We start from the raw sequence: 72,089 nt of genomic DNA on the forward strand, positions 1-72,089 counted from the left end.
TTATCAAAAAGGTATGATATAAGTTATTTATAGTAAAAAAAAAAAGTCTATATAAGTCCACACAAAACTCTTGACCAGGTAGAGATAGATCAAAATACACCTAAAATTGGATGTAACATGCATGTTGTACCACAGAAAACTGGTCTCAATTTTTCCCTACGGCCTGTAATAAATAAGTTACAATATATGCTATCTATAGTAAAAACAAAGGGACATAATTCTAAAAAAAGAGTGCCTTATGGTGGTGAACATTTATGCCAAGTTACACCAAAATCCCTCTATGCATAAGGAAGAAATGCTCCAGACAAAGTCATTCTTGAATTTGGCATTTAACCTCTAAGTGTGACCTTGACCTTAGACCTAGGGACCTGGTTCTTGCGCACAACAATCCGTCTCATGGTAGTGAACATTTATGCCAAGTTACATCAAAATCCCTCCATGCATGAAGAAGAAGTGTTCCAGACAAAGTCATTCTTGTATCTGACATTTGGCCTCTATGTGTGACCTTGACCTTCAACCTAGGGACCAGGTTCTTGCGCTCGACACTCCGTCTTATAGTGATGAACATTTGTGCTAAGTAATATTCAAATCCTGTTTTGCATGACAAAGTTATACACCGGACAGGGAAAATGTCCCATTGACCTTTAATCGCCAAGTGTGACCTTGACCTTTAAGCTAGGGTTTCGGGTTTTGCGCATGACACGTAGTCTCATCATGGGGAACATTTTTGCCAAGTAATATTAAAATCCCTTGATGGATGACAGAGTTCTGGACCAGACAGGAAAAAAACCTATTGACATTTGACCTCCAATTGTGACCTTGACCTTTGAGCTAGGCGTCCGGTTTAGCGCTTGACACGTCATCTCACCATGGGGAACATTTGTGCCAAGTAATATTAAAATACCTTTATGGACTGTTGAGTTATGGACCGGACACGAAACAGACCCTGTTCATGCCATGTTAACATTTGACTGCCAAGTGTGACCTTGACCTTTGAGCTAGGGGTCTGAAAGTTGTGCATGACACATCGTCTTATTATGAGGTACATTTGTGCCAAGTAATAAAATCCCTTCATGGATGGCAGAGTTATGGACCGGAGAGGAAAAAGGCCCTGTTGACCTTTGACCTCCAATTGTGACCTTGACCTTTGAGCTAGGGGTCCGGGTTTTGCGCATGATACGTCGTCTCATCATGGGGAACATTTGTGCCAAGTAATATTAAAATCCCTTGATGGATGACAGAGTTCTGGACCGGACAGAAAAAAAACATATTGACATTTGACCTCCAATTGTGACATTGACCTTTGAGCTAGGCGTCCGGGTTTAGCGCTTGACACGTCATCTCACCATGGGAACATTTGTGCCAAGTAATATTAAAATACCTTTATGGATTGTAGAGTTATGGACCGGACACGAAACAGACCCTGTTCATGCCATGTTAACATTTGACTGCCAAGTGTGACCTTGACCTTTGAGCTAGGGGTCTGAAAGTTGTGCATGACACATCGTCTTATTATGAGGTACATTTGTGCCAAGTAATAAAATCCCTTCATGGATGGCAGAGTTATGGACCGGAGAGGAAAAAGGCCCTGTTGACCTTTGACCTCCAATTGTGACCTTGACCTTTGAGCTAGGGGTCCGGGTTTTGCGCATGACACGTCGTCTCATCATGGGGAACATTTGTGCCAAGTAATATTAACATCCCTTGATGGATGACAGAGTTCTGGACCAGACAGGAAAAAACCCATATTGACCTTTGACCTCCGATTGTGACCTTGACCTTTGAGCTAGGCGTCCGGGTTTAGCGCTTGACACGTCATCTCACCATGGGAACATTTGTGCCAAGTAATATTAAAATACCTTTATGGGTTCTAGAGTTATGGACCGGACACGAAACAGACCCTGTTCATGCCATGTTAACATTTGACTGCCAAGTGTGACCTTGACCTTTGAGCTAGGGGTCTGAAAGTTGTGCATGACACATCGGCTTATTATGAGGTACATTTGTGCCAAGTAATAAAATCCCTTCATGGATGGCAGAGTTATGGACCGGACAGGAAAAAGGCCCTGTTGACCTTTGACCTCCGATTGTGACCTTGACCTTTGAGCTAGGGGTCCGGGTTTTGCGCATGACACGTCGTCTCATCATGGGGAACATTTGTGCCAAGTAATATTAAAATCTCTTCATGAATGACAGAGTTATGGGCCGGACACGAAATTGCGAAGGGACGGAAGGACGCACGGACACACAGACGGACGGACGGATTCCGGGGGTAAAACATAATACGTCCCTTCGGGCGTATAAAAATAAATATGAGAGACTATTTAGTAAAACGGCTGACAAACTGTTAACTTAGACGTTATATACAAGGGAAGGTAAACAAACACATTTAATGCCAAGATATGTATCACAGTAGCCTCTCTTGTAATTAAGTTGGATGTAGTCATTATAGAAGAAATAATTGAGGCTAAAAGTTAAATCTACGCCGCCTCATGACCGCATTATTGCAAAAATGACGATTGTGTGGGAACCTAACAAATGTGAAAACTTGCCAGTTTTATCTAATCATAAACTTTTGATCCTCGTTGCATGTTGTAATAAACAACTTCTCTCAGATTATGTAAAGGGCATTTTAATAGTGCATGAGATTTTTTTGTTTCTTTACTCCAGGTCTGATTGCTCGGATCTGCTCGTTTCATTTCTTAAGGAGCGGTATCACATCTAAACTTAGCATAATCACAACGATGGCCTCTTGGTATAAGTATTAAAACGTATGGCACAGTGATGTATTCTCATTTGAACGTAATATTTGTCCGTTATTCGTTCCCTCTTTGACTATTTGTAGGAGTGATAGTTGTGGGAATACAATGTTGCCATTTACAGAATTCAGACTTCTGTAATATGCTTGCGGTTTAACCTTTACAAGGTCATTATCAACATTGTTTTAGTCTTGATACATACCCTGAAATCCCGAAAATAAGCCGCGGCTTATTTTAAAGTTTCGTAAGGATTTGATGGCTTATTGTCGAGACCGGCTTATTTTTGAATCCGGCGAACTTTTGAGTACACCTATTCAGTAACGGTTTAAAAACCGGCATGTTTTCGAGTACCGAAGTACTTAAGATACGGTTGTCATATTTTTGCTTTTTAGAAAAAACATCGAAGTCGGTAAACACTTATTCTTCTGACATATCTGTTATGTTACAATTTGGTACAATTTTTCATTGAAACTAATCCGATGCAAACAGACAATTACCCATTTAAAAGTTTTGTCTGGCCTAACAAAAAAATACCGCCCAACAGGTATGAATAACTTACACAATATGTGATAAACACTGCATTGTGTTATAAGTATCCGTCATTTTAATTAATAGAAATTACGTGACAAGAATTTTTGAGACAGGAATGTTATTGCTTTTAAAGTTTTAATTTGTCCAGGGTTTTAAAAATCAGCACAACTTGCATTGTTTTAAGTGTTTTTATTCCAATATATGTTTTTATTGCTATTACATTTGGAAATAAATCTGCTATGTACACGTTGGTAACTTTTGCTATCTTATATGGTGACCTAACAAAGTCATTGATACTATTACTGTTACAAAAAATTGAACGGCTTATTTTTGAGTGCGGCTTATTTTTGAGTGCGGCTTATTTATAAGCCCTTTTTGCCTGTAGTGAAATGGTGACTTATTTTCGAGACCGGCTTAATTTCAAAACCGGCTTATTTTCGGGATTTCGGGGTATTTCCAGTACCAGCTACAGTAATCCTTCAAAGCCAAAAGCTCAATCTTTTGCATATTGCATTTAACACAAAAACAGACCATTCAAATATTTTTGTTTGTTCTTGCAATTTTAATTGTATTCAGTCTGTACTATTGGACTTGTATCTGAAATCCATAAGAGCTCTAAAATCGACAACCCCAACTCTAGTAAGTGACAAATATATCAGTTAGAGATCTAACAGTTGCTACTTTAATTGTATTTGTTAGACTTGTCAAAAACGGTCCATTCCCATAGTAACTGAGCTTTGACCACACCCGTTAGAGGTTGTGGTGCCCTTTTTGTTCCAGTGAGCCTTCTTGGCCTAGCTGCCCCTGTGTCAATTTTAAAGGCCATAACTGCTGCCTCTAAAGTGTTCAAACTTTCATAGGTGACAAGTGTGATTTAATCAGGGGTCATAACTGTTATGTTATTATAATATGGACAATTAACACTACTAATCCTGAGTATTTTCGAATTTGCCGAGATCTTATGTGAAAATACATTCTTTGCAGGTTTCATTATTATTGCTCACGAAATGATACTGAACATGGCTGCTTCTACTTGATCTCTGCCCTTGTTCTTATGGGTTAAATATATAAAAAAAAAAAAAACGTTTCGGACAAAGGGTGCTGTTTCGTGCTCAGGTAAGCTGAAAATTATGAAACTGAAGTGAGCTTTCTTACAGATTTTATTAAGATATGACCAATAGTGAGAAGAAGGATTACAATGTCATGTGGATAAATTAACTTCAGTTATTGTGATATCATCATATACATTTACTTGCTATGTAAATGCAATATGACAATAGTACAGCAAAGTAATATTATAGCAAATATCACTAATTAACATTTTCAATATAAAGGTCAGTCATAAACCAACATAGTACAGCAATGCAATATAGCATGAATCACTAATTATCATAATACTCTAATGCAATATGAAGGACAGTCCCAAACCAAAATTGTGCAGCAATGCAATATAGCAAAGATCACTAAATAACATATTACTGAAATGCAATATAAAGGACAGTCCCAAACCAGCATAGTACAGCAATGCAATATAGTATAAATCACTAATTATCATATTACTGAAATGCAATATAAAGGACAGTCCCAAACCAACATAGTACAGCAATGCAATATAGTATAAATCACTAATTATCATATTACTGTAATGCAATATGAAGGACAGTCCCAAACCAAAATTGTACAGCAATGCAATATAGCAAAGATCACTAAATAACATATTACTGAAAGGCAATATAAAGGACAGTCACAAACCAGCATAGTACAGTAATGTCATATGGCAAACAGTCAGAGATGATCAAGATACTTTAAAATGTGTATGTATGTTTGTTTGTTTGCTTTTGTGTGTGTGTGTTTTTTACCTTCACATCGACACAGTTATATAACTGGTTATATAACTTTCAAGCTTTTGGTAGGGGAAGAGGTCAGGTGCCCCTTCGGGTGGGCCCTGTTTCAGGCTCGGACAGGCGCCCACCTTATCTTAAAACGGTAAAAGCCACACATGCAGTATATGTTAACTATTGATGTAAAATTTTTATAAGACGAAATTATTTTGTGATAATCTTATTCGTGTTTACAAATAGTATAAGATAAAAAAAAAAGCATCAGTATAAAAATGAGCTCCAGCGAAGTTTGAAATTTGATTTCTACAATTGAAATGACATGATATAAACGAAATACTTGTAACTCAGGTAAATCAAATATATATTTCACTCTTATGAAACAAGGCTGAAACAATAATGCATTCAAGAAAAGATATGTTGAGCTCATGCTTAAATAAAAAAATATCCTCTACTATAAATAGCTCTTCTTTATGTACTCTTATACATCTGAATAGCTAGTACACTTCATTTATATGAAGTTATAATACATGTATACATCTGAATATTCAGAGACGACACAGCATCTGCTGATTGTTGAACGTTTTTATTTCCTCGTCCATCTGTTTAAATGTTGCTAACCAGTCTTTGGCTTTGGAATGGCTTGAAGTTTTGAAAATAACCACGTCTTCAAGGGTTTTCACCAGGATATAAATCATTCCTGAAATAGTAACAATAGTATAAACAGAACCTTCCGTTGAAACTGTGAATATATAATAAATGTCGTTTTAGACTAAGTAATTGCTAGCAATTCGATAAGTAAAGAAGTATTACTTTTTGCTAATATTTTCTGCTTTGATATGCTACAAATATTTCTTTATATACAAATGTATCTTTAATTCTGTGTTGGCTTACAATACTCGGTGTTGTTATAATTGCTGGTCGTTCTAGATCATAAAGTACAGTGAATCTACTTTATAATACAATTCAGCTTAAGCTGGTGCTAGGGGGCGTGAGGAATGTTGCACATTTTTATACCTCTTAAAAGCATTTCAGCCGAGTCTGATATTATCTTACTGGGTTGTGTTCTAGGCTTCCAAAAGATTTTTTATTAGATTTGATTACCTTTAGTAGCAATTTGAATAATTTTCAGTTCTGTTTAAAGTCCAGACACGCTTATATTACTGCTCATTTTGTTCCAACTTATTACATTTTCTTAATATCAGACGTTTATACATATCTTACAGCGCACCTCTGTAGAGCAACATCACAAGTAAGTCTAGAATTCGTTTACAGTACAGGGGTTGTTGCTATGTAGAGACTAACATTTTAGGAAATACTACTTGGAAAGAAAATATGTGCCGCAGAGGTGAGGTGTCATTTACAGAGGTTAGATAATTTTACAGAGGGTACAACTCCGGAATTAAGTCAAATATTTCCAAGCCTAGATAATAGTTTCTTTTCTTAGTATTTGTAAATAAAATGGAACCCAAGCTATTTCAGTGAACTCTACGCAGTATGTGTGTATTATATATATTATAGACAAAAATGCTTTCGTCATGGAGTAAAGACTTTATGTATCATAGCAAACTCCATCTATCATACTCGAAAATATCAACCGATATAAAATCGATTCATGTATCTTATTACTCATACGTTTTGAAAAGTTTGAGAATTTGACATTTATCTGGAGGTCAGTCAATTTCAAATATTTTTGTGTTGAGTCACACGTACACAACTTAGGCCATTTTGCAAATTTTCCAGCTTTTTGATGGTAAAGGGAGTCCGGTGGTGCTCCTCTATGCACTGCTTCAAGCATGGGCGGGCAGCTTAGTAGAACCACCGGCCTTCTGTGAATCAGCTGGATGACTTCTTTTACTACCCAAGCGAGGTTTCGAAACCGTATCAGTAATACCACAGTCACACATAGGGCGCGGATAGGTACGTTTAGCTACGGATAGAAACATAGTAATCCGTATCGATCCGTACCTGAGTCGTACGGATTGGTACGGATTGATACGGGTTACTACTTTAAGGTACGGCTCAGGTACGGATAGATACGGATCGATACGGATTACTACGTTTCTATCCGTGGCTAGACGTAGCCATCCACGCCGTATGTGTGACGGGGGTATAAGGGGCACGTGATTCGAAGTCAGTGACCTTAACCACTCGGCCACAGAGGCCTCCTTTTAAAAAATTAGATATTGTATGTAAGCTTCATGTTACGTGTAACCTTTATTATGAATTAGAACTATTCATGGAATTTTCCTATTACAATTATACTTATAGCAACATCCCTGGCCCCTGACAAACGAAAATGCTGAGGTAAATCGTACCATTTAATCTCTTGATTTCAACTTCAGAAATATTGTGGCCATACAAAGTCTTTTTCTTCTTCCCTCGTCCCCAAATCAGCTGCAAAACAGCATTGTTTTCGCTGAATACATGTTTCACTAGCTTTAACTTCACCGAATGCTCCCATCCTTGTTTCGTTTGTTTTGTGAATACATCTGTTAATTTTCAAAACATATGAATTTAAACTCGTAAAATAGTTCATAGACCGGTCTATTATCAAAACTAAATTTAGATTTATTTATATCTTAAATTTAACAGGTAGTCCCATATTTATAAAGCATTTAAGTAGTAAAATATCAGTAAGGTCATAATTGAAGATTATGAGCTTAGTGATAAAACAATTACCTGTCTTGCAGTGCAACGTTGCTAACAGTTAATTTTAAGGTATAAACCAAAATGATTCTTGAGGTGTGAGACTGATTCCCAAACTAGTTTATAATAGGAGACCAAGGAGTCGTGATATCTTTTTTCCTTTACAGCTTGATATTATGTAAAGTGTTTAAAAATATTTTAAACCTATGGTTGGCGTTGGGAAAGTATTGATTTATCTCTTCTGCTTTTTAATATTTTACAAAAAATGTCTAAGAACAAAGATAGATACTTAATAGAACATTGAATAATATTGATATGTAAACACTACCAGGTCAGTTCTAACAAAAAGCGTTCCTATATTTTCTATTTAGCCTTTGTAGATATCAAAGATTCGTTTACTTACCCTCTCGTATGACATTTTGGTTGGTTCGACTGCATTGTGATTGCTTTTCCTTCCATATACTTTCGGTGTTATCTGTTTTTCTCAGTTTATCATTCGCCAAACAACTGACGTGTCTTGAGCTATCGTCTTTCAAAATATGACTTTTGACAACACTGTTTGAATTGTCAAGAAATGACTTTACTTCTTCTTGTGGAAACTCTATAAATTTCCACATCAGATCAAGCATCCGATCAAGCATCTGTCTTGCATTACTTTTTGTGATTGCTTTCCCGTTATATCCAAACTCTAAAATGACGACATTTTGTTGCGTGTCATACACTATGTGCAATGTTGTTTCGTAGACATGTCTCTTGTAATAAAATTTTCCTAATCTTATTTCAATACCTTCACGTTCGAATGAAGCATTCAGGTTTGTCATATTCTCCATAATGAGTCTGTGTCGTCCAATGTGCTTCACCAGTTCCTTTGACTGCATTTCTTTTTCTATAAGCTCATATGGGTATGCACCATGTTGTGTCATTTTGTTTAAGTGAGCAGAGCTTTTCTTGACATATACCGATACAGTACTCATCTCCCTCAAGTCGCCGATGATTGGTATCGCATTTGAACACCTTGTTATGACAGATTTAAGCTGTGGTACGTGACCTCTCATATCAGTATTAGTGACCACAGGTATCAAATATTTCCCGGTCTTTTCGTGCAGGAGAATCATGTATATAGATATGACAAAGTGATACATTGAAACTCCTTCTGCTTTGATGTAATCCATTATTTCATGTACGAGGTTTGGTGGTAGCTTTTGGGATTCATTTTCCCAATGTTGTTCGTCTAGTTCCATGTTTATGTCGTCAGCAAGTGTAAACGGCTTTATGTTTTGTTTCAGTTGAACTTTCCAGAATGTTTTAAGAGTACTCATGCGTGGCAAAATTGCTTTTCGTACAACTTCTGCGGGTACAATGCTTTCGTCTTTTACAGGCAATTCTCTATGCTGTATATAACATGTGGCAATATCACTGATTTCCCGAAAAAGAATTATTATTCCCGACAAATCTCCTACAACAGCATGGACGAACATTCGGACACGAACTGTTCCTTTTTCAAATGCGATCAAAACTCGGATGGGCAACTCTTTCGTTATGTCCATATGCATTTTGTCCCTTTCATCTTCAGCATTTTCTGTACATATACTGTTGAATTCCACCTCTTCTATATCTATATCGACTAACTGACCATCAAGTAAGGCGGACTGATATGATCCATTTCCGTTTATGTTATAAATACGACGAAGGTCAGGATTTATTTTAATCAGATGGTTCACCACAACTTTCCAGTCACGTTTCTTTAGAAAAACTCCTTTTATTTCGAAGTCAGCCTGTCTCAGAATATTTCGACTGAACGGATCTTTTACAAAATCATCCATCAAGCTTTTCTGCATAAAAGTAACATTTCCTTGTAAATACTTTTGAAGGTTTTCATCAGCTTGCTCTGTTTTGTTGTGACCCAAATCTGTTCTCATTTGAATACGAGTAAGTATATAACGCATTAGAACTCCTAGAGAGGTTGACTCAACAAACAGAATTTCAATAGGAATTCTTACATTGGTTTCATCAAAGACAGAACTTGAAAAGTTCATGGCAGCCATTGAATCAATACCCAGGTTTACAATTGTTGTACTTTCACACAATGTACTTTCATCTACCACAAATGCTTCCACAATTTTGGACTTCACCAGATTGTAAACTATCTGTTCTTGCTCCTTTGAGTTTCTGTTGTCAAAATCGCATAAAGTAAAATTCGTATCAGTTTCCTTATTTTTTCTTGTAGCGGTAGGTAACTTCTTCAATATTTCTCGAAATTTTGTAGGATTCGTACCCACGATTGGATTCTCCTGCATCTTGAGCCAGTCGAACTTTCCAAACATTACCTGTACTTGATTTTTCATCACCGCCTGCATGAAACAAATCTTTATTTCTTCGATACTTAAAAAGTAGAATCCTTGGATTCGTAGGTAGTTTTGCAACTCTGTGTTCTCCATTGCCATACCAAGAGACAAAGTACTCCAATTAATACTCTGTCCACACAATCCCAAACCTCGGCGATAATGAGCAAAAGAATCTTGGAACGAGTTTCCTGCAGCATAATTGCATTGTCCTTGGTTACCAAAGACAGAAACTACAGATGAGTGCATTATGAAGAAATCAAGTGGCATACTTAATGTTACATAATGTAGATTCCATGTACCTAACACCTTAGGTAATAGCACCTTTTTAACATCTGTTTCGGACATATTTTTCAAATATTTGTCGCACGTTACTCCTCCCCCGTGGAGTACCCCTCTTATATTGATATCTCTGCCAATTATGTTCCTAAGATTTTCCATTCCTTTCTTCAGTTGTTTCAAATCGGTTATATCAACTTGTATGGGTATGATTTGACAGGAGTATAATTTCACAACCTTCTCTATTTCATTTTCCCTGTCTTTGTCTGGAAGACGTCTTGATAGTGTAGCGATGTACTTTGCGCCGAGACTTGCAATCAACTGGACAAGCTCCCATCCTAGTCCTGTAAGACCTCCAACGACAATGTAACAACCATTTGTCCTGAATACATTTTCTTCAGATACTTTCAAGGGAACAGAAGCTTTTCCATCGTCGTCTCGAAGTATAAAGACCGAATATGGAAGGCAAAATATACCTTTTTCTCTGTTATTGGTGTCTCCCGGCTCAGGCTGCTCAAAGCAATATACAGCATTTTTTTCAATAGATTTAAAGCTGCTATAAACTTTTGGTACTTTTTCTGTCAATTCAGAAAGTGAAAACATGTCCTCTGCCTTTAGAATATGAAGTAAAATATTTTCTCTCCTTAATTTCATCAGCATTTTCTGTTCCTTAGAAAAGAAACATTCCATGCTAACAATTCTTTGTAGTACCGAAAATCGTTTTGTGATCGCCTCTAACTTGTCACAAGTAAGTTTTGCTAGAATAATGACAGTCCGTATGTTCTGAGGACCATTTTTGAAACGGTCAGCAAATTCGTCGGAAGTTTCAATAATCAGTGAAGTTGATGTCCTTGTAGAGAACAAATGCTTCAACAGTTGCACACAGAGTCTCGACTCATCGTCAACAATACAAGTTACACTAGAGGAATTCTTGCAGGTATCAACAATATTCAAGAGTATTACTCCAACAGTAATCATTCCTGGGACATAGAATTGCAAGTCGTCAATATCAAAACTACATTTTAAAGGAACTGAGATAACAGCCGATACGCACACAGGAAAACAAAACCCAGTATTATTTTGGTTGGCACTGGGTTTGCTACAGCAGTATTTGCTTCCAACACCTTCAATACATATGACTGGATATCCACTTTTTTCTTCGGTAATGATATTTTCGTCATCACTGGCTAATTTCGGTGAAAAAAGAAATAGTGAAGAATCATGGAGACATAATTCTTTCAAACGGATTTTACACGGCTTAGGTATTTGCATTTCAGCATCTTCTGATGATCTCATGTCTAAGTATGGATGTTTAATACAGCGTGGAGATAACGACTTGAGAACAACTTTCTCTGTCATTACAGGGTGTATTTCCCTCCGTGTTAAAAGTTCCTGATCATTTGTTTCTGTGATCACAGAATGGTAAACCTTTCCATTTTCTATCAAATATTCATTGCCAACAAGTGTAACATGTTTCAGGATTGTATGCAACAGGCCTGTATTCTCTCCAGTAAATGTCATATCAATCAGCTTGATTTCCCTATAAGCTCCCTCGGCGACTGCCGATCTGACCATACCCCATAATTCTGCTCCACAAACATTTGTTGTCTTTTGATGACGACCCATAACATTTTCGGTTACTACAAAAATCGGTATTTCTAGTTCTTGTTCCCGCAGGACACTGATAATAACAGACAAATTCATAAATGACTTTTGGATATATTCAAATAGAACTATACCATCCCTCGTAGTTTCTTCGATGTGGTATAATGGTGCAAATATTACTGCGTCCGACTTGTGCATGTTACTTAAGCCGTGACGGAACATACCCTCTTTTCCGATACTAATGAAATTCATACTTTCGTCTGGTAAAGGTTTGTAGAAAGACAGAAATCTTTCTGAAGCAAACACTGTAGCGGTGGTTTTCGCTAACTTCTCTTTTCTTTGACTGATAAATGCAAACAATTTTGTTTCTTGCCATGTCACACAGTACTGCATGTTTTGCAGATTATCCGATCCATCTGTCATTATTCTGATATAGAAATCATAAGCTTCCGCTAAAACCTGTCCATCTGGACATAACAGAAAAAGGTTGTAATAGTTTCCAGTTGATGATGATTTTACAAGTGTAGTGTATCCAAACATACGACTCTGGGGGGTTCTGTTTATTACAAAAGAAGCAACCCCTTTGGGTAGGGCTGGTCGATCAAAACCAGCTGTGCCCAGTAAAACAGCAGTTTGAAACATACCATCAATTACAGATGGATGCATATGCGTTGCCTTTCTATGTCTCATGACAGATTCCGGTATTCTGTATTCTACGATGCACTCGGTCGAAGACGACCATGACTGGTCTATGACACGTAGAGTTTCTCCGTATTGAAAATGGAGATGGTTTAAGCATCCGTAGTTTTCTTCTCTTGTCCTATGCTTTTTACATCTGTCTTTTATTGTTTCTATGTTTAACCTCTTTTTTACCTGCTCTGTACGTGGGGTGATGTTCCCTTTACAAAGCATTTTCTCATTTTGTCTGATGTAATACTGATATCCATTGTGTTCGTTGTTTTCTACTTCGACATCTACCACACACTGTTTCTCGTTTTTAGGCATAAGTGTATTCACAAATTCTAGGGATACACTTACTTCATAAACGTTTAATGGTGACATTTGATGAGCAATCTCGAACGCAGTTTCGACGTATGTTGCACCAGGTACAAGTACGTTGTTATACATGTAATGATCATATACAAACGGCGACGTCTCTTTGTCTATTTGTAGTTGAAAGCCTGCTTTGCCAGCATCAGCATGTTGTCTTATAAATAGGTGTGACTCGGGGCTTTTGGTAATACCTTTCAATAGGCGTTGTTTCCCTTCTGGAATATTAAGTTGTTTTGTTTTCTGGAAGACATGTCTTGGAATTGATACGATATTACCATCAGGAGGCACAACTCTTTCCCATTTTATATCAGCACCATGCTCCAAAAGACTTCTCAAGGATGAGTAAATACTTTGGCATTCTTTATATGCGTTCATTGAAGGGAGGGTTTTTCCTTTTACATTTTCGCCTAAGATATTCATCAAATGAGCTCGAACGACTTGTCTTGGTCCAATTTCTACAAACAAATTAGTGGCATTGTGATCTAAAGACAGACGAATGGCATTCATAAATAGGACCGGCTTTCGAATGTTTTCAGCCCAATATTTTCCAGTCTGAAACTCATCGTACTCAGCAAGCTGCCCTGTTACAGTCGAATAATGGTCTACAGTTCTTTTTCCTTTCTCGATCCCTTTTAATTCGTTCTCAATCTTTATGGTACAGGGTTCCATGTGGTGGCTGTGATAGGCACATTGAACAGGTAGGGGCGTGATCATTATTCCTGCATTTTCCTTTTTATTCATTTCCTCCAAATCTGTTTTGATCTTTTCCATTGCATCTTCGTCACCGGAAAGTGTACATGACACTGGACTGTTATACACAGCTATGATTACACGATGGCTGTACTTTTTACAAAGTGATTCTAAAGTATCAACGGAAATATTTCCTGCTACCATCATTTTACCGCCTGTCATTTCCGATAAAATCTTTGATCGATAGTATATCACCTGGATGGCATCTTTCAAATTTAGCGCCCCTGAAGCATACGCTGCAGCAACCTCTCCAACAGACTGACCTATAACTGCTTGAGGACAAATTCCCCAACTTTTCCACAACTCGAACAATGCTACCTGTGTGCAAAAAATTGCAATATGGTTTATGAATGGGTCACTGTAGTCTGTGTCGTTTTGAAACATTTCTGCAATACTCGATCCGGCTAATGGTTTTAGTATTTCATCAATATTACTAACGGTCTTCTTGAATACACTCTGTGTTTTCATCATCTCCATACACATTCCTTTCCAGGTCGTTCCAACTCCACAAAACACAAATATGATGCGTACCTTTTCCCCTGCCGCAGTCTCATCTATTTGTGTCAATTTCTGCTTTGTATTTTGCAGAATCTCGTCTGCAGTTTTTCCGAAAATTAATGTTCGGTAAGTAAAATGGTCTCGGTGAAAAACAGATGTAAACGATACATCATTTAGTGAAATATCATGCTTTCTTATTTCAAAATCTTCCGCAAACACTTCCATTTTACGCTTCAGTGAAGTTTTGTTCAGATCTGAGAGAGAGATAATTTTATATGCGTTCTCAGTATTGTTATCATACGGTTTCTGTATTGTCTGGATAGGAAGCCTTTTCTGAATAACGACAGCATGCGTATTGGAACCCCCAAAACCAAAGCAGTTTACGCAACAAATCCTGTCTCCTTGTTTGTTTGGGTTCCACTCCGATACTTGCAAAGATATATCAAGACCGTGCTCATCTAAGATTATTTTCCTGTTGACGTTCGACTTATCTTTCTCTACGTGTAGGCTTGGTACGAACTTACCATATTTCATCATTAGAAGTACCTTAATGAGCGCCGCTATGCCAGCGGCAGATTCAAGATGACCAATGTTAGACTTTACAGATCCAATTAATATGGTTGATGTATTATTGACTTTGTTTGACAATGGAATTTCATTTTCGTCATTAATATCTGTGTCCGTTTTGTCATGCTGCTGTTTCTGTCTATATGACTGTATGAACTTGCCAATAGCATTGATCTCTGTGGGATCTCCAATCGAAGTACCTGTACCTGTAATCAATATTTTAGGTTCTAACTCCTTCCTCAGTAGTCTAAGCAGGTTGCCGTCATTGAAAGTATTACCAAATAACATTACATTTACTTCCTTATCAGGATTAAAATTTAATGCGGAGCAATTTACTGGACAAACAAAGTTCGATTATCAGAGTATTCTTGTCATATACATTCCAACAACAAAAAAAGAATGTTTGTATCACTATTGGTAACCTGTAATGTTTTCTAATATAAACCGAATTCTTTCTTTATGATGTCAGTTTACCACTTTGATATGAAATAATTGTGGTTTGTAAAAGACAAAGATGTTAAAGTACTACCATGTGCCTCTATATACTGAAGACTGATGGGATCCAGATTGTATTGGGAGTATACTTTCTTCATTAGTTTTTCTTGCTGCTCACCAGAAGGAGCTGTGATTGGTTGTGCTGTGTGTCCATCTTGATTACTTCCGGTTTTGATAATTCCCCAGATCTTATTTCTGTCATGTAACGCCTACATATATATTTAAGAAGACACTGGTGTAAAACAGTTACAAAACTATAGGTAAACAATTTTGAGTCAATTCAAATAGAAGATTTTGGTTATTAGATATATTTTCAAGATAATGAAAAAGGCTTTAAGCTTTTAAATATGCAAAATATATCTTATTTTGAAATTATGTACAGTTATATAATATCCTTTTCTTTTAGTTAGATGAAATGTTGGAATTTCAAATTAAAATTATATTCAAGATAACCCATTTGGACAAATTTATATCATCATAACGCGACACACACATTCACCAGCATTGCAAATCAGCATTACAAATTTCGACAGGCACCTGCTTGTATGACTTTATGATAACGATACCACACCCTTCTCCTCGAGCATATCCGTCAGCCGTATCGCAGAAACTCTGACATTGGCCGGTAGGGGACAACATCTTCGCCTTACAAAGTGTCATAAACTGATCGGGCGTCAACATTAGGCTTACACCACCACAGACAGCCATTTCACAGTCACCTTAAGTAAAACATAGATGTGATTGGTTTGCTTTAGTGGATAAGTACATTTGTGAAAACAGTTTCCGTTGCCGCAGCTTTAACAGATTTAACTCACAACATACTTGATATATATTTTCTGTCGTAAGGCATAAACACTTGTTCGTAGTTTTACTAGCCAGAATCACCATTGTTACGATTAAAACATAAGTGAGCCGTTATATTTCAGAACAGGACAAATTAATTGAGTCTTATGTTTATAACTTCGTGAGGGTAAGTCTCGAAAAACTATCTTGTTTGATATTCAATATTTTTATAGTTATTTACTTCTTGTACCCAGACTTTTGAAAGGCACTGTATACCTAGCGTGTCATTTAACTGGAATGATTTTGTCTTGGGTTTACAAAAGCATTTCAAAATTCGACAGGCACCTGCTTGTATGACTTTATGATAACGATACCACACCCTTCTCCTCGAGCATATCCGTCAGCCGTATCGCCATTGTTACGATTAAAACATAAGTGATCCGTTATATTTCAGAACAGGACAACGTGATCATGGAGAATGTAAAAGATATGATTTCAAATGAGTTTATCTCTTATTAAACTGTATTCTCTGTTAGTAGCGTCTAAACGTTCCACAACTTCAACGCTCAAAAATATTTACATAACATGCCGCAAAAGCGTTTTAAATGCGCTTTCAAAACTGGAATTAAGCCAGTCATGTTATATGCGCATTGCAGATACTCATTACGTGGGCAACTACCTTGTAAATTAATTTGACTGAAATAAAATCCTGAAAACATAGTATATATTGCGTTATATGTTTTAGATTTTGTGGTATATTTGAAGGATTTATAGTATTTTAATATTGTCTGTATGTAGGTTTTAGTAAATGATAGATTCCTTTTGTGATTCTGACATGCTTTTTAAATACAAAATGTTTTAGGTTAATCATATTACCAGTGAGAATATTTAGGTTACCAGATTTTATCGCTTGACTTCCCAGATGTATAGCCATCATTGACGAAGAACATGCCGTATCAACAACCATGCACGGTCCATGTAAATCATATACGTATGAAACTCTAGCTGAAATAATAGTTGTGCTCATTCCTGTCGCAGAGTAACTACTGTCCTCTTTATGTTCAAAACCTGACATACCTTTATAATCGTCATTCATGACACCTGCAACATCATAATCTACTTAACCATAAGATAGATTAAGCATAAAAATGCAACAAAGGATCTTTTGTATTTAGAATGCAGATGTGACTGCGCATGTTGTTAATTTGAGGTCTTGCTGCATGATATGCAACATTTTATCTCATTTTTAATCAAGTTATAAAGTACATTGTATTTGCAATGTTTGTTCTATGAGGGAAAGCACAGGCAGCGAGAAATTCATCCTTACATTGTAAAATACATAATTTATGGGTTCTGAACTTAAGTTCGAGTTCTATTATGGTAGACTCTTAAAACGTTTTGCTAGAACAAATGAATGACATTTCCAAATATTTACAACGCAAGCTATGATTCTGAGACAATACAAACTCCACCAGTTAGTGGTTACTAAACTAAGATTTTTTTTTTTTTGCTTTACCAAGTTGAGGTGTTAGGCTCTTCCTAGTCACGTGTACAGGTTTTTCAGAATAGACATGCTTGACTAAGGGTATATTGCCAATTTATAAAAATAGGAAGCAAGTCCTTTACTTATAATTACACATATAATAGTTTCATCACATTTATCGTACTTTATGAACAGCTGCTAACTCACAATCTAACTGAACTACTACATTCGTTTAATTTCTTACACAGGAATTATGTATTCTATTCATATAATGGCAAAAACAAACATTTGAACATATTTATATCATAGCTTCAGCTTTCAGACGGGCAGTCAGTACCGTTTGGTTGACCGTAAAAATATCCCAGTACAAATACTCAGTGCTGTTTTTTTTACTTTTGGGATTATAACTCAAGCTGGTGCTAAGGGGTGTTAGGGATGTTGCACATTAATTATCTCTCATGAACAGAATTAATTAAACCGAGTCTGCTAAGGCTCTGCATGCTTGCAATCTATAACTCCGAAAGGATCTTTTTACAAATTTTATTTATAATTGCTTACCTATATAGACACCGGTCTGAGAGCCTTTCAGTTGTTGTCGAGTTATCCCTGCATCCTCTAATGCCATGTGAGTACAGTCCAGTACAAGTCTTTGTTGAGGGTCGACAGTGACAGCTTCATTGTCGCTTACGCCGAAGAATTTGTTGTCCCACTCATCATGTCTGCGAATAAAGTAACAAATAAGAACGAATCTGTATTTCGCACGTGTAATGTGATAAAGTAATACTCTGTTTTGTGATATTGCAATTAAAAAAACATTTAGTACACATTTGTTTAATGTTTGTGTAAATACATACTGTTATTTAATAATATTTTGTGGTAATATTACGGTGAAACTGGATGTCCTATAAAAGTAAGTAAAAATTCTACTGCAGACACAACCTCTTATAGGATTGTATTTTGAATATGGTTAACTTCTCACATTAACCTTTTAAACCAGTATTCTGTATATAATTCGTTCCACAGAAACTTTTAGCGTTCATTTTATATGAACCGAAAACGTAAAGGCGCCAAAATTATGATACCGAGTGATAACGTGCCGCTGTTTACACGGCACCCACAAAGAACGTCCGACTCCCTTAGATGACATCGCAGCCGTTTCGTGTGATAAACAGAATACCCAGGAAGCAGAAACTAATGTTAAATACAAAACTTGAAGACCAAAACTAAATCTGTCATCAAATCCCTTTATTACAGAAAATATATGGCTGAATACATTCATGCTGTTTTACCCTTTAATGAATCCTGCTTTCTTTACGTAGGTTTTCCCAGCCACATTTCTATCTTCGCTGTAAAATGTGTCATTATTCCACCTGTCCTTGGGTACTTCTATAATATGATTCTCGCCGTTAACCAGAACTCGCCAGAATTCTTCAGCATTATCGGCTCCAGGTACTCGACATCCGATTCCGATTATGGCGATATCGTCCACATCGTCCATTCCCTTTAGTCAAAACAAACTCATTCGAAAATGATTATAATGGATCGCACTATGTATCCATAGTGCGTAATGCGTCGTCGTCAACAATTTGACTGTTAACATGCTACAGGTCATAATGTTTTTTAATCCTCAAAGATGTTTGCCTAAATAATATCTCGAACAAGTTTGATCCTGGGTCGTCTTAGGTCAAAAAGGCTAATTAAGTCAAATTAAAGGAAAACCTTGTTAACAATCAGAAGCCAAATTTCTATTTGATCTTAACAAAACTTTGTAGAAATGAAAAACCAAAATTCTATACGAAATCCACATTTCCTTTGAATCAAAGTCATCTGAGGCCAGAAACAATGTCATAATCGAAAAAAAAAACACTAGAAGCCGCATTTTAGCATATGTTTATGAAACTGTCAGAATGTATATTAAAAATATTGGCCAAGTTTAAAAGTAGTTTAGCTAAGGTGAAAAATTACATCACTGTGTCAAATCATAGAAAATCATTGGTAACACTAAGAAGCACACTTCTTACCTAATCTTCATAAAATCTGGTCAAAATGTATGTCTGGATACGAATAAATGGGGCACGAATCTGGGACATCTTAGGTTAGAAACTGGGTCAATAACTCAAATGATAGACAGTTATTGTTTACACTCCATATATAGCATTTCATTCCCTGCATTCATGAAACCTTGTCCGAATTTTTGTTATCTGAGGTCTAACACAGGTCACTCTATCAAGTCATAGAAATAATTTATTGACATTCTAGGGGCCTCATTTCCTATTTCCTGATTTACATGAAAGATGATCGAAATGTTTGTTCTGATAAAATGTAAGCCAAAGTTAATACCTAGTTATTTGGGTTGGGGAAGAACTACACAAGATACGCGATACAGGACTTTCGTGTGCCGTCGTTTGTCTTAATGTTATCACACGGTATTTCGGTACGGCCGTTAATTAACATCGACTCATTACCGGAAGAAGCTTCATCATATTACAAAAAAAGTTACACAGTATAATTAATCACTTAAATGACTATGAAACCACGTTACAACCGTACTAATTTTTCAATTATCAATCCAAAACATGACAAAATTATAATAATAAGGTCACTGTCATTTACTTCCGCAATGTTAAATTGGTTCAAATTACGTCACCAAGCGCGCGCCGTAGGTAAGGTCATGACTATTTGTTTGAGATACAAAGTATTCTAAGGTAACAAATAGTGTGTTTCAAGATTTTTAAAAATGTAACCATATAAGCCAGGCCCGTAGCCAGAGGTAAAAAGATAGGGAGGCATTTGGTAGAGGGCCCGGGGGCATGTTCCCCTGGATTTTTTTTTATTCGAGGGTGCCATTTCGTGCGTTTTTCTGCATTTCAAACATATTTTTGTTACTTTTAAGATACCGATTTCGGAAAAAATAAATGACGTTAAAAAGATTCGCGTACATTTTAGCTAACATAGATCTACAGAAAAATAAGAGTTTTGAAATAGTCAAGGTATTTGCGATTATTGTCACTCTAAAACGCCAATTTAAAGGCATATGGTCATGTTTGCTTAGTTCTTACATCTTCAGTTGAGTAAATGTATATATGTTCATGTATAAACTTTTTAGCATGGCTGACGTGAAACGAAAATTTGAAAGAAGCAACACAGTTTATGCATATACAAATACAACACAGAAACGTAACACAAAATTAATGTACTTAGTACATAATATATTTTGTCAATCTTCTTAAAATAATATTACATTTTTGAAATTCAGCACTTGGATAAATAGTGCGTATCACATGTCAGATCTAAAAAATCAAATGTTGTCATAAAGTTATACTTATAAGTTAATGAAAATCTAAACTGTCACATTTATATAAAAAAGTATAAACGGGAAGATTCTATACTTACGAACAATTAATAAGTGTATCTGATATAAGTTCTTAACTTTTAAGTGACCACATATTTTTGACAGAAATCTTATAACAGAGTTTTGAAATGCTGTACGTAGATCTATAATCGTGACTTTTTAGAAATGATATGTTCAAAGGCGTGTTAAGAACAAAACCTCATGATTGCAAGACTTCAATCTGTTGTAGTAGTAATGTCAAAATGAATCAATTTAGAAAATATATCAACATTCAATCAGATAAGCGCCACGTTTTATTTAGGTATGCATAACATAAAACTTCTTTCGTAAGAACATGAACCAACTGACAGTGACAGAGTAAGCTGGAATATAAACTAACGGGCGCATAGGTTGAGCGAAAACTATGCTATATAGCATGACCGTAGCGACTATTGAGGCAACCGAGGCACTTGCACTTGCCTCGGTCATTTTTCTGCCTCATTTGCCTCGGTAGTTTTTTTTTTTTATTATCTTTAGTCTGCCTCAGCTGTATGAAAATCCGGTAGTGTCTAATCTAGGTTTAGTAATATGTGTCACATCCGATATAGCTCCCTTAGGATATAGCTCCTCGGGGAGCTGTATTCGGGGCACCTTTTCGTATATATCTCTGTATATAGCTCCCTTGCTTAAACTGGAGCTATAAACGGAACACCTGTAGCTTTGTTCCGTATAATTATAGCTCCTCGGGGTTTTTATGCAACATGGACCACGTGGCTTATTTAGGACATTTCGTTATGTCGCAATTTTAAAGACCAGATAGTGTCAAGGGGGCCTCCGTGGCCGAGTGGTTAAGGTCGCTGACTTCAAATCACTTGCCACTCATCGATGTGGGTTCGATCCTCACTCGGGGCGTTGAATTCTTTATGTGAGGAAGCCATCCAGCTGGCTTACGGAAGGTCAGTGGTTCTACCCAGGTGCCTGCTCGTGATGAAATAATGAACGGAGGGGCACCTGGGGTCTTCCTCCACCATTAAAGCTGGAAAAACGCCATATGACCTATCATGTGTCGGTGCGACGTTAAATCCAACAAAAGATAGTGTCAAATATTTCAAACATGATGCCTTATTTCTGATGTAAGGGTCATAACTAGTACTAAACCACTATTTGCCTGTCAACATTTCTGGACAGTCTTGGAAATAACTTTGGGGCAACTACCTTATTTCGTCAAGTCCGACAAAATAAACTAAAATCTTCAGGTACACCTAATTAACATTTGTTCCAAATTTGATAATTCTGTCACATACTACAGAAGATGAGTGTCTGTCGCAGTATGATCAAGTATGTATTTGGACTCCAGGTTATATTTGCTAGACCAGATACAAAATTTTAAACCCATGTTTCTAACTTAAATGGCCAGTTATTATTTTCATGTACAGGTTGGCGATTCTTGGTCTAACTATATCCGTTTTCGGGACTGTGTACCTACGCACTCTCGCTCTCTAGCTCATACGTATGAATGCCACGAGAAATAAAATTTATAAATCCCCACCTGTCTCCCAAGTGGTGTGGAAAATCGTATATCAAAATGACACTCTGCCAAATATTCATGTTTTTATTACTCGAACAGTACTGTTATAGTATTTTAATTTTTCCATGTATAAGGAGTCATATTCGGGTTTGTCGTATACAGCTCCTCTGTCCCAATGAGCTATATACGAAAACGTGTGCCGAATATAGCTCCCCGGGAAGCTATATCCGAAGGGAGCTATATGGGGTGTGACAAATATGTCTTCAGTTTTCATTTTCGAATAGGTATGTTATATGACAACAGAGTAAAAACACGATACGACGTTATAATTATGTGGTATTTGTGAGATATTTCAGTATCATACTTCAGTTGGTGCGCGCATTTCAGATATCTTAATGCAAGTGGTCTCATATTATAGACATAGTACCCAAATTTAAAATTATGAAAAGCAATTGAAAAATTCATGTTTGTTGCTTATATATAATATGCAAGACCAAAAAATCTTGAACTGATCATTTTGAGCATGTTTTTTTAATGTTTTTTAATTTCCATGTAGCAGCTCCTGCAGATAGTCCTACCTATCAAGCTATTGATAATTATTGCGGGAAAAACTTCTCTGAATGACGGAAAATTGTAAGATACATGCATATTGTATGATATCAGAAAATGTTGTTGTAAGTCTAATAAAATAAATTCAGATCGACTATTTATCTGAAATTTAGATATAATGTTATTCGAAGCATATCATATATCATATATAAAAATAAGAAAAACTATTCAATATTTACCATGAAAATTAACATTACATTGAAATGACTTTTCACTAAGCTGTGACATACAGATGTATGGATGAATGCAAGGTAGGATTATTATCTGAGTCATTGAGTGTTGTGGTCTCTCAAGCAAGTTTGACTGTACTTAAAATTAAAAATCTAAGTATAGCACTGAAGGCTATGTCAGGCTGACATATTAAGATATCATTTCATGATTCAGACACGCAAGTAAAGAAAGGCAATTTTAACAATCTTCAAACGATTTACCAAACATAATACTAAATCAAGTTTTGCGGTCAAAAAAGTTACTCATTAAGTTACACTTGCATCGTAATCTAAACACGCTAAATGAAACAATATATACAATACTGTGGAAAAAATGATTTTTAAATGTATAAAGTGTAGTGAATGTCGCAAAGTAAGTTTGTATGCCTTTTTAGTTGTTTGGATCTCATTACATGGTAATATGGGCGTAAGTTGCAGTGTCATTGAATTTGTGAAATAAAATAGGAATAAAAAGCACCTGATAACTCCGTTCGAATAATAGAAACAGATGTCAGCCTCATACTGTAAATGAAATGGTTTAATGGAAGATGTGAAATTCAAATGATTGCCTGAAGACAGCGTCTTGTAGAAATGGGAAATGCATTTAGCTAATTTTATACCACGAAGAGTAGCGAAACATTTTTCTGATTTAAAATTTAAACCTCTTTCGGTCAGCAGTGTGGAGTCTAATTACACGCTTATACACTTAAGTGGCAGGGGCCAGTTTCGCATTTGGCCCTGGTACGTTTTTTAAATAAAATAGACATATGTACTTTACAGGCATATATATTCAACTGGTTATTTATGATGTTTATAGAACTAAGGATTCCTGCGTACGAGTGATTATTGTGTAAAATAAATATGTGCATGTATCGATTTTCCTAGCTCCATGTAGACGGCCGTGTCTAAAACTTTACCTGAGGTAACGGAAGTCAGACGAATTGGAAACGGTCCTCCATCCATCCAGCTTCAGCACAAATTTGCGGAAAAAGTAAACGGTTATGAGATACTTTTCTTCCCACCATTATTTTTGTCTGGCCACATGCTTTAAAAATATGCATGTGTTTTAGGCCAGTCATTTGCAGATAATACGGTACAGGTCACGCAAGGAGTGCATTTTGGGCCATTTTTGTCTAAAAATTTAGTGTCCTGAAACCTGCGTTTTACTCGTTTCTATCACAGAAGCAACAGAATCGGCAGACTGAAAATGTCACATAATGAAGTGCTATGTCTATGCAAGACATTCGCTCAACAATTGCCTTGAATTTGTCGAAATTGGATTTGTTATGATTTTTTTCGCACTGGTATCAGCGCAGAGTTGTGGAGTTTTCAAATTTCCTGTCCCTTGCCCCCATAACCATTGCTACATTACATACAATGTATTGTTCAAGATTGTAAGATACTACACTATGTCTACCTCTCACATGTACATGTAATTACAGTGTTAAAACCAAGATGTTGTAAAAGTTGCCAATCGTTAGTTAAAAACTGATATAACTTAAGACCTAAAATTACATTAAAGCTTAATCTCGACCTTTCTCAGCTAGAACTGGGCACTGGCGCCAGATCAGAAAGAAAATGCCTCTGTACATGTTATACCCTACCCCTAGGTATTCTTTAAGAACCGTGGTCATGAAGGGGGAAATTTACTAACCCGTTTCAACCGCGCATTTCATACTTAAAACACGCAGTTCGGTAAATGTGTACTATGGACATCAAACAAGTTGTAATTTATCTTCCATTGTGTACCGGTCACATTTCTTGAATACATCTTATCTTAGAAAAACAACGCATAGTTTATAGTTTAATTTCAACGTTACACAAAAAACTTGCTTGACCTTCCCTGGTGAAATTCCGTTCTAGATTACAAAACCATTCTGATTGGCTGTTGTGAAAATGTATGTCAATCGTCTTTTTACTACACGTGTTCGCTAAAATGTGAAAATGCAGCATAAATGTGCAAAATGAATAAAATAAACAGAACAGATGCAGACCAATGTACCATTTCAAATTAAAGATCATATACAAGATGAATTTCATTCATCATTTCCAGTTTTAATGTAAAATTGTAATTATTTTTTTTAATTCTGTTTTTGTTTGTTTACATTTCGCCAAACATGTGCACACTGCCGTGACCTCTAGACCGGATGTTCATTAGGGAAGGTCAAGCAAGGTTTTTCTGTAATGTTGACGAAAGCATAAAATATGTTGATACTCTCAGCAATATCGAATATTGAGACAAGGTGATTGGTGCACGATGGAAGATAAATTATCGCTTGTTCAATATACTAGGTACGAATTCACCGAACTGTGCGTTTAAGTTGAGAAATTTACGATTGAAACGGGTTAGTATATTTTCCCGTTCATGACCATGGTTCTTACAGAATACCTAGGGGTAGGGTATAACATGTACAGAGGCATTTTCTTTCTGAACTGGCGCCAGTGGAACTGGGCTTAATTCTATCAAATATCGAAAGAAGCAATAAAACAGATCAGGCCAGGGTATGAGGCTAGTGCCAATGTCTGCGCATATATTAGTAAACTGTATTTTTGTAGATTTATCAGACCTCGACGTTTCAGTCGTTCAGTTAAGACGTTCCACTTTTTAATGAAATTTATTAGCAAGTGCAGTGAGTGATAAAACACTTCTGTTGCATATGCATATCTGAAGCTCTGGGATACGGTCAAAAAATGTTTTATATTTGCTTAATGCAGATTTTGGTACTCCTAGTCCTACAGCTTAGTAAACATTTCACAACTGTAATTCATTTAATAATTTCTACTGTAGACCTTTATTTCACTGTAAATGTTCATTTTGCTTAAATGTAGATGATACCATACTGGTTAATACCAACACAAGTTTTACCACTATTACAAGAAATGGATGTCAGGTTAATATAATTAGATATCCTTTCATCGTCGTTTCATGATTCAGACACGCCAGAAAAGAAAATTTAGTATTATTTTCAAAAGATTTATAAGATATAATACTGAATCAAGTTACCGGTCAAAAATGTCTACTGTCTGTATCAAAATAACAGTATCATAAATTATGTTATCAGATACATTTGCGTCATAATCTAGACGCCGCTAAATGCAAAAAAGTATCTAAAATACTATGAAAAAGATGATGAAACTGCTTTCAAATGTAAATAGCGAAATGCATACCCATAAGGTAAGATTTTTGTTTAGTTGCTTGGATCTCATCACTTGGTAATATGGGCATAAGTTACAGTGTCATTGCATTTGTAAAACGAAATGAGAGAAAAAGGCTCCTAATAACTGCGTTCGAATAATATAAACAGAAAGAAACCATAATACTGTAAATGTAAGGTAATTCAAAAATAGCAGGAAAAAACAGTGTATTATACCAATGAGAGACGTATTTAGCTACTTTTATTCCAAAGAGCGTGACAGAATAAGTTTCCAGTCAAATTTAGAATTTAAATGATCAATAGCAAAACTCTTTCGGTTAGATGTGTTGAGCCTAATGATAACTTCTTGTTAACTTACACGTTTACCCTTACCATGAATTGCTTCAAAATTGTACTCGTGAGTATTTTATATGAATAAAAATTTATATATTTATCATACTAGAAAAAATATATTGTGTAGTACACTTTAAGTCTTACAGCTTTCTACATTTGTATATCCATAGGCCCCATGTGGTTCTGGGACGATATGTGTATTAAAAAAATTGGAACCACTGCCTTACCCTTGCATGATCGTAAGAGGCGACTGATAGGGTCTTAACACTTGGTTTTGCTGTAACTCTGTGATTCAAGCAGGTATGCAAATTTTGATTCCATACCTCATTTTTTTATTTCAATGTAAATGAGATGTGAAACCAAAATTTGTAGTCCTGTTTGGCACCATATAATCTATACTGTGTTGGTGCGCCGTAAAACCGAAAAAAAAAATATTTTGTTTGTTTGTTTTGGGTTTAACGCCGTTTTTCAACAGTATTTCAGTTATGTAACGGCGGGCAGTTAACCTAACCAGTGTTCCTGGATTCTGTACCAGTACAAACATGTTCTCCGCAAGTAACTGCCAACTTCCCCACATGAATCAGAGGTGGAGGACTAATGATTTCAGACACAATGTCGTTTATCAAATAGTCATGGAGAACATACGCCCCGCACGAGGATCGAACTCGCGACCCCGCGATCCGTAGACCGACGCTCTACCTACTGAGCTAAGCCAGCGGGTTGGGAAAAAAAAAATATATATATATAGTGTCTGTCTAAAACAAATTATGTCAAACATTGTAGATACTAGTTTAAACTTTGATCTTCCCTATTCAGTTTCAAATAAGCTCCAGTATTGTAGTATCAGCCGAAGTGTTGCCCATAAGTGTATCAAAACAATGTCTTAGTGCTTTTTATTCGGCACAATAGAATAGTTAGTTTGCGAAGCTTCTTGACTGGCTACTTAATAATTAATACCTTAAGTGGCCGCTAAAGCAAAATGTACTGTATACGTCTATCACAGTTCAATAAATGTCCTTTATAGGTGATAAAATAGGCCTGTTAAACCAACCAAATAGCTATTTCTAAACATTCACAAGGACTGCATTTTTCATTCGTGAAACATTCGGATCCCGAATTAGTATTCGCATCCCTCCCATCGTCATTTCGTACTTGGGCACTTATAGCTGGAGCAATGATTTACGGAACCTCGGGATCAGGAGGTAAGGGCACTAGAAAAGTTTACATACCTACGTTTTCTAGCTACTTTATGTCTAATTTCCTACAATATAAATCGTTTTTCCCAAATCTAATTTATTTCAAAGTATGGTTAAGATTCAAAATAAATCGATGAATTTGTTGGTGCCAAAAGCAAAATAATTTGAAACTTAATGATTTATCATTATAGTTTATTCATTTATTTTGAAGAATATTAAGCGCGAAATTTTTGTTGAAGCAGACGATATGTAGAACATGTGGTATCGTGAGCAATTGATGACACTCCATTTATGCTGTAATCATTAATTAATATGGATTTGAATGTTCTTTTCAACCTAATGAAGTTTTATTTTAATTTCACGCAGCAAACAATTTGTTAAAACGCATTTTGCTCTTATCGGCCTCTGTGGCGAGTTATACTGATATCCAGTCTTTGTAGCAACATCCTTGTCATTGTATGAAACAATATTTTTTTTTATAGAAAACTAATGTCCTTTTCAGCATGAGAGCAACATTAGACGGAACTTTGATTTTAGGGAAAATTGTTTGAACATTTTTACATTTCATTTTACTCGTATGAGATAAATCAGCAGCTCCATCAATAAGAATATTATAGACATACACCTCTCAAAAAGTAAGTCCTGTGTTGCACCCGAGACCTCCATTGCAAGAGAGACATTACAAACGAACCATAAATCGGTATTAGTACCCGGGGTATTACCGTATTGGTTTAAAATGGTGGCAGAATAGTTATCACCTGCTGTTGTAAACCTTCCATGTGAAGAGTAAATGAAGTTATTGCAGCTCTTTTTACTGCCATTGAATTTCACTTTTATTGCAGATGTGTAGTGTAGTGTGCATGACATTCAATGAATATTGTCGACAGTTTGGGCATAACAGTAGAAGAGTACGGCTTTCTGGTTAAGGGTTTCATGGACTTTCATCTATAGTAAAACTAATTTGGCCTAAATATTTCCCGCCATTTTGTCTTTAGTTTTATCTATGTAAACAAAGCAGTCGAAATCTCGTAGAAAGCAGACAATCACTTATTTGTTTAAAAGCATACTTTGTTCTTAGCGTATAGGTTATAGGGAAAAGATGTTTCATTTTGTGAAGACAGCACGAAACTTTGCATATTACTATTTTGAAATATGCTGAATCCGTAAAAAGGAGGAGACACGTGGTTCGCTTACCCCAATTAGCTTAAAATGAGGTCCCAAAAGGGGACCTATGTTAATTCATTTTGGTCATATATTTTTTTTAAGCAATTTCCAAAATAAGTTAATTTATGACCTCAGTAAGTAATAATTGTTGAGAAAATATTTATTCAGTTACATTTTATACACATTTGATATATAAGACACAGACAAATGACATAGATGAGGCTCTAAAAGGGGAAAATTGTTTAAATATCTCATTTACAGGACGACTATTTTTTAGTATGAATACCATATCACTAATGTAAACAAAACTAATTGTAGTATTCAATGATACTAAATCATCACTTAAACATTCGTTACATTTTGAGGTTCATTAAGGGTATTTCATAAAACAAGTTCACATATACCTACATACTGTAATTCATACAATAGTCTGCATTCCTGTTCCGTACAATTTTTATTCTCACACCGATTTGACAGTACTAATACTGTTCCTGGGGTACGGATAGTTAGATTTCCCTTTGAATATATTTTTATGGAAATATATTTACATTGAAAAGAGAAGCTAAATAACGGGTTATTTTGTGTTTTTTCTTGTAAATCAACATCTTGTTTAAATCCCTGTAAACATATTTTATATAAAACATAATTTTATATCTTTTTCAAGACAATTAATGACTTCTAGCTAAAGATTACCATCATCCTAATGCTTTCTTTATAACAAAGAAAAATGGGATGTGTACTAAATGTATTATTGTATTTATTATTGCTGGTTTATACCATATTTAAAAATACAAAGTTATTTAAATTTGATTCAGATTTTAAGTTTGAGAATTACCCGTAGTCTAATTTTCTTGAAAAGTGCATTGGTTTCGTATGAGATTGACTTTTCTATGGTTTGAACCAACGACCTTCGTATTGAGCTGACAACACCTTTACCACTAGATTGCCTCTCCCACAGTTTGGACAAATAAAGAAACAGTGTATCTTCTTCTTAGGTTCCAAATCGGCCTATATACTACCATGTCTCTAATACGAAATGATCATGCAGAGCATTGTACGTGTGGGTCAGAGTTGAGTATAAGATTCTGCATCTCTGTATAGCCGATGGAGCTCATTCAACACGGCAATGGCTATTGCAGACCGTTCTAGTTATAATCATAGCTGATATGTATTCTTTGTCCAATATAGAGTTAGGAATACCACTCAGTATCGCAATTATTATATGGCCTAGAATAATTGCTTGTTTAGGGGAACGCCCAAGAAATTAATTGAAAGATAGGTAGGCTTTCTACTTTTTTATAGAACATCAGAAAAATCATTTTTACATTATATGTCAGACAGGGGTGTACCGGTACCTGGATGTTTTTGAACTGTACGCCAGATAGGCTCAGCATAGCTACGAACCAAGCAGAGATGCTGCGAGTGTGGGGTAGGTGAGGGAGGGAGTCTCCATCTCCCGGCGGATTGGGTATCTGGGGCTTCCCCTTGAAAATGTTGAGAGAAAAAATGGCAAGAGATGCGTTCTCTTGCTATATTCCTGCGTTAATATATCACATTTGTACTACATATTACAAAGATAATCGTTTAAATTCATAGTTTATTACACCGCCGCTCATGCTTACTGGCAGGGATCGTGACCGTGTCTAACTGCAACTGGAGCAGCCCTGGATATTTAAAGGAGTATAACCACTTTTCGTAAAGAGTCTTAACTATATATACCCTTGAAAGTGTGTGTTTCAATAGCTTGATCGCTCTGGCATGATACCTGGCCAATACTAGTATTCATTAATAATTTTATTTAAGATTTTAAAATGTTTAATACCTATTTCGCAAATTTTTCCTTTAATTACTTCGATACAGCGATAAATAATAAAAATGAATTATGTCAGACTTAAGATGTTGAAAAACCAGAGTTCTGTGAATTGCTCTGTACAATACAATCCAACTTTAACTCAACAGTAACAGTAGATATATAGTTATGTTACAAACTATTTGCGTCACTGAAACACTATGTCATTCTATGATATATTTTATTGTGCAACTGCCAAGACCCGCACAGGCATATTGAGTATCGCCAAAGGGGCCTAACAATGTGTCTGTTGGGTAACTGCATCTAAACTCTTACCTAATCCCAGCTGCTACACATGTGAACAAATCGTATATTCGAACCGTGTGCAAAACTTGTATTATCATTATTTATTCATTTATTTGTTTATTTAATATCCTAATATCCTTTCGTTACATAGACATAACTCACAAATTAAGGATACACTAGTTTTTTGTTGTTAGCGTTTTTGAAATCTTCGTCAATGTTTAATTTCATGCATGACTTCTGCATCCGCATTTTGACAGGTTTTTGATAAATGCATCTATTTCAAGTTTTCTCACGCGAAACGTAACTTTTTTCTAGTTAACGTATACAGCAATGATATTGGCAAACGCAAATTAAAACTGCGTAAATTGCTATATGGTATTTCGGTATCCAGATTTGGATACAGATTGATAGATTTACTTGAATTGCAACCATAAAAAAATCTTCAATATCACGCAGAGTGACTTTTTTCTTAATCGAGACATCGGTTGTCATTTTTGTTCCTTGCTGCTCTCTTGATTTACCAGTATAACACATCTCATTTGAAACTTGAACAGCAAAGTGAGACGGGTGTCCTGTTTTTGTGCAAACAAATTTTCGTAGAAAACGAACGCTCGGTCGTTGCCGTAGAAACTTGCATGCACAATAGATTTGTCATAATTTTAAGTGTAAAATTTGGATCTAGTAAACCTTAGAGATATGGTCTGTAGCTTGTATCCGCTCGTATCTTTGTATGTTCGAAACCCTGTACGAGGTGTCTATGTTTTAATAAGAGTAAGCCACCAAGCTGGCTTTGTGAACAATTCATGGCTTTATCCAGCAACCAGTTCATGGCTAAAGTTATGTCCGAAGGAGGCACCCGGGGTCTTTCTTTCAACATTAAACACTGTTAAAAGCTGGATAGTTCTTTTGAGACAAATATTGCAAGTTTACTTTAATTGACCATCTTATACTAAATTTTCTTAACGTTTCATGGTTTGCCTGCATATTTTTCATGGCATTAGTACACTTGCTTAACTTTCATTGTTCGAATGTTTCTACTTAAGTTTGTCACTTGGGCATTTTGGTTCTTGTGAGACGTATCTATGCGAAATTTCTTCTACAGAAAACTTTAACCAAGGGATGCCCAATATACACATGTGTAATCAAGATCATATGACATGGTTGTAAAAACCTTTAAAAGTTCAATTAAAAATATATGATATTTGAAATAATTAATATATTATCGACACCAGTTGTTATGTCCAAACTCACTATTCAAGGCCATGTTTGGGGAGAGACATTAAGGCATGAAAAAAAAGAAATAACTGGCCTTTTTTTCTAAATAAAATTGACTTTCAAATGGTTGCAGCAAACAGCAGGACCCTTTTTAAATGTCTGTAACTTACATTTTCTTGAAGAATATTGTCAGAGCTGAAACAGATTCTAAAGAAAACCGGGGGTTATGTTTTTCAGCAAAACACACAAACTACAAAATCAGCTAAAGATTATTCCCCAAATTGTAATAGTGGTGTATGACCTAAGTCTCCATGATAAATTCTGTCATGCTATCATTGCTTCCTAAATGTCAAGGATAGATATGTTTGTGATTTCAGCAAAAATTGCAAAGACAGAAAGGAAAATAGCTCTACAGAGCAAAGAAAATGAGGACTCATTTTTTTCGCGCCAGTTTCTTATTTAGTGTCTGTATACCTTAATTGTGACCCTTGCTTTGCCTAATCATGTTGACTATGGATGGACCAGTAATAACACTTGAGTTCCATGATTGTGGTGTACACTTCATAGAACCGATTAAATGCCAGTGCAATAACACAGTCATGTATAGGGAAAGTAAATTTGTCAAACAAATGTATTAGAGAAATACTGGAAAACCTATTACAGTTCTTAGATATCTATTGAAGCGGAGCAAATATCAGTTTCTTTTATTTATGGGTCTATGGATGAGTCATTTGATTTGAAAACATGATTATGTCATATACTGACAGACAAAATATTAATGGAGTTAATTTTGATGTTCCCTACAAAATCATACAAAAATGATCCGTTGAAGGGCTTTTCTTTTTAATATAAATCTATCGCCCTAATAATTACACGTATAACAGTATAAATAATATTTACTTCAAATTAAACCAAATACAGACTTACTGTTTTCAAATGGGTGTTAGAATGAAACTAGTACAGAACAGGACTGAAAATTGAATATTCAAAACTTGTGAAGCGGACTATTCATGTACATATAGGTACATTAAAGTATGTTATATAAGATACTTCATGGACCTCAAAATGTGAATAGCATTCACATTTTGATATCTTATACATGATATACATGAATTCAGTTTATTTGTTTATATTGAGTTCAGTAATATTATATTTTAACGATTGAAATAAATTAGTTTGCCTTTAAATGAGATTTTTTTAACAATTTTCCTGAACCATGTATTTTGAATGTCTATAAAATGTAATTAAATGAATTTTGTGTTAAGGGTTATATTTGACCAAGGTCATGAATTAACCTTTTGGAAATAGTTCCATATATATTTGATTGTAATATATATAACGTAACCTTTGGGGCCTTTTTTTTGGTTGATTCAAGCCAAAAGATCGTATATGTAATCCTTTCCTGATCCAGTCTACTTTATTATAGTTAAATACAATCTTTCATGCTTTCTTTATAAGAAACCTCTTTTCACATTCAGTTTTAAAATTCAACATACAGTAAATATCTGATTAGGTTCCTTTTTTGTAGAAATAGGAGTATTTTGGAGTAAACTTGTATATTTGTCAATACCAAGTGGATGTCGGTCTATTTCAGTAATATGTTATCCATGTTTAAATAATATGAAACATTACTATATAGATATATTTCAATTTAAAGGAAAAATTATTTTTTCAAGACATTTTTACCTCCCTTTTTTAATTTGATTTAAAAGGAGGTTCTAGGGCAGATAGAGCATGTCTCCTCCTCTTGTAGGATTTGGGAACCCTTAAAGTAATTCCATGCAAAATGGTGCTTTCTCCACAAAGGGAACACCTTTACCATTTTTTTTTTTTTGTTCCATATCTAATTCGCTAACTGTTTGGAAACAGTAAAATATTGGACGATTTATCAATTATAAGTATTTTGTGTCATATTTAGCCTTTTGAACCTCAATTTTGCTAAAATAATCTCTTTAACATAAAATTTACAACTTATTAAAATAATTCCAAAGTACGGGTACGCATCTGAGATCTCGTGGTACTTCAATATAAAAACAAAAATAGTGACAAAATGAAGAACAGGGTCGAGTCAGTGTTTCTTAACTCTAAATAACTCCAATTTGAAGCGTAGGTTTACACTAAATATTCTTTATGGAGCTAGAACTTCATTGCAGCGCATTAAAACTTATACATTTCAAGGTTTTGCCAGGTCTTCCTGTAAACCGATTAAAGTATACTTATCAACATTTTTAACTACACTCTGTTCATATTTATGTCAAATATTGACGTTTTTCAATGAAAATTTGACATACTACTCAATGATTGTTTTGTTGTAATAAATCATAACACAAATTTTAGTCGGGCGTAAATTCTCGAGCAGTGACAATAAGGTAACTGTAAAATAATAATTCACAAAACTGAGTAAGATTTGGTACTTATTTTGGTACTAAATGTAGAGAAGACAGTATCTTTTCTTATAAAACATAAATGTAAAGCTAAAAAGCTTTGAAATATACGCAAATGTCTATATATTTCTCAAAAATAAACATATTTATAGCATTTTCACCGAAAGTTCATAGTTATGAGCATTCAGTTTTTTTTTTTTTTTTTTTTTTTTTTTGTTTTTTTGTTTTTTTGTGATCAAGAAAATGTATTTCTGCATGGACATCTGACAGGCTATTTTCTATATTTGGGTGTATTTTATTTTACATCATTCATGTGTGATCTGGAATGCCAGGCATTGGTTCAATAAATTGTATCCCTAATAAACGAACGGTGGAACAGTCCGATGATTCATTTTAAGTCTGGCCGAAACTCGAACACAGCAGCCCTCACACCAAAGTAGTAAACTCTACCACATCGCTATTACAGCAATTTCTATAGCTAGTGTAAGTGAACCCTTGTACTACACAAAAAATGAGAACAATTTTGTCACAATATTCTATATTTTAATATTTCATGTTTTAGAAATGCCAGCAAAGTAATTTAAGTCATCTTGAAAACATTTATCAGATATAATACTGTATCAATTTTTGCGGACACATTTTGTTTACTGTATAAGGTTGACAGCCTATATGTAATTATATACACATTCATCAAAACTTAAAACTATAGCAACAAAACTGTGGAAAATGATCCCGTGAAACACCTGCCTAATATTTTTGTGATCAGAACAAAATTGACTACGCCGATATTAACGAACTCTTATTTACATCTATTCCATTCCGAATGCAATGCTTTTTCAGTAATAAATTGTCGAAATGTAGGTGTGTTAGTCCAGTCGAAAACATTATTGACTGCAACGACACAAAGTGAACTTTTAAGTACACATCACTAATGTTCTACATTACTTGGATGTTGAATGAGTCATCTGAAAGGCTCTGAAGAAAGCGGAGTAATTTAAAAATCATTAACATGTGAATTGATTATATTTGCATCAAATAGTAATTCGTTTGCTCTATAAATGGCAATTCATTGTTCAACATGATAACAATCTGCAATTACGATACACTCTTCGCGTGTTTTATGGCTACTCGAGTGTTACAATGAAATACTAGAAAGTGTCTTTTATTTTCGTACTTGCAAATTTTAAAGGCAAATGAACAAGGTTTCATACCAAACTAATATTTCCAAATATTTATTTGATTCTTGTATGATATAGACTTTCAGCTGCAAGAAAAAAATATTTATGGAGTAAAACATTTGTTTATATTGTTCTCTACATCTTGAAAAGTGCACAAGTCTGAGTAGCTCAATAGAAAAGTATATTTGTTTGTATGAGAAGATGATATTTCAAAAAGAAGCATGAATTGTACTGGGTCATTCAGACACATTCTTGTAGATTTGGGCCAAAGTTTATGATTTGGGGTATTTTTCCTATCTTTATTACCTCCTCTGGATGTTCTTTATAGAGCTTAACTAAGTTTACTTCCTGGAATATGCTGAAATCAGATTTCTACTCGGATTTTGCAAACTTTTAGTATATCAATACAATGACAGTCAGAGATTTTATGCTAAATGGGCATATGATGCTTGGATGTGTCTCTTCAAACTAAATCCGCGTTTGAAATATGCTGAATAGCGACATTGTGTAGAAAAAATTCTCTGGCAGAAATGAGTCTAAACTGTCGATAACAATCTGTCTGTATCTCCATAAGGGAAGTGTGTATCAACTGATTGAAGGCTCAATAACATTACAATGAAAACAGGTGAGTCTCAGAATATTTTATGTTTTAATCATGTAAAAGTTCAAGCTATGCAAGATATTTACCTCCTTCAACAGATTCAAAGACCATACAGAGGTTATTTTCCTGAACATTGGACAGACATTTCTTATTATTTTACCAAGATAACACTTTCAGGGGGTTTTTTTTCATGATTTTGGGAATACCATGCACAAACACCAGTGGAATTGGGAAAATGCTCTGCGTATTGTCTAATGTGAAAATTTTCCAAATTACCAAAATCTATGTAAAGATATTTTTGTGTAAAATATTAATGGATTACATTTCAGTGATTGATCAACTGTATAAATGTTGTTTTTATAACCTAAATGTACCTACAAATGATTTGCAATAGTGTTTGTGTTTGCCAAAGTACCTGTAGAAGTATAGTATAGACTTACAGAAGTTAAAACTCAAATGCTGATAAATGTAACATTTAATTGCATCAGTTGCTACACATAAGTCAGCATGTTTTAATCTACACGTGCCTGTTTAACTGTTTTACAAATACATATTGAATGTAAATGGTTTAATTGTGTCAAAATTAATATGTTTTTTTTTTTTTTTAATATTTACAAACCTCAGAGGCCTATTTAAAAGTGAGCCGCACCATACTGTTTGCTTTCAAACCCTATTGCAATTAGAGAAACCGTTAGCGGATAGTATGGATCCTGACCAGACTGCGCGGATGCGCAGTGAAAAAAAAATTAGAATGTTATTTCTTGAAATGTTGATAGTTTTAAACCAAAGGCCCTTTAATGGAAAAATATCTTAACTCTTGACTTTAAATTATTAAAAAAATTCTGATATTGTTTGATTACTTTTGTCATGTATTACATTAAATTTGTTATATTAAAATTTGATAAATTTTAATGTTTTTTGAAAAAAATGCACTTGAACCTATTTAAATGGAATAGACACATGTCAGTCTTTGAATTATTGTAAAAAAGCACATGTTTTGCAGTTCTCATGAGATTTGGTTACCGGTTTGCAGCATAATTATACATGAAGGCTTATTACTCACAAACATATACAGATCTAATTGTATATTTTCTACCATTCTACCAGAATTTGATTTTTTATGGATTTTTTAAATCTTTAAAAAGTACTGAGAAAATATAGCAAAATAATGGTTGAATTAGTATACTTGATTTTGTGAGACTGTTGAAATATTACAATTCTTTTTCATTCTTAAGACTGTATCAAAAATTCTTATTTTCTCATGAAATTTATTCTTAAACCAAGAGGGCCATGATGGCCCTATATCGCTCACCAGAGTTGATCTGGTCTAGTTACCTAGTTTTTGACCCCACATGACCCAGTTTCAAACTTGACCTAGAGATCATCAAGACAAACATTCTGACCAAGTTTAATGAAGATAGGATCATAAATCTGGCCACAAGTGTGTTTACAAGCTTTTCATGTGATTTGAGCACGTGAACTAGTTTTTGATCCTACATAACCCTGATTCGAACTTGACCTAAGGTTCATCAAGATAAACATTCTGACCAAGTTTCATGAAGATAGGATCATAAACGTGGCCTCTAGAATGTTAACAAGCTTTTCCTTTGATTTGAGCGGGTGACCTAGTTTTTGACCCCATATGACCCAGTGTCATTCTTTTTCTTGGAATCATCAAGATAAACATTCTGACCAAGTGTCATGAAGATAGGGTCATAATTGTGGCCTCTAGGGTGTTAACAAGCTTTTCCTTTGATTTGATCAGGTGACCTAGTTTTTAACCCCACATAATCTAGATTCAAACTTCACCTAAAGATCATCAGGACAAACATTTTGACCAAGTCTCATGAAGATAGGGTCATAAATGTGACCTCTAGAGTGTAAGCAAGCTTTTCCTTTGATTTGATTGAATGACCTAGTTTTTGACCCCATATGACCCAGATTCAAACCTGACCTAGAGGTCATCAAGGCAAACATTCTGATCAATTCTATGGGTTTCAAACTTAAAATGTGGTTTCTAGAGATATAACAAGATTTTCCTTTGATCTTGCCTAGTGGCCTAGTTTTTTAATTCCACATGACCCAGTTTCCAACATAACCGAGAAATTGTCAAGGCAAACATACTGACTAAGTTCCATGAAGATAGAGTCATAAATATGGCCTCAAGAGTGTTAACAAGCTTTCCTTTTGATTTGACCAGGTGACCTAGTTTTTGACCCCACATGACCCAGATTCGAACTTTACCTAGAGGTCATCAAGACAAACAATCTGACCAATTCTCATGAGTTTCAAACTTAAACTGTGGACTCTTAGAGTGTTAACAATATTCCTTTGATCTAACCTAGTGACTTAGTTTTTGACCCCACATAATCCAGTTTTTAACGGGACCTAGAGATTATCAAGACAAAGATTCTGACCAAGTTTCATGAAGATAGGGTCATACATGTAGCCTCTGGAGTAGTTTAAACATATGTTATTGCAAACGATACATGTTTATAATACAAATAAACACATGCGTTATTTTAACATTGATTAATGAGAATTAGAAAAGCATGTTAATGTATACATTGAAATCAGAAGCAAAAGGGTTGGGCCACAAGTTTTTCCAACATTAGCGACGGCCCTTCCCCAAGAGTAGATTAAGGTACCAGATGGATCTAGAATTTAGTATAAACATATATTGTTATACAGAGAATGATGATACAACAACAAAAAATACAAAACAAAAAATGTCTAGTTCAATAAAGAATGACAAAAAGCTGAAGAAAAAAAAAACTAATGAAGATTTTGAAACCTGATCAACCTCGATTCTCGTGTCTCGTGTGCCCCCGGAATTTACTGTTTTGATTGAGATCAGCGACTAAGTACTTACAATCATGATAAGGTACACGAAAAAAAAATAGTTATTGGACATTTCAAAGCGTCTAGTTAATTTAATAAATCGCTGGACTTCTTAGAAGAGAGTAGAATTTTCTTCATCGGTTAAATAATCAATACCAAAAAGCATTTTTCTACTGTTAAGAGGATGATATTGTCTAGTACTGGTAAACAGTTGGAGTCTTTGGTTTATGTATAACGGACAGCGAAAGAAAAACTGTTCAGCATCTTCACACAAACTGCCGCACGTACATTGTGGATTATCGCGTAGATGATTGTTGAATAAGTCGTTATTTAAGTTACTGCATTTGTTTCGTATTCGGGCATGATGCACTTGCAGGAAGCGGTCACCTACAAGAAAATATGTAGGGACAACGGGTGGGTTAAATAGATTTAACAGCTTTCTTTTAAATGAGGCGAAAGTTTTTGAATTTCGAGTTTCTATATCTAAATCATTCCAAAGCTTAATTGATGATGGCAGTACTGATCTGGAATAAATTTCAAGACGACGGGCCACAGTTGCGTAATCGAGATGATTTCTCAAGTTGTACGAATTCGTGTCACTATCCATATCAGGTAAAAGTTCATTTAAAAGCTCGGTAATTCGCCATTTTTGTATTTGAAAATAAGAACTAGTTTTTGTAATTTACATCTATCGGATAATGAAACCCAGCCAATTTCATTTATCAGGTTATTTATGGAAACAGATCTTGTTAAACCGGTTACTTTTCTAGCAGAATCGTATTGGATTTTCTCAAGCAATTTTTTTTTCGTATGCTGTACAATTATCCCAAATAATAGAAGCATACTCTAAAGTTGGCCTGACGAAGGAGATTTAAATTTGATTGAGAGTTGCTGTTTTAAGTTTAAATTTTAAAAATTTCATTGTCCCTAATACTTTAGATGCTGAAGAAGCTATGTTTGAAATATGTGTGTGCCAATTGCCATCATCACAAAATGTAAGATGTTTGTGTGTTTGAACATAGCTGAGCTGAACATTGTCAAAAAGTAAGGAGGGGCTAGCAATATTGTTTTTGGCCAGAGTAAAAGACATTACTTCTGTTTTAAAGGGATTAAAATTTACTATAGTCTGTCCCACCTGATTTTGGACCTCCGATAATTTATATATACTGTATATAAAACTGTCAAAAATGACATCGTTAATCCCAGACGGTTAATATCTCTAGGCACCTTTTTCATTTTTGTTTCAAAAAATGTAAAATGAAGTTAAAATTCAAGATTTTATGTTTTTCCCCCATAGACTTGCATTGTAAAATGACGCGACGTTCATTTCAAGATGGCGGCGTCCATACAAACGTCATTTGGGGGATTGCTCACAGTTAGCGACGTCAAATATATTTAATGTTGAATAACAGACATGAAAAATTAAAACAAACTTTGTCAAAAACTTGTAGTATTTTCTTGTACGGAAGACCCTGAATTAACACTTTACTTCAATTAAAGTTATTTCCGTTTCAGGTTTTCAGCTTTTTTTCTGAAAATGTGTTTGTACTTACTCGTTAGCATTGACGTAAAATAAATACATGTCTCAAGTCAAGTGCGTATCATTGTTTCAGCCGTAGATATCATTATAATAGAGTTGGGGACAGCGGAGATGCGCGCAACCCATTTAACTCATTTTCATTATTGGTTACTGTTGTTTATAATCGTATCAAAGGTTCGGATGATAACAGTCTGTTAAAAGGTTGTTTTTAAAAAGCATGAATACATGTTTGTGTACTGACTGGTGCTCACTATTTTTAGTGACCGTTCGATCAAGGTAAATCATTATTCCTCAATGCAATTAATGATTTAAAATATACATATTTCAATTTGAGACAACCGCCTATATAAGGGACTACGTTAAACAAATTAATAATTGCCTTTTTTTCTTTATAATAACATAATATCAGTTTTTCAATTCCATCCTCGCGTCTTTATTTCTCATGCTCGGCCGTTCAGTGAAATCCAAAGTGGCATGTTAAAACATTTTTGTGCTATTGATAGGTATGCATGATAGACCTATAGACAAAATAATATATATGAGCCGCGACATGAGAAATCCAACATAGTGCATTTGCGACCAGCATCCGCGCAATCTGGTCAACTGCCTACTGCAATTAGAGAAACCGTTGGCGAACAGCATGGATCGTGACCAGATTGCGTGGATGCTGGTCGCAAATGCACCATGTTGGTTTTCTCATGGCGCGGCTCAAATGACCTTTTGAATGGGTATTTCGTTCTTCAGCTAGATAAAAGAAGCATGTTCAAACGCGTCAGTTACTTTCATTTTCGTTGATATAAAACACGTGATTTTGTGTTGTTTTTTTTTTCACCAAGAAGTACGTATACGAAACATTACTGCTATTGCAAACGGGACAGTACATAGCTATATCGAAAATACAACTAAAACACGTTGAACGCAAAACAACAACAACAACAACAACAAAAAACACACACACACAAAAAGAAGGAAAAAAAAGAAAAAAAAAACAACACAAATAACAGTTTTTCCTTAAAAAATGATTTGTAGCAATTCAAACTTTATATAGATATTCAGTCGAAAAATTCGTACTTGCGGGAACTTTACCGTACTGTGTATAACACCTTATTAAATACATCTACTCATCAAGTTGATTACAAAAATATACTCAGGCAAAAATGACGGTATCAATTGCCACAACTTGTAACTAATGCAACTGTAGTCTACACAGAATATCACTGCGGTCATGTACATAAGCCGTGATATAGTCACATGCCAAATGAATTTATTGTAGGCCTATCATACGAAACAGGCCCGGATAAAGAAACTTTTGACGTGGGGGCGGGGGGTGGCACCAGTCTAGAACGAAGATGTCACCGCCAAGGTGCATAGCGAGGTATTCGAGGGGATGCCCTTGCCCATGTTAGGGGTTTGGGGGTATGAAATGGTGTCCTCTGGTGCATTTATTAGTTGGTGTACTCCTCTCATTTTAGTGGGGTCAGGGGACTCTCCCCTGGGAATCTTTGAAATACAGGCATATAAAGGGGGGGGGCACGGGCCCCCTCCAGCCGGCCCTGGATCATGGCATGCGGAATCTCATGAAACTTTAGAACTTATGTTGACAGCGAAACATTTGTTGGTTTTCGTGTTGTTGTTTTTACGCTTGGTTTTACGTCACACTGACACAATTTACAGGGGCGTACCTGGGCATACGCCGATACGTCTGTACGTCGTACAATTAAATTCGACACCGGGAAAATAAAACTTAAAGTGTGAAAAAAATGCAATAAAATGTAAAGCCTAAAGGGAGTTAGGCGGCTATTTCAAGTTCTTCGTTTAACAATATCATCTGCATGAGATTTAACAAATTCGTTTTTGAAATAGATTTATTGTTCCTGCAATTATCTTGTAAATGGTAAGGGTAGATTCCTTGCAAGCATAAGGCACGGCAAATACTGCCAGAGCCGCACATCGCCAAAAAGGCCCGCCTTAAATAGAAACACAGACGCACACATGCATGCACGCACACAAACATACTGCGATGACAAAAGGAACGCTGTTGGCACTGCCCAGGAACGGGCAATGGTAACACCTTCGATATTTTTCTTCAATCGAAATCATATATTGTTTACAAAATTATTTTATCACCAGGGTAGAACCAACGACATTCCGTAAGCCAGCTGGATGGTTTCTTCATATGAAGAATTCAACGCCCCGAGTAAGGCTCGAACCCACATCGTTGAGGTGCAACTGATTCAAAGTTAGCGACCTTAACCACTCGGCCATAGAGGTCCCAGGTAAAACATTTGTATTCAAGCATGCAAATGGAAAACAAAAATACTTGAGTCATCTGTGGTTGCAAGTAAAAAAAGCTTGCGCTTAATATAACATTTAACGTCAATATCGATGTGCAATTCAATATATCAATCTACATTCAGATCAGGATACCGAAATACCAAAGCAATTTACGCAGTTTGAATTCTCGTTTGCAAAAATTGATTTCTAGAAAATGTTTACTTTCATGTGAGAAAGATTTATCAATGATTATTTGATAAAACCTGACACATTCGCAATGAATGGGTAGACGCATTAAATTTTATCAAAAACCTGTCAAAATCGGATGTAGAAGTCATGCATGAAACTAAAGTTTAAACATTACGATGATTTCAAAAACGATAACGACAAAAATAGAATATCCTTACACAATCCAATCGAGACTATCTCTTTCTCTCTCTCTCTCTCTCCTACCCCATACTCGCAGCATCGCTGTTGGCTCATGGTTATCTGGCGTTCAGTTAAAAATCATCCAGGTACGCCCCTGATTTAGGTCATTATGGTGACGTTCCAACAATCATCCTGTACACTTTACAGGTAAGAAGTCAAAATTTCAATTTATAGATATAACGCATCTTCCGTAACCGGTAACGTCAAGGTTGTTTGTTTTTGTCGGTGATAGAAAAATCCCTTTTTACACGTTTTCTTTTAAAGTAGCTGTATCGATATAGATCTACATAACGGAAACAAATTAACTATTTTTCTAAGATTTAGGTCTGGGCTCAAACTTAAAAGCAAACTGAACCATTCCCGCCTTTGATTTAAATTTTATCCACGTAGTCAGACTGGCACAGTCGACAGCTAATTTGCTTTATCCTCTTTGAATTCGGGACTCAGTAAGCTTCAATATTTACTTAATTAATTTTTGTTGGGGTAGCTATGCGTAAGAGAGCCAACATGTGCCGTCCATGCACTTGATCGCTCGAGATATTTAGTGACGTCATATATTGTATGCCATAATTGGAATTAATTTTAGCGTTTGAAAAGTTATTGTGTCAAGGCGAGCTTCTTAAATATGTAGAAGGCTATATTCTAAGGAGGCTGAAGCAGTTGATGTCTTTGTATCGTACAGGTTCTTCCTGGATTATGCATTTAGGAAATACTGTGATTAAAGATATTGTTTCAAATGCACATTTCAGTTATTTGCCTGAAATTTTTCGAAAAAAAAACAAAGAAAAATATCAAACAGGGAGTGCCACGCACCAAAAGCGCAGCCTCCTCAAAACGAACCCCCCAGCACGCAAACGCGTGCACCACACACACACTCAAAGCTTACACATCAGGACAAAACGAACAACACACACACACACACTCAAAGCCAACACATAAGGACAAGACGAACAATAAGCATACACACACGCGCGCACACAAAGTCAACACACAAGGACAAAACGAACAAACAAAGGAACACAGTGGGGCACCGCCTTGGAACGGTCAGTGGCAAAAACACCACTGGGGAGTTTAAACCGGTTTATGGTGCGCACCCAACCTCACTCTTACCCCCACCATGTTCCAAAGACATGGGACAGTGTAAATAAAAGTAATCCCCTCCAGGTGAATCTCTAACACACGTAATGGAAACAAAAAGGCATGGCATGTAAAACACAAAAATGCTTGCGTAAAAATATTTAAAAGCAAACCTTAAGAACCAAAAACGTATGTACTCAATGCCTTTTCAGAAGACAGAGCAACAAGAGAAACACCCTTAAGGGCCCAACGAAACAGGCCAGAAGACAAATATCAAAACAGTTCAGTCCTGGTAGGATTTAAAAACTGCTCATCAAAGAGTCCTCCCCCTCTTACGTCAGACGCAATCAAAGAGGGAAGCGTAGTGTCCAATTGTAAACGGGTTGAACACTAATCATGCGGTATGTCTCAAAACAGTTGGGTCGTAACCTCTTTTAATAAAACGTTTGATAATCTTTTCAAATACATTTGGAAAATTACCATGACCCAAGATCTTACGAAGTTTGTAAACCACATCCCCATAAAAAACGGGTTTAGAAATACCTTCTCGCAGAAGTGTCTTTAAATTACTATTGAATTTTAAAACTAAATCAGAATTATGATAATAAAATTTAGTAAAATATTTACGCAATGTGTAATAACGGTAGCCTTGCTGAAGAAGTTTACTTGTAATATATTGATTACGTTCATTGAAATGCTTGACATGACTACACGCTCTGTATTCAACTTTGATTTCAACTCATTTAGATTTGAAGATTGAATACTGCTTATGCCGGTGCTAGGGGGCGTGGGCAGTGTTGCATTTTCCATAACTGCTCATGAACAGACTCAATCAAACCGAGTCTGCAATTTTCTCTGTTCGCCTTGTTCTCGATGCTTCCGAGGGATCTACTTTTCAGATTTTATTTTACCCAGATTGACTGGATCAATTTTCGGATGATGGATTTTCAGTGTAAAACTTCTGACTTTGAAAATTGTGCATTGAACTGGACATCGTTTCGAAGGATTTAAGGATAAATGGAATATAATGATTAAAGGAATTTATAACTGAATACTTTACTTAAGGATGTACGAGCGTTTTTTTTTTTCAGGATATCCGCCATTTTGAAAAATGTTTCTTCGAATATTGCTTTCTAACAAAAGTTTTGCCAAAAATTAATGCTAAATAATTAAAATATGGCTTATAATGTACCATTTAACCAAATAGATTCTACTTTTTGCGAAAAAAAAATTTCACCCTTATTTTTGGCTGACATTTGCCTAAAATTGACGTAAGATTTACAATGGGGTAGGGGTAGGTAATTTCAAATATCTATTAAAGTAGATCAGGTTTGGTTTTGATATTTTCCTGACTGGTACATATAATGATAAGCTATCATTGAAATAAAAGTTTTCAAGATAGCACTTTATATTATCTAGAAAATATAAATTAAATCAAAAAGAACAAAAAATATCAAAATTCACCAGTTTTAACACTTTTTTCTTAATAAATCTCTTAGATGCACGGTGACCCCAACTTTTTTTCTTTTCATTTTGAAGCATGTTTGTGTGTCATTAAAGCTGCAAAATATTTTGAAAATCTTTACGTCAGAATTTTTTTTGTAGATCTAAATACGTTTTTTCCATTGAAAATAAAGTGGGTGGGGTAATTATGTCAACATGTAAAAATGAAAGAGGTTTGTTAGTGACATTTATGCTTATATAATACTGACATCACCTTATATTCATATTAACTTGCAAGACCTGAAATCCTTACAATATTAAGTGGGATATTATATGTTTTATAAAGTACCACCATTTTTTCAATTTTACAAAATTTCAGAAATGCTTAAACAATGGGTTAAGAAAATGCCCTATAAAATTAAAACGAGTTCGGTGACCTGTGTTTTTTCTTCTCTTGTTTGTCTTGGAAACTAATGTTCTTCAAGCTCACAGAGTATGAAAAAATTCTTAACGATAGAAAAAATTCGTTCCTACATCCTTAAAGTCTAATGGCCGGATTCTTTCGTGCAAAGTAAGTTCTTTTTCTCTTTTTTATTTTTACATTTTTCAAAATTTCGTTTGTATACTAAATTGTAAATTCTATTTCAAACCCATTCTGTTTCTTACGTGAGGAAAAGTAACTAGAATCTAGGTGTAAAAAATAAGTGTGAAACGTCCCCAAGGAATAACACGTGAAATTTTCCGAAAATCTCCAAAATAGAGAATATTTGGCAATGGCGACCAGAAATAAACAACAGCGAATTCCCATAGAGAAACCGAAATTTAGTCGCACGGGAAAACCAGACGATTGTTTCAAAAATCCTTGAAATTCTCGAGGGTGACTTTTTTTTGTTCACAAAAACATGTTTTATGTTCGTTGATCCCATTTCATTTCTTCATATCAGCCCAAAGTTGAGGTCCAAAATTAGGTGGGACAGACTATAGCCAGTTTTGAGCCCAATTTGATATCATATGTAAATCATGGTTTAGTATTATTTCTATATATTCAACAGTGTCAGAGCTAACGGCGAGTGAACTGTCGTCAGCATACAGCCGAGATATACTTAAAAGAGACTCGGTAATGTCGTTTACGTAAATAAGAAAAAACAAAGGCCCTAAGACTGATCCTTGAGGCACTCCTACATTTACTTGTGTTTCACAAGAATAGGAAGATCCAATAAAGGCTTTTTGGGTTCGATTGTTCAGATAACTAGTGATCCAGTTTATTATGTTTCCGTTTATATCACATTGTCTAAGTTTGAAAGTGAGTCCTGAATGCCATACCCTATCAAAAGCTTTACTTATGTCGCAGAATATAATACAAGTAGATTTTCGTCCATCAAAAGCCGAACAAATTTGATTATATATATCAATTAACTGGTAGACCGTCGAATGGCCTGGAAGAAAACCTGACTGTTTATCATATATAAGATCATTTGCATGTAAGTAGTTGTATATGTATTTGAACACTACTGGTTCCATGACTTTACCCACGCAACTTATAAGAGATATAGGACGGTAGTTTGATGCAATATTTTTATCACCTTTTTTAAAAAGGGACATTACATGTGCACCTTTCCACAAATCCGGATAAATGTTTTCTTGAATTGACCTATTAAAAATAATAGTTAATGGTACACAAACTGTTTTACGTGTTTCCTTTAACATGCGATGACTTATTTCATCCGGCCCGTTTGCTTTGTTTATGTTAAGGTTAGACAGGACATCAATAGTATCTTGTTCAGTTATTGTGATATTTTGTAGTTGTTTGTCAGTTTTTCTAGAAAAAGTTGGTAAACTTGCTTGCGAGTCGTCAACATTTGAAACTGACGAAAAATAATCGTTTAAAGTATTAGCTTTCTCAATATCTGTAAATGAATACGTGCCATTTTCATTTAATAAAGGAGGGATAAAATCACATTTTGATGAATTTTCTTTGACGAGCATTTTAACGATTTTCCAATATTGGCGAGGATCATTAGAATTAATATCATTTAGCGTAAATTCAATGTTATTAAAGAACATTTCTTTTGCATGTTTTTCATATTGTTAACTTTATTACGTATTTGTTTGAAACGTATCCAATCGAATGATTTACCAGAGTTTGACGCTATTCGTTTTAAACGGTCACGTTTTCTAGATGTTTTACGTATTTCAGAATTATACCAGGGTCGGTCTCGTGGGCGAACGGTTACATATTTATAAGGGACGTTCGATTTAACTAAGTCTAGAAACGTTTGGGTAAATTTCAAAGTAGCCGAATTTATATCTTCACTGCGTAGGAAAGACCAGTCAGTGTTACGTATGGATTCGTTTAACGACTTGTAATTAGCATTATTATAATTCCAGACACGTCTTTTGTATGATGTGTTGGTATCGCCAATCGCTTTAAGATATACGTAGGTGCCATAATGATCACTAATATGATTGTCGGTTTCGAAAGTACCGGAGTGAAGATATGATATGTTTCTTGTAAGTCCAATAGGGTCCAGTGACGTTCTTGAGTATGTACTAATTCTAGTAGGCTCAGTAATAATATTTTCCATATTATTTAAGGTTAAAACATCTCTATATTTGTTATTATTCATGTTTAACTGGTCTTCATTAATGTCACCTACTGTTATTATTTTATGGTATAATTCTGTCGCTTGTTCAATGCAAATGTTAAATCTATTCCAAAATTCTACAGGGGTATTAGGTGGGCGATATATAGTACATAATAGATATGTTTCGTTTTTGTTCCTGAATTCAACCCACAAAGACTCCGGAAGTAAATATTCTAGTTCTTGGACACGTCTGGATATTAAATGCGGCGAGACATATGTAAGTAGACCACCTGAATGGGTAGAATTGTCCTTTCTGTACAATTTGTCAAATCCATCAAGCATAACTGTATTATCTTGTATATCGATTGACAGTTTGCTTTCTGTAAAACATAAGATGTCATAATCAGAAAAATGTGTTTTTATGTAATCTAGTTTATTTCGTATGCTTCTAATATTTTGATGAAAAATAGAGATTGTCGAATTTTCTTCATTGTTATTTGGCCCCGGATTTAACTCAACGTCTCCAGAAATTACAAGCAAAAAACTGAAATATAAACGTGCAATATAGGCAAAAACGGATATAGTTTTGCTAGGAGGATCGCTTGAATGGTATATTTTGTTTTCTGGAAAGGCTGGTGAATGGTAAAGGCAGAGTTGATGACTATGACAGGTAAGTAGTACAACTATAAACGAAAAGTAATAGTTGTATATAAAGGTATTCGATTTTGGTACAATTTTCTTTATGTACGATTGTGTACGCAATAAGAAACCTAAAACTGTGTAAATGAAAAAGTGAATTGGACGCATAATAAAGATATACGATTTTGAGAGCCGCTGTAATCTCATATGAAATAGCCCTATAGCCGATCTGTATGAAGCTAGGTCATTCACCTGTTAGGTAATAGATAGATGTTTATAACAAAACAGAGAACGGCTAAAGGGCAATGCATGTAACAGTAAACTAACAACGGGCAACACACGAGACAGAGTGGGCTTGACAGGCTTAGGACCTGAAAAAACGTTAACGAAAACAAAAATAAAATGCACAAAGATAACATTGTGTGGAGAAAAAAAAACACAAAATAAAAATGAGAACAAAATGAGAACAATTAGAAATATTACCGAAGAACGCTAATTCCTGAATACATTTGATTGTAATAGCCTAGGTGACTCTTTAATTACTAAGCGTGTTTGACTGGGCAAGTGAAAAACTAAACAAACAAACAAAAAAGAACAGGTGAAGTGCTCTTAAAACATAGGATTACCATAGTAAGTGTTAACTTGCTGAAAATTCGTGACCAGAAAGAAACAGGTAGCCATAATACTTGAGATACCAGCATATTTACTACTTGCTTGTTTTAATTTACTTACTAAAACAACATTTTGGAACTATCAGAAAGCGTACTTTTTAGAATAACAAGTTTAAATTTGTGTTTCGATTGCTGATAGAGTATTTAACATTATATTACAACTTTGCACAAATAAAGAAAAAAAGAGAGACAGAGAAACAAGACAAAGATGATGGAGATTGATGTTATAAAAATAGCAACAACAGCTCAAAAGGGCATAGAGTACTGGTTAATTGGTCTGACAGTTCTTTTATCCATTTTATTATCATTATTATTCGTTGTAAAATCATGGAGAAAAGAAAAGAAACTTGTCAACGACTAGTATTACGAGCACATTTAAAGTAAAAGACATGAGCGCACTGAAATATTACCATTTACAATGTCTGTATAGCATGCAAGTTTATTACAATATTATTCAATAGCATGCAAATTACACCATAATTTGATACATTAAATGTTCACGAAGCGTCTTTGACAAAACTATTATGGTACATTTAAGCAGTACAATGGCTTTCTATACAAACTATCCGCATGATAATCTTTAAATTATGCATAATGCAAACTAATTATAGCAGCCGAAAAGCTTTTCAGAAATAAATTTTAGGTATGAAATAAAACTTTCTTTACAAACTATCTGCCTGATTATGATAAACTTCAAATGATGCATAATGCAAAATAATTATGGCAGACGAAAAAAAAATACTTTTCAGAAAAAGATTTATGTTTGAAATAAAACATTTAAGCAGCACTGTAGCTTTCTCTACAAACTATCTACAAAATATACTTCAAACGATGTATAATGCAAAGTAATGACCGCAGACGAAAAACATTTCAGAAATAAATTTATGTTTAAAGTAAAACATTTAAGCAGTACAATAGCTTTCTTTACAAACAATCTACATGATTATGATAAAACTTCAAATTTTGCATATCGCAAAACATAGTAGCTTTCTATACAAATTATCCATGCATCATACAAAATGATTATAGCAGACGAAAAAAAACCATAAAGTAATAAAATAAAATAAAATCAAATCATTAAAACAAAAAAAAAAGAGAGATTTGTTTGAGCACGTATTTATGAATCAATGCTTCATTTCTTTATCCGTTTTTATTTATTTTCTTATATTTTTTAATTTGAAATTTAAATAGTGATTCGTTACTTCTTACTAAACAATGCACGAGGTAAGACGGCTAGCAATTTTAAATGTCGTGATAGTGTATACTGTGTTAAGGTTACGAAGAAGGCCTTGAGCAACAAAATCAAACAACAACAAATCATAGAAAGAAAGATTTGTTTGACATGAAAATTGAACAGCATGTAAAACATGTATATTACTTTACGAAACAAGTGTCAGTATACTGATATAAACATTGAATTCCAGAAAATGACTGTCTATAGGGGCCCCACTTCCGGACAGTCAAACGCCTTTAAAAACTCACCATTTTCAAAGAACTGTTACACATGTTCGTTTTGATGCATTTGCAATAAATGCGAGTGGTGATATTTCACATAACAAGGTGGAACATAGTTTTCAGCAATTGTTTATCTTTACAAATTGCATTAATTTTCAAAGGGAAACAACTTTTTCTCGACGATTACTTAAAATAATCGGAAAAAGTTGTCTCCCTTTGAAAATGAATGCCATTTGTACCCAAGTATTCCGAAAAAGTTGTCTCCCTTCGAAAATAAATACCATTTGTAAAGAAATAAAGATAAACAATTGCTGAAAACTGTGTTCCACCTTGTTATGCGAAATTTCACCACTCGCACGCTATTGCAAATGTATCAAAACGAACATGTGTAACTATTCTTTAAAAATTGTGAGTTTTTAAAGGCGTTTAACTGTCCGGAATTGGAACCCCTTTAGGCAGTCCTTTTCCGGAATTCAATGTTTTTATCATTATACTGACACTAGTTTCGTACAGTAATATACATGTTTTACATGCTGTTCAATTTTCATGTCAAACAACTCTTTCTTTCTATGATTTGGTGCAAACGTTTCATTTGATTTGACCTGGTGACCTAGTTTTTAAACCCACATAACCCAGATTCGACGGGGCCAAAAACTAGGTCACTAGGCCAGATCAAAGGAAAATTTTGTTAACACTCTAGAGGCCAGATGATTGTTGTAACCATAGCAACTTGAAAAATATTTTTTGACAGTCAAGTTTAGTAACCATACAATACCTTAAGGGCCAGTAACAGTTGGTTCTGAGTATTTCCAACTGCTTTTTAACTCAAAACTAGTTTACCCAAAAGAAAGTAAAGTGCATACAAGGCTGTTGAGAACAGACCTTGTGACAATGCTTTTAGTTTCATAGATAACTTTTGTGGTTGTATCTTTTTTAATTCTGACCAGAATATGCTTTAGGTGCCTTAGATACATTGGCAGCTTGCAGATGAACTTATCTTGTTTCATAGAATACAAAATTGATACAAAATTGCTTAAAAAAGGTCTGAATTATAATTTTCTTGTACGTTGCCATGTTAACGGAACATACTCTTTAAATTCTAGAAAAAGTTTTGGATAGTATGACTTTGTAAAATGATTATACATGAAATACTTATGTTTTGCTTACTAATATATCTGGCAATGTAATATCATTTCAGGTTATTCTGTAATTTAGGCATAAATGAGTTTGCTGAAAAGTCATTTTTTGTCAATTTTCAAAATTCTCTAAAAAGCTGAAATATGAATGACCCACTAAATTTCCTCCTTAAATTGAAATGGATATCATTACTCTGCTGAATCCATACAAGTATTATATTCAGATCTGTGCACTTTTTTTTATCAGAAGTTAAAAAATGTACATACAGACCAATTTTTAAAGATAATGTAAAATCTTAAAGTGGGGTATTTATAAAACTGTTGCTTCTGAAACTATGAAAATGTTGAAAGACAATATTTGTTTTAAATATTTACTTCAGGTATATATTTCAGGCAAATATGAAAATTAGTGCTCTATTTCAGACATATAGACCGCTATGTGTAAAGCAAATTGTAACATTTTAGTTAAATTTGACTCTCAGAAATTGCCATTTTTTTGCAAAAAGTATAATATTCGAGTTTCCATGGTAACCAGAGCTGATGCATATCTTTTCACCCTAAATTCTTCATATATGGCTTGAATACTAAAAAGGGTGCAAATATGAAGTAATTCTGGGACTATGAGATTCCGGCCCCTTCTTTGATTTTTTGGTGCTTACAGAGAATTGGTCTTGATAACAATTATTTGGTATGGAGATCTCATAACCTTTTGAAACAGGGTAGGATAAAACTTATGACATTCTTCAATTTTGTCTTAATTATAATGACATTCAGAAGAGAACTTTAAATTCGTAAAGCGGCTCCTGTCAGGGCCCATATTCATAAAATATAGACTTTTCAAGACAATTATTTGAAAATAGTTTACGTAAATGTCTATGGTTACAATACACTTTCTATTAAAACATTTCATGACTGATCAATAGGTTTAGATGCCATCTTAATATTCAATGAAAATATAAGTTACATAATTCAAAAGACTGATTTTAGAGTGAAACAGACAATTCTAAGAAAAGCTTTGATTCTAGTCTAAAGTCTGAAAAGTGAATTTTTCTACCGAGATGCTTTATGAATATTGGGCAAGGTTGTTTATACTGAGTGCAACTTAAATTTATGAGTCCGTCAAAAGATGTGGACTGAAAATGATATTTTAGAATGATTTGAGTACAAAATGTTTATTCAAATTCCTTTTTTTCCCTACACCACATTCATTTGAATAGCAATTTAAGTGCATTCTACATATAATTAAAATTCGTGTGTTAGTATAATAAGCTATTGTTTGAATCTTTCAGGTTTATTTTTCATTTAAAAAAAACTATATATTTTACTAAAGAAAAGACAAAGTTTTTGAGGAATGTTCTTCTGGTCAGTTAGTAAGTATGTCATATGCAGTATTTTTTATTAGATATACGTGACTATATATACTTTGTGTCTATCTGTTACTATAATTATCTAAGATAAAGATATATTTATATATCTTTATATATCTTTATATAATACAAAATCAAATGTTGCTTGTATTCGTTTGCACCCACATTATTTCAATATTTAATATAATATTTTAAGTTTACAAATAAACAGTAGCAATAAAGCATAATACATAATTTTGTAAAAAGGCTACTTACACAGCAGTGTTCTTCTTTACATTTGCTGCAATATCCTACATTTCAGGAGAATATGGAAGTTTTCTATTTGCTTAACTACGCTCATAATGGTAACATATATTTGTCCTTCTTTACAACTCCATATCTCTAGCTGCATTAGTCGATTCATACAATGACATCGTAAATTAACTCGCCCCTTCTACAAATTTCCAACATTTTTATTGGTCCAGTAACGTCACATGTTTCCCCGGTACATTCCATATCATGCCGGGTAATTCAAATTTCCTATTAATTGTTTATAAACGTTACAAATGTCCACAACGCGGGAAGCTTAATTTGTTATATCGTTTGTTGCATATAAACTCCCCAGGCAGTGTATATACCGACTCAGGTCAATAACAAACCATGTTCAAGAGAGAGATTTACAAAAGTCTTTTGACTAACTTCTTTATCCTGTTAATATATTATATTGTTGTAATTAGTATGTATATATGTGTGTGTATGTATGTATGTTAAGATAAACATGGTTTAAACGTACAAACCATATAACTAACTATATAAAACTTCAATTACTTCTGGCTACAACGGAAAACAAAGGATTGGGATATATTAAGAAATACTTGATGCGGATTTGGACTTATCGCCCCGTAATATTAAAATAAAGTTTTGTAAAATATTAGAGCATGCAAAATTTTCTATTTCATTTCACTTGTACACGACAACCGGTGTTAGCTTGACCCATTGGACCAATACGATCTTTAGTTAGAAATTAACGTACAGAAAAGTACCATATTTCGCATAATACCGCTGTCGGACATATATAATTACTATAAGTATTATTATCAATACTATTGATTTTATTATTGTTATAATTGTTATCATTATTATCATAACTATTATTTCAATATTAATCAAACACTCTTTCTACAAACAGATACTTCAGTAGTACCTTTACCAAATATTTTACATTTAAAGGATTCGCGGCTATAATTTCCAAGCATTTTTTATTTGTTGGGTTTGACGACAAATCGACTTCCTAGGTCCATGACTGAAGAAGACTCCAGGTGCAACTCCGGGCATTATTTCAACATGGGTAGGTTCTTGGGCAGAACCTACAACCTTCCATAAGTCAGACTGACTTAGTCAGTGTAACGTCTCTTATCCTGGCTGAAATAGTTTTAAGCTCCGGTTGCCATATATCACATTTGGCTATCTTTTTTACATTTTTATCCAATGTTCCAAACAAGGTTGTACGCTTTTCAATATGGACCTAGTCAAAATGTAGAACTTTATATCGCGGGTAGCCAACGAAGATCCTTCAGTACTGGTGTAATATGACTAAGACGGGACGTTCTAGTTTTAATGCGTGCTGCCATATCCTGGACATCGTGACGTTTGCTCAGTACGATATTATAAATACCATTTAACAGCGCGTTAACATGGTCTTGTCGCAAGGTAACCAGACCATCGACTACTGATGTGGTAGTATCAATGGTTATGTATCACCTTATGTAACTCAGTCTGTATATTTGTTAATATCCGGACCCTCCTGTTGTATTGCATATGTCTAATCGGCCTCATCTAACTGGCAAATACTAATGTTATTAGGATACATTTTCGTATATTTATTAGAAGTGATTTGTTTGTGATAACGACAGCACATTCTTTAAATTGAAGTGACGAAGTGCATGTATAACCAGGATGACATCGACGTCTAATGTAAGACCACACACACAGGTAGATCTAAACTGTAAATCGTAAGCCTAAAGAACTCTGGTGTATCTAATAGCACCAAAGTAAGAAGGAAATGTTAGGCTTGTTAATTTCATAAGACTCAATCAAACCTAATCTGCTATGATTTTGCTATATATTATTTATGATTTTTGTCCAAATATGCAGTCTCAAAAAATAGAATCCTTGATCTAAAGATGAGCTGGTTGAAATTCGGGGAATTTACCTGTTTAATTACATCCAATGAGCGAAAAGATTTTTGTGGTAACGGTTTCTTTGAATAATAAAGTAGTTACTTTACGATCGTGTCATCTGTCATTGGAAAAAACATATTTGCGGTAATACTTGCCTTAAAGGTATAGGGAAGTTATAATTGTTATTTACGATGACATTAATGACGTTAATTGAAAATAACATTCAAGATATATCAATATAGAAACAGATCAGGGTATTCAATTACACTGCTTGTTAGGCCATGACATATTTCAATATCTATTTTACTGTATCTGCAAATTCAATATTTCAAATAGATTAATTTTGTAATAAAGGTTCTGAATTTTGGCAGAATTCTGCACCTGTTTCATAAAACTACCAGAGAATACTTAGTGCAAAAATACGTATGGGCCGTTTCATGACAAAACCTGTATTAGTGACTGATATAAGAATACTCATAAAGAACATTCTTTTACAGTTAAAATGTAAAACTTTTAGAAAATTATCTTCATTATTTCAAGACTTACAAAGCTTTTAAGTAAGTCACCGAAGGCATTTAGAGACGTGACGATAGGAACGTCATGAAAACAGTATGACGTTGTCGTGTATGACGTGTATTGTTCATGTTATTCATGTGCCAAATATGTGAATAACTAACTAAACATCATTTGTATGTTAAGAAACAGTTTAAAATGATTGTACTGAAAAATTACTTTATCATATATTTTTGGCTCCACCACAGGCTTTTTATCTCTACACTTCTATTTTCTCATGGTGTATGGGTGCTCTAGAATTTATGTTGCCATGACAACACAAATAATATTCATTTGTAAAATATGGTAGTTTTCAAATACAATATAACACAATTTTCTTTTTATATAACATACTAACATAAGATTTAAGTTTCATGAAAATTAATCTAGAATTGAGACCTGAAATTTGTTGGAAACTAATATTCTTCAGCCATTTTGAACTCGATATTTTAATTACTGACGAAATCTTCCAGCGCAACGTTGTTTTCCCAGTGCCGTTACACTTGCTTTTAAAATTGACAACACCTTTGAAGTTTTACAGACATTTAGAACAATCTATTGGTACTTACATTTCAAAATTAATAAATATATAAATATATATATAAATCTGGTATAATAATAATAATAATAATAATAATAATAATAATAATAATAAAATTGCAGCACAATCTCATTACACAATATCAAACTTGATCCCGAGGCCTCCATGGCCGAGTGGTTAAAGTCATTTACTTGGAATCAGTTGCCCCTCACTTATGTAGGCTCGAGCCTTGCTCGGGGCGTTGAATTCTTCATGTGATGAAGCCATTATGCAAGGTCGGTGGTTCTACCCAGGTGATCGACCATGTTAAAGTAATGCACGGTAGGGCACCTGGGGTCTTCCTCCGCCATTAAAGGCTTCTGTTGTAAGTGAGAGCACTGAAACTATAAATGGCATATATAGAGAATAAAGAAATATGTAACAGTTTTATCTTTAAATATATAAATAGAGCTATATTGACATGAGCAATTTTGAAAAGACCATTTCAATATATATTTAAAAAATGGCATATACGTGAAGCAAGAAAAAGGTTAGAGAATATCAAAACCAAACGAAACGTCCAAAAATATTTGCTAAAGTTTTGGAAATGAAAGTTTTTACTTAATAATGCACTGAATAAATAACACTAAAACATGCGTCAAGAACAAACATTGATTTAACACGTGAAGGTATGGACCAAATCAGTTATTTACAAACGACTAGCATCGGGAAAATGATTTAACAAAATGTTAAATGAATCGTCACCTTGGCGCAAAAAGTACTGTAACTGACTTTTTCAAAATTTTACAGTAGACACAAAAAACTGATTTGTTTATTTCCAGTAAACCTTTTAAATTCCATACCATAGTGTGATGTTAGTATTATCAGGCATATTTAATTTCTTTTAAACATTATAATCATTCATTTGACCATAAAAAGTAATAGAGAGTTTCAATTTACTTCGACGCGTACTGCGGACCACGGACTACGGACTTACTATAGGGGTTTTCTCAAACTGTATATGAGGAAGTTATGCATAACTGAACAGTTGCATATTTAGCATTCGGTTCTAATGCCGTAATACTGTTTTCATTCAAAATACCTGAGGAAAGATAGCTATAAGATTTATCAATATCCGTTTTATTAGCTCATCTGATTTTTTGAAAAAAAATGATGAGTTATTGTCATCACTTGAGCGGTTGTCGGCGTCGGCGTCGGCGTCGGCGTTGCCTGGTTAAGTTTTATGTTTAGGTCAGCTTTTCTCCTAAACTATCAAAGCTATTGCTTTGAAACTTGGAATACTTGTTCACCATCATAAGCTGACCCTGTATAGCAAGAAACATAACTCCATCTTGCTTTTTGCAAGATTTATGGCCCCTTTTGTACTTAGAAAATATCAGATTTCTTGGTTAAGTTTTATGTTTAGGTCAACTTTTCTCCCAAACTGTCAAAGCTATTGCTTTGAAACTTGGAATACTTGTTCACCATCATAAGCTGACCCTGTACAGCAAGAAACATAACTCCATCTTGCTTTTTGCAAGATTTATTGCCCCTTTTGGACTTAGAAAATCAGTTTTCTTGGTTAAGTTTTATGTTTAGGTCAGCTTTTATCCTAAAGTATCAAAGCTATTGCTTTAAAACTTGCAACACTTGTTCACCATCATAAGTTGACCCTGTACAGCAAGAAACATAACTCCATCCTGCTTTTTGCAAGATTTATGGCCCCTTTTGGACTTAGAAAATATCAGATTTCTTGGTTAAGTTTTATGTTTAGGTCAACTTTTTCTCTTAAACTATCAAAGCTATTGCTTTGAAACTTGCAACACTTGTTCACCATCATAAGCTGACCCTGTACAGCAAGCAGCGTAACTCCATCCTGATTTTTGCAATAATTATTGCCCCTTTTGGACTTAGAAAATCATTTTCTTGGTTGAGTATTATGTTTAAGTCAACTTTTCTCATAAACTATCAAAGCTATTGCTTTAAAACTTGCAACAGTTTTTCACCATCATAAGTGGACACTGTACATCAAGAAACATAACTCTATCCTGCTTTTTGCAAGAATGATGGCCCTTTTTAGACTTAGAAAATCATGGGTAGGACAATATTTCTATTACACAAAAAAAATCAGATGAGCGTCAGCACCCGCAAGGCGGTGCTCTTGTTGTATATGAATTACCAATATATTTTGTCTTACAAACTTTTTAACAGTGTGGGCGCAATTTTAAAAATTTTCACCCTTTTACTTTTTATATCGCTTTTTATTAATGTCTTTCGACTACCGTATTAATGAACAAGAAGCTAGAGGATCTGTATCGCAAACTTGTTCTTTTTTATTTGAAGTGCTGCAACTTATTTATATGATTGCTGTCAATTTCGTGAGGGTCTAGCAAGTATTCTCTAGCAGTAAAAACGGCTGTTGATCTAACGATCAACATACACTATAAACCAAAATTTGAACCAATGACCTTCTGGTGAGGGGACAGACAATCTTCCCTTGCACCACAAGATGTTCACCCGATCCATATGCGTAGGGGATCACAACAACATTTTTGGTATCTAAAATGTATATAGTGTATATTGAGCATGGGGTTTCGTATTGTAGCACGCGCGACGCTGAAATGCTATTGTACGACGCACAATTTGGAATATGCACGGTACGATGGTGACATTGTAATACACCGCGGTGGTATTATATATTCTTAACTATTTCAAACCCTACAAATTCAGTTTTATACGATACTGAATTCATTCAGTATTCCCGGTCACCCTATCATGATATACGTGATGGCTACATTATGAATTTTTAAACCAATATAGACCTTGAGTTTTCATGAGTTTAAATCTTTGTTCAAGTTCCCTGAAGACAAGTATCTACATGTACACATACCATTTTTTCATGTGTTCGACTTAAAAGGCTTTGTCAATAATGATAAAAGGCTAGTCTCGACTTCTAAGCTTGTTGTATCAAATGAGCACACAGAATTGCTCAAATGGCGTCATAGGAGTTGATTAAGTCAAAAATATAATTTTGTTGACAGTTTTATGCATTTACTGGCCATAAAACATTTTTGGAATATGATCGGAATGTTGACCTTGGACGCTTCCCAGGCCCTTTCTTCACAAAACAATTTTAGGTGTCAGCTGGGTTTTAGATTGAAATGTTGACAGCTAGTTTTAATGGTACTTAAAGATTAAATTCCAGCTGAGACTGACAATCCATACTGAATAGTCACTTGAAAATAGTCATGAATTTAAATATTAAATTGTAACATCCAATATTGATATCAATGACAATGTTTCATGATCAAACTCGGCTGGGACTCAAAATGTTTTGAAAACAGAAGCCCAGGAATTCAGTCTTGGCGTGATCTCAGTCATCAAGATCGAGCTTGCCTCGATCATTTTGTAAAATCTGATATCAGATGATGTTTATATGAAGATGATATTCTTTTTTTTTTAATTTTCAAACATGCTAATACATATCTAATACAGGATGTTGCCGCTAAATTATTGTAATATATCGGATCTCGTTTCGACGGGGATGAAAGATGCATGTATGAGAACTTCCCGTATGTTTTGACAAAGTGTTGAACTAAATCATTTAAGATAGTCCATTAAAACTTCTCATGATTTTATGTAACATTCTACATTTATCAAACATTAATGAAAAACAATGACTTTTTCCATACAGAAGTCTACGAGAACACGGCATTTATACTATGCAACAAAAAATAAACGGACGTTTGTTTTATTCAGAATGTATCAATTTTTTTCACAATTATATTTTGTACTGCTTTTTTTCTTATGTTTTTGTTAGTCTAGGAATCGTATGGACGGACACAAATTAAAACAAAACTGTTTTTATAGGAATCGCCGTTATCTTCAAATCCATGTTTCAAGTTGCATATTTTAATGCATGAACATATTAAGGTGAAGTATTATCGTTGTACTGTGGGTTCCAAGTTGTTTCAGTCGCGCGGAAGAAATGTCTTAATATCAAAACAAAATGTTAAAGCATACGGGTATTTGAAGAACATTCTTAAGGCAAGTAAAATGCGACAGGGTATTAAGCTGAATCTAGAGGCATCCTACATGTAGACATTAATGTAGCCGACTCGTTTAAATGTGACATGAACTAAAAGTAATAGAATATGACATCTGAAAATTGCGATTACATGATTGTGTTAAATGTAGCCTGTTCACTATCCATATATTTTCAAACGTATGTATTGTATTAGCAGATGATTATATCACAATACATAAATGAAGGCAAAAGTTACTACACATATAGGTAAAGAAACATACATACCATATGTATCTTTTTTCTTGCGAACCTTTAAATATTTTGAGAAAACCCCTACTGTAAGTACGCAGTCCGCTGTCCGCAGTCCGCGTGGAAGTAAGTTGAAAATCTCTAATAAGATATTCTTTTCCACTTACATGACACTTTGCGCTAATTTCATTACACGTAAAAAGTCATGTAAGTGCAGTTACCAGAGTTTTTGCACCAATTTTAATGTGAAATAGCCAAGTTACAGTATTTCACATACATTTTGAAAATGCTGAGAAAAAATAAAGCAAAATACATTGTGTTCATTGCTTATTTTAATACATCAAAAAAAATGTAAGTTGAAGAAAATTAACCTAGTTTGTTTTTAAACTTTATTTTGAATAGTAATCTTTTGTATTAGACTAGAGTAACAGCTTCAGAAACAGTTCAATGACTATATTTTGAAACATCAACACTGTCTGCAAAACTTTTTCATAAGGTAGACTCATTGCATTTTTCAACTCTGTCTGAAAACAAATGCATACTATATTTTAGCCACAATTTTAATAATTATAATAACCAGAATGGAAGTTACAACAACAACAGTGAAAGGTCTTTTACATGAGTGACAAGTTCTCATAAAAGTTATGGTAGGCAGATGGAATTATATTCTTTCTGCAAAGACTTATAAGCAAATTATTACATTTTTCTCAGGTTTAGTTTTAAAGTAACCAGGCGTACTGCTCCTTCGAAGTCATACTCTATCACAGGGTCCTCAATAATGAATTTAATTTGTTTTATTACCCTCCACCTATCTTGAAGCCCATTGGTGCAAATATCAAGGTTTTTGATGTTGGATTCCCTTAGCTTAAAGTAAAAAAATATCCAAAGTAATTTCTGTGACATGATATGGATTTTTACAACATGCCATTTTTACAATTGTTGCAAACTGTGAGGTTGTGTAAATTGAGATGTTTTTACCTACACGTTCGATACAAGAATAGCCAAATCATTTTGATTTTGGGTTTGAAACCATTCTAAAAAATTTATGTGGCTGATTTCATATGCAAAAGTTTCACTGTGTTCAACATCATGACAAAAACGTAACGGTTATGGTTCTGACCTGAGCAATTATCTGAGTACGTTGATACATATTGCATACCTTTGTCTGTAATGTTTTAAAGAAGTGAAAAACACATGTATCGGCTTCATCAGCCTCTTTTTGTTTTCTGGCAAGTTTTTTTTTTTTTTTTGTAAAATGTTGCTCAAAATATGTGCTGTTCTGGTCATATTCTTTGTTTTCATGCATGTTTTTGTTTGCAAAACATGTATTACACTGATCTCTAAGGACATTTCCTTCTTGAGTTTTAACTGCACAACCTTTAGCGCAGTTGGTGACCTGTTACTTACTTACTTCCTTACTTACTTACTTACTCTTTTTTTTTTTTTGATAAATATAAGGGAAAATCCTAGTTAATTGAATAAAAAGGTTTCAGCATGTAAAAATTTAAAATGTTGGATTGTATGTAATGGAAAGGCAAATACAATGAATAACTTCTGATTACAAGTAAAAAGACGAAGAGTAATGAAAATGCGGTATGTTACCGTTTACTTTTTGCAAGATGTATACCTGTTTTATTTTATGCTTCTTTGTGAAATACAGGAATAAAACAGTGAAAAAAATGATATAGATTTCACTGTTTCAGAATCATTTTTATTTTTATACAAATATGGAACTGCACTTGAATGTATAAATAATCAGATGCTTTTTGCAAACATACTTCAGTAAAAAATCTTGAAGCACAAACAAAGATATACGCTCCATTGTAACAAAATGTAAAAGAAATCTGAAATCTTCATATAACTATTTGATAGCTTTCCAACATAGAATGATATCAATACACATCAAGACAACGGTCATCATGACGCAAAGCATTTGACATTGGGTGTTTAGAATGGGTTAGTTGGTTAAAACCATTGAAAATCATAAAAAAAGAAAATGTGTTTGTTTTACCTGTAAGATAGAAATATATTTCACTTGTGAATGCCATAATTTACATTTTCACTTATGGCTATGCCACTCATGAAAGTTATTATATTGCATATGGTGTTCATTCTGTGATATTGCGTTCTTACATTGAAACAAACAAATAGCCTCGATATACTGTCAGTTTATATCTATTTTGTAAATATATCTACAGGAAATCATATTTAACAACATAGGCTACCAGACAGAAGCAAAGAAAAATATTTGTTGAAATATTTCATATAGAAAAATGTTATTTTTGTTAAGATCAGTCTAAATCCGAGTATTTTATCTAAATAACTCAGAAAAAAATACGGATACCTATGATTTTTACATTTTCATTCTGTTGTGTATGATGAAAGCCACTTTTAAAGTAAAAAAATCTGTACACATAGAATAAAAAGTATGTTGTTTTGATGTCATCAGTGACCTCATCAATGAGTATTTATTATATAATTGAAAAGAGGAATTAAAAAAAAACTTGCATTCAAATAAGCAGATTCTGTCAGTGTAAGCTTTTAACATAAAGCTTTTGTTATTTAACCCTTAGCCTGCTGGCGGCAAGTGATTCTGCCTTTGCGACCAGTGCAGACCAAGATCAGCCTGCACATCCGTGCAGTCTGATCATGGTCTGCACTGTTCGCCATTCAGTCAGTATATTTTTGGTAAACACCCCTTTTAACAGTTAATGGTACTGTCCAAATTGAAAGATGGACAAGTTCATTACAGAAATTCAGCAGGGTAAGGGTTAATAACACTATTTTTCAAAAATACTTTGATGCAAAAAGTATGGTAAGTGCAGTTACAATACTTTTTGCACCAAATAATTTATAGTAAATTTGAAGATCTTTGGTGCAAAAGCTCTAGTAAGTGCACTTACGATAGCTTTTGCGCCAACAAATTTTGACATGCAGTTACGTGTTTATTCTTTTTTGCCACAAAAAAGGGTAGTTTTCATCAAAATACAGCTTCCAAACTTTTATGGATAATGAAAATTGATATTTATAACCTAAAAATGCCAAAAATTGTAATTCGCAAAAAATGTTAGTTACATGACTTTTTGTGCCAAGGTGACGAAATGCGGGACAGTTGAGAGAAACGAGCATTTAAATATCAAATCATTTAAAATCATGTTGAATAGATTCGAAAACGTATCGCTGTTTTTCTTGACTTTATTTGACATGTGCCGGATTTGAAAGTTCTGTCATATAGAATGGAAGATGTTATTCATTGCAAGGATTGAAGATACATTTAATTATCTTTTAACCGCAAGTAATAAATAAATGCAGTATAATGCGTTTGTTTCAAATAAACACACTTCTTTCTCGCAAAATATTTCTTTCTTGCCTTTGTCTTTACCTGTGTGCAATGTCGCGCTAGTGCTTATTTAAGCGATAAAAACTTCCGGGTCTGGTAAATTGTCATTGACGAAAACTTGTACTGCATGAATTAATTAAGGAATCGTTTTGGAAAATATATTAAGGTGAGTTTAAATAAATTTTTGTTTTCGTTCTTTTTGGTGGTAAAACCTGTATAAGATGCATTAGTTGAATTACAATGTATGTGAAAATCTAATTTTATTTTCTAATTTTGTTATTCATTCGGATAAAATTATCATAACTATTGACAAGGTACCCATCCACCCCTTGGTATTTCTTTGTCAATTTTAAACAGGAAGAAAAAACAGCTGTAATTTCGATGATATCATTCTGAGGTTTACACTCCAGGATTTTGTATAAAAGGAAGTGGGAGGAGCCTAATTTCAAATGGTGACTGTTTTTTTTTTTCAACATTTTGTATTCAGATACCGAATAAACTATCTCAATTAACATTTTGTTCTTTAATTTCTAGGTGAAGCCATAAGAAGCTGATACTTAAGACAACAGAACATGGATTGCAAGGAGACTTTCAAAGCTTTCTTTGGAAAATTTGCGTTCTATATCGCCATACATTCTTGGAAAGTGTGCATCACCAGCTTTCTACTCAATGGTTTATTGGGACTTGGAATGCTAAAATTGCCTGGCAAGAACCTCCTCAATAACGATATTGAAGAAGTCTACATGCCAAGAGAAACGAAAACGCAGGAAACGGAGCAGTTTATACTAAGTATATTTCCGGATTTAAGCAGTTCAGACTTTTATTCACATCAGGTTGTTAAACAGCCGTTGTATGTAGAACTGATTTTCTGGAGGAAAAACAAGCAAAGTCTTATTAATGGCTCGTTATACCACGATTTAACTTCGTTAATGCAATATGTCAAAAATATTACCGTGCAATCTGCAAATGGAACTGCTTTCGATTTCACCGATTTATGTGCCTTAAGGAATGACAAATGCGTCATTGATGGAGAAGATACCATCAATAAATTGAGCGAGTGTACAGATGGACTATTACCATTGAACAAATTTAACTTTGAAAACAATACTATTCTGGAAAATCCGTTATTTCAGTTTGCAGATTACAAGGTTGTGAACGATACTCTCGTAAAAGCAACGTATTTGAAAGTCCGTTTAAACCTTCGCCAAGACACTACATTATTTGCACAGCTTTCCAAACACTGGATGGATCGTTTCATAACTCACATGAAACAATTCTCGGAACAATGGCAAAGCAGAGATCTCTCATTTACATTCGCACACTCAAAATCATTTTTTGCGGAGCTAGGAAACGATACATATACAGATATACCGTACTTTTCATTCGTGTTCACTATCTATTTCTTTTACATTGGGTTCGTTATGTCTGGCGGAAATATTCTTGCGAAGAGGGCCAACATCGGTAGAATGGGAATCATCGTTACACCAACCAGTGTGCTTGGTGCATGGGGTCTGCTAATGGCATGTGAGGTCGAATTTACAAATACAATAGGCATTGTTCCACTCTTTATTGTAGGTAAGTACAATTTAGATGTTACTGATAACTTGTGGTTTTACAAAACACAATTTCTGAAATAAATTTATACGTTTAGAAGATGTTCATTGTTTAGCGCATTTATATTGCTTGATAAATCTTTTCCATTGATTCGAAGACTGCCGAAGACTGACATATTCTACATGTTACTTTGTATAACACTTGATGCATTTATGATTTCAGAACATCAAATCATCAACACAATGATAACTCTTTCGCACCTGTCTGACGTAAATGACAAACCCGATGCCAAACAGCGTTTAGAATATGCTGTAAAAATGTCAGCTATTCCCATAACTACAACAATGTTGTGCTATGCTGTCCCGTTTGCTGTGGCAATTTTTTCAAGGTTTTACGCTCTGGAGCTCGTAGGTACTTACGTAGGTAAGACACCATTCATAAAAGTAAATATTATGTTCGTGTGACTAAGCATTTATAGTATTCACACTTTGTTAATCATAATGTAAATAGTATACAATTTGATAAGCGTATTATCACAATGAAGCTTATATTTTCGGTTGAATAAGAAAGAATACAGCTACGTTCACAAAGAATATACAGTATTAACTCAAAATTTCACGTTTTCAATTTTATCTTTACTATAGTGGCTACCATGTTGTTCAACTACGTCAACCATTTTGTATTTTACACTGCCTGTCTGGCTATACACGAGCAACGTATCGACGCCGGTCGCCACTGCTGTATCTGTACGAAGTTGAGACCAAGAGAAGAACTTGAAGGACGCAGCTGTTGTATTATTTGTTGTTGTAGTGGTAACCGTCCTGAAAATAGATCTGACACTGAAAGTTCAATTGAGAAGATTTTCAGGAAAGCCATGCTACGCTTCCTTTTGACCACTGCATCAAAAAGCATATCTTTAATTTCATATATCTCATTAGTTGCGTTTTCCTTATGGGGTCTAGTTTACTATAAAGTAGACGTAATTCAGAGAAACGAAGTTCTTTCAAGCTCTTACTTTTATAGCTGGAATGAAAAAATGAGTAGCGTTTATCAAAGGGAATCAATTATACAATTTGTGACCATTCATCCTAGAGGGTATGTGACTGACCGAGTGACAATATCAAAATTAGAGAGGCAGCTACAATCGCAGTCGTTCTTGAATGCTCAACTTCTAATGTCCTGGGGTGATTTGTACGACAATAGTTCGTATGCTAATTATACATCAGAGTTAGCTTTGAGTCTATTGGTCAGAAACAAATTTATTCCTCAAAATATAGAATTTTCTCATGACATACTTTTTGAACGAAATAATTCAAAAATTTCTGCATCAAGATTTTATATCAAAACTAAAGATATATCGTCTACATTGTCAGAGATTTCACTTAAAAAAGAGCTCTTTGATTTGGTGGATGCAGTTGATGATTATCAAAAGGACATATATGATGATTTGGATGAACATACTCTGCCTTTTAGTGTAAAAGATAAATTTGTTTCTCTACATTCCCCTGATTTCATCTTTACTGACGCATGGAAACAACCGCTTTGGGAATTTCTAATATTCACGGGTGTGCAACTTGGACTCTTACTATTTCTACTTTTTGTTTTGAAACCAACTTTGTCCTCCCCCTTTTTCATAGCACTGGCGTATCTCTCCATGGTGTGTTTTCTGTTTGGAATATCACATTTCTTAGGAACTTATTTGACACAAGTTTCTAGCATCATTTACATGCTGGCGGGATGTGTCTTTATCGAAGTTGTTGTACACACATTTTATTCCTATTTTCAAGCTGAAGGAGTCAGCAAAGCGATGCGTGTTAATGCTGTTGTTAGTACGACCACACAGACTTTATTCCATGCAATACTAGGACAGCTTTTAGGTCTTCTGGTATTGTTTGTTGTAAAATCATACGTTTTTGTTACGGTTTTCAGAATCGCTCTTCTCACAACAGCTATTGGCATCATGTTTTCCATTCTTTGGATACCTGTCTTACTCTCTTATTTCGGACCTAGTGGCATTGACGCTAAGTCCGAAATACTTGATAGATACAAGACGAATCAGTCTTCTGTAAGTTTTGGAGATATAACAATAAATAAACAGACCGGGGTGGATAACCCCGCCTTTTTACAGAATTAAACCGGACAGGACAAGTGATATAAAACGTAGGGATTGCGCATGTTTGTACACGAATTACACTTTTTAACAGACATAAGACTTTTTACCTGCGAACAGATGTTTTTACCAATATACTTATGCCTGTCATTTTTCGCTTTACAAAATGTTTAAATTGTCATTGCTACAAGTAGTATTGCACGTTGCGGTATAATATTCATGCGAAGGGAGACTAAAATGAAAATATCTTATCATATCTTACAAAACTGTTACCGTCAAAACTCTATTGCTGTTTTATATAGCCGTCTCTAATATAGCTATTATGAGGTTCAAATGATATCTATGGCTATACAAATACAGCGTTCTTTTATGGATTTTAGTCAGATTAAAATACAATTCTGACAACCAGAACATAAAAACTTGCAAAAATGACTTACGACGTCTTTATCTGAAATCAGCGTTTTGTATGTTGACAAATAAAGCAGTCAACCTCAATGTTAATACCATATGTTTAAAGTCATAAATTATTTTGTTTGGCTTTACGTCGTACGTTCAGTTCAATTTTGCATTTATGTGTTTTATGTGTACGGTATGACAGTGGATAAAACAAGAGACAGTTGCAACTCAGTCTTCATCAAGAAGGGCCAAATGCTTTTGCAAATAACTGTTAAATGTCCAAGTAGAGCATATTTACCTTTCTAAATTTAAATATTTTCATATACATACATAATTTTTTCATGTCGTAGATAAGCGGATTTCTCTTTGATGTTTGTGTAAAGTGTAATAAGGTTTATTTACGGTTTGTGTATTGCAAAAGGAAGGTTGAATATAGGGACACCGTCATAGATTGGTCGGTGATCTATATAAAGGAAACTGGGATTTGTGCACATCCATTCAGAAATATCTATTTAGTTAGTAGTTTTCTATTGATTATATTATTCTATTTGCTTGTATGTTAATATATTGTCTTCTTTTGTTTTGTACTTGTATCATTAAATAAAAATGTGTAAACAGAAGGGATTTTAATAAACGATTTAGTTTCTTGTATTCTTTATTATTTCGTAAAACTATTCTGAATTCACGTAAGTACGGTGTGACGTCAGAGCGATATGTATGACGTTGAGTTACGAATAGAAAGTTTCCATTAATCTTGTGTCATGTAAAACCCAAACTATAGATAGAATTTGACAAAAAACTAACATAATGATGAAAACCTTATTTTCCATTGATCGGAAGAATACAATTACGATGTCACCGAATTCATGTTCTGGTAGTACGATGTTATGTTACCCCTACATCTTAACAATTTCTAAAACAGCCTGGGCTGTTCGTACGTACGAACAAATGTGAGAACTGGAAAAGGCTGTTTTAGAAATTGTTCGGACATCTGAACATTTTTCAAATGCATACAGTCCCAAGATTTGTTCGTACGTACGAACAATATTCCAATTTGCATAGAAATTATTCAGCCGTCTTGGACATTTTTCAAATGCATACAGTCCCCAGATTTGTTTGTACGTACAAACATTATTCCAATATGCACAAAGACCCTTTTTCAGTTCTAACATTTGTTCGTACGTACGAACAAATCTGGGGACTGACTGTATGCATCTGAAAAATCTTCAAGACGTCCGAACAATTTCTATAACAGCTTGAGCTGTTCGTACGTACGAACAAATGTGACAACTGGAAAAGGCTGTTTTAGAAGTTGTTCGGATGTCTGAACCTTTTTTTAATGCATACAGTCCCCAGATTTGTTCGGACGTCTGAACAATTATCAACATTAATTAATTATTAACAGGTTACACATGTGTTCATACATATGAATAGCCCAGGCTTTTATAGAAATTATTCAGTCGTTTGAAAATTTTCTATCCACACAGTCCCCAGATATGTTCGGACGTATGGACACTTTTCCATTGCATTAAGTAACATTTACAGTTGTCATATTTGTTTGTACATATTAACAGCTCAAATTGTTTAGACGTCTGAAAATTTCTCCAACATTTGTTCTTACGTATGAACAGCATATGCTTTTATAGAAACAGACATATTCCGACGTGCCGACTTGTCTGCGGACGGACATTCATGCATATACACATGACAAAATAATTACATTATCAAACATTTAACTTACTAGTAGGAACACAGGCATATTCAGACGTACAGATGTATGTAGACGGAAAGATGTGCTGACGGATACTTTACCAGACGGACATACAGACGAGATTGATGCACCAGGGTAAAGAGTGTAATATAGCACAAGAGATAGAGATCAATACCCTTACCTAAAATAAATATTGTTGCCCTAGGAATTACTTCTCTTCTACAAACAAAATGTAATGTGAGAAAAAAAAATCGATTGATTTCTTTAGAACGGCACTAGGCATTGCAAATTTTACGCTGACAAAAACCAACATTGGTATTACAACTGGAAGACATGACATATATGTGATCAACAGCAATACAGACAGAAGTAGGTATGCTGACGGACATCATAAAGGCACGATAATGCCTTGTCCAACTATAGGTGTAAGTGTGACTTTTACGAAAAAGTGTAATGGCCCATGAAATAGTCAAAAATGCACATTTTCACCTTGTGACGCGCCTAGCTCAAAAAGTATTTAATACAAATTTATAAAACTTTCCATGAGTCTTTATCATGATATGAACTTGTGTACCTCCTATTTTTCATCTGGGTCTGTCCCTTTTTTCCAGAGTTATGGCCCCTGAAATAGTCAAAAATGCACATTTTCACATTGTGACACGCCTAACTGAAAACGTATTATATATAAATTGATTAAACCTTGCATGAGTCTTTATCATGATATGAACTTGCGCACCTCATATTTTTGTCTGCCTCTGCCCCCAATTTTATGAGTTATGGCCCCTGAAATAGTAAAAAATGCACCTTGTGACGCACCTAGCACGAAAAGTATATGATATAAATGGATGAAAACTTGCAAGAATCTTTATCATGATATAAACTTGCGCACCTCTTATTTTTCATCTGGGTCTGCCAGAGTTATGGCCCCTGAAATAGTCAAAAATGCACATTTTCACCTAATTATGAGCCTAGCTAAAAAGTATTTGATGTAAATTCATGAAACCTTGCTCGAGTCTTTATCATGATGTGACCTTGCACACTTGGCATCTTTCTTGATAATTTTAGCGCCTGTTACAGAGTTATGGCCCTTGAAATAGCCAAATTAGTGGATATTTTGTTTGTGATGCTCATAGCTCAAAAAGTATATGGCCTAGAATAATGAATCCTTTTCATAAAATGTTTGTTGAGGATATACCCCCTTAAGACTGCAAAGATTTGAATTATTGCCCCTTATTTGTGACAAATATACCAGTTGGGGGCACACCCTGTGACCTACAGACACATTCTACTTCTCTTTTTAACTGTCGCGCGTGGAAGGCCAGCTTTTCCAGGAAACATACAGACACTGTCTAGCCTTCGAATTTGATAATCATTTTTCTGTCAT

The 72,089-nt window shown here is 34.5% G+C and overlaps 2 protein-coding genes across 2 annotated transcripts; one reads left to right on the forward strand and one right to left on the reverse strand.

Moving 5' to 3' along the window:
- Window positions 1-5,084: 5,084 nt before the first annotated feature.
- Window positions 5,085-54,526, reverse strand: LOC123557852 (uncharacterized). The gene is made up of 9 exons (XM_045349586.2): window positions 54,343-54,526; window positions 18,922-19,133; window positions 18,191-18,351; window positions 17,047-17,250; window positions 15,904-16,085; window positions 15,401-15,575; window positions 8,181-15,077; window positions 7,447-7,620; window positions 5,085-5,828 (listed from the first exon to the last, which is right to left on the reverse strand). Exons 2-9 carry the CDS (start codon window positions 19,128-19,130, stop codon window positions 5,677-5,679), a joined length of 8,154 nt encoding a protein of 2,717 aa, XP_045205521.2. The 5' UTR covers window positions 19,131-19,133; window positions 54,343-54,526; the 3' UTR covers window positions 5,085-5,676.
- Window positions 54,527-64,965: 10,439 nt separating this feature from the next.
- LOC123557853 (patched domain-containing protein 3-like) lies at window positions 64,966-69,639 on the forward strand. The gene is made up of 4 exons (XM_045349588.2): window positions 64,966-65,100; window positions 65,469-66,509; window positions 66,711-66,911; window positions 67,133-69,639. The coding sequence occupies exons 2-4, from the start codon at window positions 65,507-65,509 to the stop codon at window positions 68,620-68,622; spliced, it is 2,694 nt and encodes an 897-aa protein (XP_045205523.2). The 5' UTR covers window positions 64,966-65,100; window positions 65,469-65,506; the 3' UTR covers window positions 68,623-69,639.
- Window positions 69,640-72,089: the final 2,450 nt, after the last annotated feature.

This window comes from Mercenaria mercenaria, chromosome 5 (genome assembly GCF_021730395.1).
Source record: "Mercenaria mercenaria strain notata chromosome 5, MADL_Memer_1, whole genome shotgun sequence".
NCBI classification, from domain to species: domain Eukaryota; kingdom Metazoa; phylum Mollusca; class Bivalvia; order Venerida; family Veneridae; genus Mercenaria; species Mercenaria mercenaria.

Coding starts and splice junctions, on each gene's coding strand:
- LOC123557853 (XM_045349588.2), top strand. CDS start 65,507: ATGGATTGCAAGGAGACTTTCAAAGCTTTCTTTGGAAAATTTGCGTTC. Junction 66,510..66,710: donor TGTTCCACTCTTTATTGTAG/GTAAGTACAATT, acceptor TTATGATTTCAG/AACATCAAATCATCAACACA. Junction 66,912..67,132: donor GCTCGTAGGTACTTACGTAG/GTAAGACACCAT, acceptor TCTTTACTATAG/TGGCTACCATGTTGTTCAAC.
- LOC123557852 (XM_045349586.2), bottom strand. CDS start 19,130: ATGGACGATGTGGACGATATCGCCATAATCGGAATCGGATGTCGAGTA. Junction 17,251..18,190: donor TCAGACCGGTGTCTATATAG/GTAAGCAATTAT, acceptor ATGATGTTGCAG/GTGTCATGAATGACGATTAT. Junction 16,086..17,046: donor AAGTCAAGCGATAAAATCTG/GTAACCTAAATA, acceptor GTTTTACTTAAG/GTGACTGTGAAATGGCTGTC.